Below are 70,896 nucleotides of genomic sequence, written 5' to 3'. Positions count from 1 at the left end.
ACCCTTGCTGCAACTCAAGAAGTTCCCCGACATACCCGTCTCCACTCGAGAGGAAGCACGTGGGTCCCGCACACATCCAGGGGAGCCCCGTTTCCGCCTCCTAGCTCGAGATGAGGGATCCTTTCCCTGTTTCGTAGGGAAAGAATTCCCGGCGTTCCCGTCGCATCTCAAGAGGAGGCGCTCTCCACAGGAAAGGCGAGAGGAACTCCAGGGTCGTGCCACCATTCCAAGATTCCCCCAGATGTGTCAGTCCATTCCAGAGGAACCTGTTTTCCCTGCACTGCCTTGACGTTCAAGCCGAGGATCGACTCCCACCACGTGTGCACGTGGGACAGCCCTGTGGGAAAGCCTCGTGGGAAAGCCTCGTGGGAAAGACTCGAGGGAAAACCATAGATCCTTTGATCCACGCGGCGGACTGCGTGACACTGCTGCTACCGCTCTGGAGGAAAGCGCAAGTGCATGCCCGCATTCGAGACGAGGACTGACTCCCCTGGGGAGACTCCAGAAGTACCCCAAGATCCATGTCAGCACTGGAGAGGAATCCTCAGGTTCCGGCCCCGACTCCACACAAGGTCTTAGGCCCCGGCATCGACGGGAGAGGAATCCCGAGACGCCCCCGAGGAACTCGCATGGGGACTGGCCTTTCCTGAGGCCACCAGAGCGGCTCCCTGAGGTCCCCGTCGTAAGTCGAGAGCACCTGCCCAACTCGAGAAAATCCAGGAGGTTTTGCCCTCCAGGCGAGATGAGGCCCATTTCCGCTGAGGCTTCTCGAGGCTAATCACGTCTAACCACTGGAACTTCCAAAGGGTCCTTCACACCCTTGCTGCAACTCAAGAAGTTCCCCGACATACCCGTCTCCACTCGAGAGGAAGCACGTGGGTCCCGCACACATCCAGGGGAGCCCCGTTTCCGCCTCCTAGCTCGAGATGAGGGATCCTTTCCCTGTTTCGTAGGGAAAGAATTCCCGGCGTTCCCGTCGCATCTCCAGAGGAGGCGCTCTCCACAGGAAAGGCGAGAGGAACTCCAGGATCGTGCCACCATTCCAAGAGTCCCCCAGATGTGTCAGTCCATTCCAGAGGAACCTGTTTTCCCTGCACTGCCTTGACGTTCAAGCCGAGGATCGACTCCCACCACGTGTGCACGTGGGACAGCCTTGTGGGAAAGCCTCGTGGGAAAGCCTCGTGGGAAAGACTCGAGGGAAAACCATAGATCATTTGATCCACGCGGCGGACTGCGTGACACTGCTGCTACCGCTCTGGAGGAAAGCACAATGCATGCCCACATTCGAGACGAGGACTGACTCCCCTGGGGAGACTCCAGAAGTACCCCAAGATCCATGTCAGCACTGGAGAGGAATCCTCAGGTTCCGGCCCCGACTCCACACAAGGTCTTAGGCCCCGGCATCGACGGGAGAGGAATACCGAGAGGCCCCCGAGGAACTCGCATGGGGACTGGCCTTTCCTGAGGCCACCAGAGCGGGTCCCTGAGGTCCCTGTAGTAAGTCGAGAGCACCTACCGCAACTCGAGAAAATCCAGGAGGTTTTGCCCTCCAGGCGAGATGAGGCCCATTTCCGCTGAGGCTTCTCGAGGCTAATCACGTCTAACCACTGGAACTTCCAAAGGGTCCTTCACACCCTTGCTGCAACTCAAGAAGTTCCCCGACATACCCGTCTCCACTCGAGAGGAAGCACGTGGGTCCCGCACACATCCAGGGGAGCCCCGTTTCCGCCTCCCAGCTCCAGATGAGGGATCTTTTCCCTGTTTCGTAGGGAAAGAATTCCCGGCGTTCCCGTCGCATCTCAAGAGGAGGCGCTCTCCACAGGAAAGGCGAGAGGAACTCCAGGGTCGTGCCACCATTCCAAGAGTCCCCCAGATGTGTCAGTCCATTCCAGAGGAACCTGTTTTCCCTGCACTGCCTTGACGTTCAAGCCGAGGATCGACTCCCACCACGTGTGCACGTGGGACAGCCCTGTGGGAAAGCCTCGTGGGAAAGCCTCGTGGGAAAGACTCGAGGGAAAAACATAGATCCTTTGATCCACGCGGCGGACTGCGTGACACTGCTGCTACCGCTCTGGAGGAAAGCGCAAGTGCATGCCCGCATTCGAGACGAGGACTGACTCCCCTGGGGAGACTCCAGAAGTACCCCAAGATCCATGTCAGCACTGGAGAGGAATCCTCAGGTTCCGGCCCCGACTCCACACAAGGTCTTAGGCCCCGGCATCGACGGGAGAGGAATCCCGAGAGGCCCCCGAGGAACTCGCATGGGGACTGGCCTTTCCTGAGGCCACCAGAGCGGGTCCCTGAGGTCCCCGTCGTAAGTCGAGAGCACCTGCCGCAACTCCAGAAAATCCAGGAGGTTTTGCCCCCCAGGCGAGATGAGGCCCATTTCCGCTGAGGCTTCTGGTGGCTAATCACGTCTAACCACTGGAACTTCCAAAGGGTCCTTGACACCCTTGCTGCAACTCAAGAAGTTCCCCGACATACTCGTCTCCACTCGTGAGGAAGCACGTGGGTCCCGCACACATCCAGGGGAGCCCCGTTTCCGCCTCCTAGCTCGAGATGAGGGATCCTTTCCCTGTTTCGTAGGGAAAGAATTCCCGGCGTTCCCGTCGCATCTCAAGAGGAGGCGCTCTCCACAGGAAAGGGAGAGGAACTCCAGGGTCGTGCCACCATTCCAAGAGTCCCCCAGATTTGTCAATCCATTCCAGAGGAACCTGTTTTCCCTGCACTGCCTTGACGTTCAAGCCGAGGATCGACTCCCACCACGTGTGCACGTGGGACAGCCCTGTGGGAAAGCCTCGTGGGAAAGCCTCGTGGGAAAGACTCGAGGGAAAACCATAGATCCTTTGATCCCCGCGGCGGACTGCGTGACACTGCTGCTACCGCTCTGGAGGAAAGCGCAAGTGCATGCCCGCATTCGAGACGAGGACTGACTCCCCTGGGGAGACTCCAGAAGTACCCCAAGATCCATGTCAGCACTGGAGAGGAATCCTCAGGTTCCGGCCCCGACTCCACACAAGGTCTTAGGCCCCGGCATCGATGGGAGAGGAATCCCGAGAGGCCCCCGAGGAACTCGCATGGGGACTGGCCTTTCCTGAGGCCACCAGAGAGGGTCCCTGAGGTCCCCGTCGTAAGTCGAGAGCACCTGCCGCAACTCGAGAAAATCCAGGAGGTTTTGCCCTCCAGGCGAGATGAGACCCATTTCCGCTGAGGCTTCTCGAGGCCAATCACATCTAACCACTGGAACTTCCAAAGGGTCCTTCACACCCTTGCTGCAACTCAAGAAGTTCCCCGACATACCCGTCTGCACTCGAGAGGAAGCACGAGGTGTCCCGCACACATCCAGGGGAGCCCCGTTTCCGCCTCCTAGCTCGAGATGAGGGATCCTTTCCCTGTTTCGTAGGGAAAGAATTCCCGGCGTTCCCGTCGCATCTCAAGAGGAGGCGCTCTCCACAGGAAAGGCGAGAGGAACTCCAAGGTCATGCCACCATTCCAAGAGTCCCCCAGATGTGTCAGTCCATTACAGAGGAACCTGTTTTCCCTGCACTGCCTTGACGTTCAAGCCGAGGATCGACTCCCACCACGTGTGCACGTGGGACAGCCCTGTGGGAAAGCCTCGTGGGAAAGCCTCGTGGGAAAGACTCGAGGGAAAACCATAGATCCTTTGATCCACGCGGCGGACTGCGTGACACTGCTGCTACCGCTCTGGAGGAAGAGCAAGTGCATGCCCGCATTCGAGACGAGGACTGACTCCCCTGGGGAGACTCCAGAAGTACCCCAAGATCCATGTCAGCAGTGGAGAGGAATCCTCAGGTTCCGGCCCCGACTCCACACAAGGTCTTAGGCCCGGCATCGACGGGAGAGGAATCCCGAGAGGCCCCCGAGGAACTCGCATGGGGACTGGCCTTTCCTGAGGCCACCAGAGCGGGTCCCTGAGGTCCCCGTCGTAAGTCGAGAGCACCTGCCGCAACTCGAGAAAATCCAGGAGGTTTTGACCTCCAGGCGAGAGGAGGCCCATTTCCGCTGAGGCTTCTCGAGGCCAATCACATCTAACCACTGGAACTTCCAAAGGGTCCTTCACACCATTGCTGCAACTCAAGAAGTTCCCCGACATACCCGTCTCCACTCGAGAGGAAGCACGTGGGGTCCCGCACACATCCAGGGGAGCTCCGTTTCCGCCTCCTAGCTCGAGATGAGGGATCCTTTCCCTGTTTCGTAGGGAAAGAATTCCCGGCGTTCCCGTCGCATCTCAAGAGGAGGCGCTCTCCACAGGAAAGGCGATAGGAACTCCAGGGTCGTGACACCATTCCAAGAGTCCCCCAGATGTGTCAGTCCATTCCAGAGGAACCTGTTTTCGCTGCACTGCCTTGACGTTCAAGCCGAGGATCGACTCCCACCACGTGTGCACGTGGGACAGCCCTGTGGGAAAGCCTCGTGGGAAAGCCTCGTGGGAAAGACTCGAGGGAAAACCATAGATCCTTTGATCCACGCGGCGGACTGCGTGACACTGCTGCTTCCGCTGTGGAGGAAAGCGCAAGTGCATGCCCGCATTCGAGACGAGGACTGACTCCCCTGGGGAGACTACAGAAGTACCCCAAGATCCATGTCAGCACTGGAGAGGAATCCTCAGGTTCCGGCCCGGACTCCACACAAGGTCTTAGGCCCCGGCATCGAAGGGAGAGGAATCCCGAGAGGCCCCCGTGGAACTCGCATGGGGACTGGCCTTTCCTGAGGCCACCAGAGCGGTTCCCTGAGGTCCCCGTCGTAAGTCGAGAGCACCTGCCGCAACTCGAGAGAATCCAGGAGGTTTTGACCTCCAGGCGAGAGGAGGCCCATTTCCGCTGAGGCTTCTCGAGGCCAATCACATCTAACCACTGGAACTTCGAAAGGGTCCTTCACACCATTGCTGCAACTCAAGAAGTTCCCCGACATACCCGTCTCCACTCGAGAGGAAGCACGTGGGGTCCCGCACACATCCAGGGGAGCTCCGTTTCCGCCCCCTACCTCGAGGTGAGGGATCCTTTCCCTGTTTCGTAGGGAAAGAATTCCCGGCGTTCCCGTCGAATCTCAAGAGGAGGCGCTCTCCACAGGAAAGGCGAGAGGAACTCCAGGGTCGTGACACCATTCCAAGAGTCCCCCAGATGTGTCAGTCCATTCCAGAGGAACCTGTTTTCCCTGCACTGCCTTGACGTTCAAGCCGAGGATCGACTCCCACCACGTGTGCACGTGGGACAGCCCTGTGGGAAAGCCTCGTGGGAAAGCCTCGTGGGAAAGACTCGAGGGAAAACCATAGATCCTTTGATCCACGCGGCGGACTGCGTGACACTGCTGCTACCGCTCTGGAGGAAAGCGCAAGTGCATGCCCGCATTCGAGACGAGGACTGACTCCCCTGGGGAGACTCCAGAAGTACCCCAAGATCCATGTCAGCACTGGAGAGGAATCCTCAGGTTCCGGCCCCGACTCCACACAAGGTCTTAGGCCCCGGCATCGACGGGAGAGGAATCCTGAGAGGCCCCCGAGGAACTCGCATGGGGACTGGCCTTTCCTGAGGCCACCAGAGCGGGTCCCTGAGGTCCCCGTCGTAAGTCGAGAGCACCTGCCGCAACTCGAGAAAATCCAGGAGGTTTTGCCCTCCAGGCGAGATGAAGCCCATTTCCGCTGAGGCTTCTCGAGGCCAATCACATCTAACCACTGGAACTTCCAAAGGGTCCTTCACACCATTGCTGCAACTCAAGAAGTTCCCCGACATACCCGTCTCCACTCGAGAGGAAGCACGTGGGGTCCCGCACACATCCAGGGGAGCTCCGTTTCCGCCCCCTAGCTCGAGGTGAGGGATCCATTCCCTGTTTCGTAGGGAAAGAATTCCCGGCGTTCCCGTCGCATCTCAAGAGGAGGCGCTCTCCACAGGAAAGGCGAGAGGAACTCCAGGGTCGTGCCACCATTCCAAGAGTCCCCCAGATGTGTCAGTCCATTCCAGAGGAACCTGTTTTCCCTGCACTGCCTTGACGTTCAAGCCGAGGATCGACTCCCACCACGTGTGCACGTGGGACAGCCCTGTGGGAAAGCCTCGTGGGAAAGCCTCGTGGGAAAGACTCGAGGGAAAAACATAGATCCTTTGATCCACGCGGCGGACTGCGTGACACTGCTGCTACCGCTCTGGAGGAAAGCGCAAGTGCATGCCCGCATTCGAGACGAGGACTGACTCCCCTGGGGAGACTCCAGAAGTACCCCAAGATCCATGTCAGCACTGGAGAGGAATCCTCAGGTTCCGGCCCCGACTCCACACAAGGTCTTAGGCCCCGGCATCGACGGGAGAGGAATCCCGAGAGGCCCCCGAGGAACTCGCATGGGGACTGGCCTTTCCTGAGGCCACCAGAGCGGGTCCCTGAGGTCCCCGTCGTAAGTCGAGAGCACCTGCCGCAACTCCAGAAAATCCAGGAGGTTTTGCCCCCCAGGCGAGATGAGGCCCATTTCCGCTGAGGCTTCTGGTGGCTAATCACGTCTAACCACTGGAACTTCCAAAGGGTCCTTGACACCCTTGCTGCAACTCAAGAAGTTCCCCGACATACTCGTCTCCACTCGTGAGGAAGCACGTGGGTCCCGCACACATCCAGGGGAGCCCCGTTTCCGCCTCCTAGCTCGAGATGAGGGATCCTTTCCCTGTTTCGTAGGGAAAGAATTCCCGGCGTTCCCGTCGCATCTCAAGAGGAGGCGCTCTCCACAGGAAAGGGAGAGGAACTCCAGGGTCGTGCCACCATTCCAAGAGTCCCCCAGATTTGTCAATCCATTCCAGAGGAACCTGTTTTCCCTGCACTGCCTTGACGTTCAAGCCGAGGATCGACTCCCACCACGTGTGCACGTGGGACAGCCCTGTGGGAAAGCCTCGTGGGAAAGCCTCGTGGGAAAGACTCGAGGGAAAACCATAGATCCTTTGATCCCCGCGGCGGACTGCGTGACACTGCTGCTACCGCTCTGGAGGAAAGCGCAAGTGCATGCCCGCATTCGAGACGAGGACTGACTCCCCTGGGGAGACTCCAGAAGTACCCCAAGATCCATGTCAGCACTGGAGAGGAATCCTCAGGTTCCGGCCCCGACTCCACACAAGGTCTTAGGCCCCGGCATCGATGGGAGAGGAATCCCGAGAGGCCCCCGAGGAACTCGCATGGGGACTGGCCTTTCCTGAGGCCACCAGAGAGGGTCCCTGAGGTCCCCGTCGTAAGTCGAGAGCACCTGCCGCAACTCGAGAAAATCCAGGAGGTTTTGCCCTCCAGGCGAGATGAGACCCATTTCCGCTGAGGCTTCTCGAGGCCAATCACATCTAACCACTGGAACTTCCAAAGGGTCCTTCACACCCTTGCTGCAACTCAAGAAGTTCCCCGACATACCCGTCTGCACTCGAGAGGAAGCACGAGGTGTCCCGCACACATCCAGGGGAGCCCCGTTTCCGCCTCCTAGCTCGAGATGAGGGATCCTTTCCCTGTTTCGTAGGGAAAGAATTCCCGGCGTTCCCGTCGCATCTCAAGAGGAGGCGCTCTCCACAGGAAAGGCGAGAGGAACTCCAAGGTCATGCCACCATTCCAAGAGTCCCCCAGATGTGTCAGTCCATTACAGAGGAACCTGTTTTCCCTGCACTGCCTTGACGTTCAAGCCGAGGATCGACTCCCACCACGTGTGCACGTGGGACAGCCCTGTGGGAAAGCCTCGTGGGAAAGCCTCGTGGGAAAGACTCGAGGGAAAACCATAGATCCTTTGATCCACGCGGCGGACTGCGTGACACTGCTGCTACCGCTCTGGAGGAAGAGCAAGTGCATGCCCGCATTCGAGACGAGGACTGACTCCCCTGGGGAGACTCCAGAAGTACCCCAAGATCCATGTCAGCAGTGGAGAGGAATCCTCAGGTTCCGGCCCCGACTCCACACAAGGTCTTAGGCCCGGCATCGACGGGAGAGGAATCCCGAGAGGCCCCCGAGGAACTCGCATGGGGACTGGCCTTTCCTGAGGCCACCAGAGCGGGTCCCTGAGGTCCCCGTCGTAAGTCGAGAGCACCTGCCGCAACTCGAGAAAATCCAGGAGGTTTTGACCTCCAGGCGAGAGGAGGCCCATTTCCGCTGAGGCTTCTCGAGGCCAATCACATCTAACCACTGGAACTTCCAAAGGGTCCTTCACACCATTGCTGCAACTCAAGAAGTTCCCCGACATACCCGTCTCCACTCGAGAGGAAGCACGTGGGGTCCCGCACACATCCAGGGGAGCTCCGTTTCCGCCTCCTAGCTCGAGATGAGGGATCCTTTCCCTGTTTCGTAGGGAAAGAATTCCCGGCGTTCCCGTCGCATCTCAAGAGGAGGCGCTCTCCACAGGAAAGGCGATAGGAACTCCAGGGTCGTGACACCATTCCAAGAGTCCCCCAGATGTGTCAGTCCATTCCAGAGGAACCTGTTTTCGCTGCACTGCCTTGACGTTCAAGCCGAGGATCGACTCCCACCACGTGTGCACGTGGGACAGCCCTGTGGGAAAGCCTCGTGGGAAAGCCTCGTGGGAAAGACTCGAGGGAAAACCATAGATCCTTTGATCCACGCGGCGGACTGCGTGACACTGCTGCTTCCGCTGTGGAGGAAAGCGCAAGTGCATGCCCGCATTCGAGACGAGGACTGACTCCCCTGGGGAGACTACAGAAGTACCCCAAGATCCATGTCAGCACTGGAGAGGAATCCTCAGGTTCCGGCCCGGACTCCACACAAGGTCTTAGGCCCCGGCATCGAAGGGAGAGGAATCCCGAGAGGCCCCCGTGGAACTCGCATGGGGACTGGCCTTTCCTGAGGCCACCAGAGCGGTTCCCTGAGGTCCCCGTCGTAAGTCGAGAGCACCTGCCGCAACTCGAGAGAATCCAGGAGGTTTTGACCTCCAGGCGAGAGGAGGCCCATTTCCGCTGAGGCTTCTCGAGGCCAATCACATCTAACCACTGGAACTTCGAAAGGGTCCTTCACACCATTGCTGCAACTCAAGAAGTTCCCCGACATACCCGTCTCCACTCGAGAGGAAGCACGTGGGGTCCCGCACACATCCAGGGGAGCTCCGTTTCCGCCCCCTACCTCGAGGTGAGGGATCCTTTCCCTGTTTCGTAGGGAAAGAATTCCCGGCGTTCCCGTCGAATCTCAAGAGGAGGCGCTCTCCACAGGAAAGGCGAGAGGAACTCCAGGGTCGTGACACCATTCCAAGAGTCCCCCAGATGTGTCAGTCCATTCCAGAGGAACCTGTTTTCCCTGCACTGCCTTGACGTTCAAGCCGAGGATCGACTCCCACCACGTGTGCACGTGGGACAGCCCTGTGGGAAAGCCTCGTGGGAAAGCCTCGTGGGAAAGACTCGAGGGAAAACCATAGATCCTTTGATCCACGCGGCGGACTGCGTGACACTGCTGCTACCGCTCTGGAGGAAAGCGCAAGTGCATGCCCGCATTCGAGACGAGGACTGACTCCCCTGGGGAGACTCCAGAAGTACCCCAAGATCCATGTCAGCACTGGAGAGGAATCCTCAGGTTCCGGCCCCGACTCCACACAAGGTCTTAGGCCCCGGCATCGACGGGAGAGGAATCCTGAGAGGCCCCCGAGGAACTCGCATGGGGACTGGCCTTTCCTGAGGCCACCAGAGCGGGTCCCTGAGGTCCCCGTCGTAAGTCGAGAGCACCTGCCGCAACTCGAGAAAATCCAGGAGGTTTTGCCCTCCAGGCGAGATGAAGCCCATTTCCGCTGAGGCTTCTCGAGGCCAATCACATCTAACCACTGGAACTTCCAAAGGGTCCTTCACACCAGTGCTGCAACTCAAGAAGTTCCCCGACATACCCGTCTCCACTCGAGAGGAAGCACGTGGGGTCCCGCACACATCCAGGGGAGCTCCGTTTCCGCCCCCTAGCTCGAGGTGAGGGATCCATTCCCTGTTTCGTAGGGAAAGAATTCCCGGCGTTCCCGTCGCATCTCAAGAGGAGGCGCTCTCCACAGGAAAGGCGAGAGGAACTCCATGGTCGTGACACCATTCCAAGAGTCCCCCAGATGTGTCAGTCCATTCCAGAGGAACCTGTTTTCCCTGCACTGCCTTGACGTTCAAGCCGAGGATCGACTCCCACCACGTGTGCACGTGGGACTGCCCTGTGGGAAAGCCTCGTGGGAAAGACTCGTGGGAAAGACTCGAGGGAAAACCATAGATCCTTTGATCCACGCGGCGGACAGCGTGCCACTGCTGCTACCGCTCTGGAGGAAAGCGCAAGTGCATGCCCGCATTCGAGACGAGGACTGACTCCCCTGGGGAGACTCCAGAAGTACCCCAAGATCCATGTCAGCACTGGAGAGGAATCCTCAGGTTCCGGCCCCGACTCCACACAAGGTCTTAGGCCCCGGCATCGACGGGAGAGGAATCCCGAGAGGCCCCCGAGGAACTCGCATGGGGACTGGCCTTTCCTGAGGCCACCAGAGCGGGTCCCTGAGGTCCCCGTCGTAAGTCGAGAGCACCTGCCGCAACTCGAGAAAATCCAGGAGGTTTTGCCCTCCAGGCGAGATGAGGCCCATTTCCGCTGAGGCTTCTCGAGGCCAATCACATCTAACCACTGGAACTTCCAAAGGGTCCTTCACACCATTGCTGCAACTCAAGAAGTTCCCCGACATACCCGTCTCCACTCGAGAGGAAGCACGTGGGGTCCCGCACACATCCAGGGGAGCCCCGTTTCCGCCTCCTAGCTCGAGATGAGTTATCCTTTCCCTGTTTCGTAGGGAAAGAATTCCCGGAGTTCCCGTTGCATCTCAAGAGGAGGCGCTCTCCACAGGAAAGGCGAGAGGAACTCCAGGGTCGTGACACCATTCCAAGAGTCCCCCAGATGTGTCAGTCCATTCCAGAGGAAACTGTTTTCCCTGCACTGCCTTCACGTTCAAGCCGAGGATCGACTCCCACCACGTGTGCACGTGGGACAGCCCTGTGGGAAAGCCTCGTGGGAAAGCCTCGTGGGAAAGACTCGAGGGAAAACCATAGATCCTTTGATCCACGCGGCGGACTGCGTGACACTGCTGCTACCGCTCTGGAGGAAAGCGCAAGTGCATGCCCGCATTCGAGACGAGGACTGACTCCCCTGGGGAGACTCCAGAAGTACCCCAAGATCCATGTCAGCACTGGAGAGGAAACCTCAGGTTCCGGCCCCGACTCCACACAAGTTCTTAGGCCCCGGCATCGACGGGAGAGGAATGCTGAGAGGCCCCCGAGGAACTCGCATGGGGACTGGCCTTTCCTGAGGCCACCAGAGCGTGTCCCTGAGGTCCCCGTCGTAAGTCGAGAGCACCTGCCGCAACTCGAGAAAATCCAGGAGGTTTTGCCCTCCAGGCGAGATGAGGCCCATTTCCGCTGAGGCTTCTCGAGGCCAATCACATCTAACCACTGGAACTTCCAAAGGGTCCTTCACACCCTTGCTGCAACTCAAGAAGTTCCCCGACATACCCGTCTGCACTCGAGAGGAAGCACGAGGTGTCCCGCACACATCCAGGGGAGCCCCGTTTCCGCCTCCTAGCTCGAGATGAGGGATCCTTTCCCTGTTTCGTAGGGAAAGAATTCCCGGCGTTCCCGTCGCATCTCAAGAGGAGGCGCTCTCCACAGGAAAGGCGAGAGGAACTCCAAGGTCATGCCACCATTCCAAGAGTCCCCCAGATGTGTCAGTCCATTACAGAGGAACCTGTTTTCCCTGCACTGCCTTGACGTTCAAGCCGAGGATCGACTCCCACCACGTGTGCACGTGGGACAGCCCTGTGGGAAAGCCTCGTGGGAAAGCCTCGTGGGAAAGACTCGAGGGAAAACCATAGATCCTTTGATCCACGCGGCGGACTGCGTGACACTGCTGCTACCGCTCTGGAGGAAAGCGCAAGTGCATGCCCGCATTCGAGACGAGGACTGACTCCCCTGGGGAGACTCCAGAAGTACCCCAAGATCCATGTCAGCACTGGAGAGGAATCCTCAGGTTCCGGCCCCGACTCCACACAAGGTCTTAGGCCCCGGCATCGACGGGAGAGGAATCCCGAGAGGCCCCCGAGGAACTCGCATGGGGACTGGCCTTTCCTGAGGCCACCAGAGCGGGTCCCTGAGGTCCGCGTCGTAAGTCGAGAGCACCTGCCGCAACTCGAGAAAATCCAGGAGGTTTTGCCCTCCAGGCGAGATGAGGCCCATTTCCGATGAGGCTTCTCGGGGCTAATCATATCTAACCACTGGAACTTCCAAAGGGTCCTTCACACCCTTGCTGCAACTCAAGCAGTTCCGGGACATACCCGTCTCCACTCGAGAGGAAGCACGTGGGGTCCCGCACACATCCAGGGGAGCCCCGTTTCCGCCTCCTAGCTCGAGATGAGGGATCCTTTCCCTGTTTCGCAGGGAAAGAATTCCCGGCGTTCTCGTCGCATCTCAAGAGGAGACGCTCTCCACAGGAAAGGCGAGAGGAACTCCAGGGTCGTGGTACCATTCCAAGAGTCCCCCAGATGTGTCAGTCCATTCAAAAGGACCTGTTTTCCCTTCACTGCCTTGACGTTCAAGCCGAGGATCGACTCCCACCACGTGTGCACGTGGGACAGCCCTGTGGGAAAGCCTCGTGGGAAAGCCTCGTGGGAAAGACTCGAGGGAAAACCATAGATCCTTTGATCCACGCGGCGGACTGCGTGACACTGCTGCTACCGCTCTGGAGGAAAGCACAAGTGCATGCCCGCATTCTAGACGAGGACTGACTCCCCTGGGGAGACTCCAGAAGTACCCCAAAATCCATGTCAGCACTGGAGAGGAATCCTCAGGTTCCGGCCCCGACTCCACACAAGGTCTTAGGCCCCGGCATCGACGGGAGAGGAATCCCGAGAGGCCTCCGAGGAACTCGCATGGGGCCTGGCATTTCCTGAGGCCACCAGAGCGGATCCCTGAGGTCCACGTCGTAAGTCGAGAGCACCTGCCGCAACTCGAGAAAATCCAGGACGTTTTGACCTCCAGGCGAGATGAGGCCCATTTCCGCTGAGGCTTCTCGAGGCTAATCACGTCTAACCACTGGAACTTCCAAAGGGTCCTTCACACCCTTGCTGCAACTCAAGAAGTTCCCCGACATACCCGTCTCCACTCGAGAGGAAGCACGTGGGTCCCGCACACATCCAGGGGAGCCCCGTTTCCGCCTCCTAGCTCGAGATGAGGGATCCTTTCCCTGTTTCGTAGGGAAAGAATTCCCGGCGTTCCCGTCGCATCTCAAGAGGAGGCGCTCTCCACAGGAAAGGCGAGAGGAACTCCAGGGTCGTGCCACCATTCCAAGAGTCCCCCAGATGTGTCAGTCCATTCCAGAGGAACCTGTTTTCCCTGCACTGCCTTGACGTTCAAGCCGAGGATCGACTCCCACCACGTGTGCACGTGGGACAGCCCTGTGGGAAAGCCTCGTGGGAAAGCCTCGTGGGAAAGACTCGAGGGAAAACCATAGATCCTTTGATCCACGCGGCGGACTGCGTGACACTGCTGCTACCGCTCTGGAGGAAAGCGCAAGTGCATGCCCGCATTCGAGACGAGGACTGACTCCCCTGGGGAGACTCCAGAAGTACCCCAAGATCCATGTCAGCACTGGAGAGGAATCCTCAGGTTCCGGCCCCGACTCCACACAAGGTCTTAGGCCCCGGCATCGACGGGAGAGGAATCCCGAGACGCCCCCGAGGAACTCGCATGGGGACTGGCCTTTCCTGAGGCCACCAGAGCGGCTCCCTGAGGTCCCCGTCGTAAGTCGAGAGCACCTGCCCAACTCGAGAAAATCCAGGAGGTTTTGCCCTCCAGGCGAGATGAGGCCCATTTCCGCTGAGGCTTCTCGAGGCTAATCACGTCTAACCACTGGAACTTCCAAAGGGTCCTTCACACCCTTGCTGCAACTCAAGAAGTTCCCCGACATACCCGTCTCCACTCGAGAGGAAGCACGTGGGTCCCGCACACATCCAGGGGAGCCCCGTTTCCGCCTCCTAGCTCGAGATGAGGGATCCTTTCCCTGTTTCGTAGGGAAAGAATTCCCGGCGTTCCCGTCGCATCTCCAGAGGAGGCGCTCTCCACAGGAAAGGCGAGAGGAACTCCAGGATCGTGCCACCATTCCAAGAGTCCCCCAGATGTGTCAGTCCATTCCAGAGGAACCTGTTTTCCCTGCACTGCCTTGACGTTCAAGCCGAGGATCGACTCCCACCACGTGTGCACGTGGGACAGCCTTGTGGGAAAGCCTCGTGGGAAAGCCTCGTGGGAAAGACTCGAGGGAAAACCATAGATCATTTGATCCACGCGGCGGACTGCGTGACACTGCTGCTACCGCTCTGGAGGAAAGCACAATGCATGCCCACATTCGAGACGAGGACTGACTCCCCTGGGGAGACTCCAGAAGTACCCCAAGATCCATGTCAGCACTGGAGAGGAATCCTCAGGTTCCGGCCCCGACTCCACACAAGGTCTTAGGCCCCGGCATCGACGGGAGAGGAATACCGAGAGGCCCCCGAGGAACTCGCATGGGGACTGGCCTTTCCTGAGGCCACCAGAGCGGGTCCCTGAGGTCCCTGTAGTAAGTCGAGAGCACCTACCGCAACTCGAGAAAATCCAGGAGGTTTTGCCCTCCAGGCGAGATGAGGCCCATTTCCGCTGAGGCTTCTCGAGGCTAATCACGTCTAACCACTGGAACTTCCAAAGGGTCCTTCACACCCTTGCTGCAACTCAAGAAGTTCCCCGACATACCCGTCTCCACTCGAGAGGAAGCACGTGGGTCCCGCACACATCCAGGGGAGCCCCGTTTCCGCCTCCCAGCTCCAGATGAGGGATCTTTTCCCTGTTTCGTAGGGAAAGAATTCCCGGCGTTCCCGTCGCATCTCAAGAGGAGGCGCTCTCCACAGGAAAGGCGAGAGGAACTCCAGGGTCGTGCCACCATTCCAAGAGTCCCCCAGATGTGTCAGTCCATTCCAGAGGAACCTGTTTTCCCTGCACTGCCTTGACGTTCAAGCCGAGGATCGACTCCCACCACGTGTGCACGTGGGACAGCCCTGTGGGAAAGCCTCGTGGGAAAGCCTCGTGGGAAAGACTCGAGGGAAAACCATAGATCCTTTGATCCACGCGGCGGACTGCGTGACACTGCTGCTACCGCTCTTGAGGAAAGCGCAAGTGCATGCCCGCATTCGAGACGAGGACTGACTCCCCTGGGGAGACTCCAGAAGTACCCCAAGATCCATGTCAGCACTGGAGAGGAATCCTCAGGTTCCGGCCCCGACTCCACACAAGGTCTTAGGCCCCGGCATCGACGGGAGAGGAATCCCGAGAGGCCCCCGAGGAACTCGCATGGGGACTGGCCTTTCCTGAAGCCACCAGAGCGGGTCCCTGAGGTCCCCGTCGTAAGTCGAGAGCACCTGCCGCAACTCCAGAAAATCCAGGAGGTTTTGCCCCCCAGGCGAGATGAGGCCCATTTCCGCTGAGGCTTCTGGTGGCTAATCACGTCTAACCACTGGAACTTCCAAAGGGTCCTTGACACCCTTGCTGCAACTCAAGAAGTTCCCCGACATACTCGTCTCCACTCGTGAGGAAGCACGTGGGTCCCGCACACATCCAGGGGAGCCCCGTTTCCGCCTCCTAGCTCGAGATGAGGGATCCTTTCCCTGTTTCGTAGGGAAAGAATTCCCGGCGTTCCCGTCGCATCTCAAGAGGAGGCGCTCTCCACAGGAAAGGGAGAGGAACTCCAGGGTCGTGCCACCATTCCAAGAGTCCCCCAGATTTGTCAATCCATTCCAGAGGAACCTGTTTTCCCTGCACTTCCTTGACGTTCAAGCCGAGGATCGACTCCCACCACGTGTGCACGTGGGACAGCCCTGTGGGAAAGCCTCGTGGGAAAGCCTCGTGGGAAAGACTCGAGGGAAAACCATAGATCCTTTGATCCCCGCGGCGGACTGCGTGACACTGCTGCTACCGCTCTGGAGGAAAGCGCAAGTGCATGCCCGCATTCGAGACGAGGACTGACTCCCCTGGGGAGACTCCAGAAGTACCCCAAGATCCATGTCAGCACTGGAGAGGAATCCTCAGGTTCCGGCCCCGACTCCACACAAGGTCTTAGGCCCCGGCATCGATGGGAGAGGAATCCCGAGAGGCCCCCGAGGAACTCGCATGGGGACTGGCCTTTCCTGAGGCCACCAGAGAGGGTCCCTGAGGTCCCCGTCGTAAGTCGAGAGCACCTGCCGCAACTCGAGAAAATCCAGGAGGTTTTGCCCTCCAGGCGAGATGAGACCCATTTCCGCTGAGGCTTCTCGAGGCCAATCACATCTAACCACTGGAACTTCCAAAGGGTCCTTCACACCCTTGCTGCAACTCAAGAAGTTCCCCGACATACCCGTCTGCACTCGAGAGGAAGCACGAGGTGTCCCGCACACATCCAGGGGAGCCCCGTTTCCGCCTCCTAGCTCGAGATGAGGGATCCTTTCCCTGTTTCGTAGGGAAAGAATTCCCGGCGTTCCCGTCGCATCTCAAGAGGAGGCGCTCTCCACAGGAAAGGCGAGAGGAACTCCAAGGTCATGCCACCATTCCAAGAGTCCCCCAGATGTGTCAGTCCATTACAGAGGAACCTGTTTTCCCTGCACTGCCTTGACGTTCAAGCCGAGGATCGACTCCCACCACGTGTGCACGTGGGACAGCCCTGTGGGAAAGCCTCGTGGGAAAGCCTCGTGGGAAAGACTCGAGGGAAAACCATAGATCCTTTGATCCACGCGGCGGACTGCGTGACACTGCTGCTACCGCTCTGGAGGAAAGCGCAAGTGCATGCCCGCATTCGAGACGAGGACTGACTCCCCTGGGGAGACTCCAGAAGTACCCCAAGATCCATGTCAGCACTGGAGAGGAATCCTCAGGTTCCGGCCCCGACTCCACACAAGGTCTTAGGCCCCGGCATCGACGGGAGAGGAATCCCGAGAGGCCCCCGAGGAACTCGCATGGGGACTGGCCTTTCCTGAGGCCACCAGAGCGGGTCCCTGAGGTCCGCGTCGTAAGTCGAGAGCACCTGCCGCAACTCGAGAAAATCCAGGAGGTTTTGCCCTCCAGGCGAGATGAGGCCCATTTCCGATGAGGCTTCTCGGGGCTAATCATATCTAACCACTGGAACTTCCAAAGGGTCCTTCACACCCTTGCTGCAACTCAAGCAGTTCCGGGACATACCCGTCTCCACTCGAGAGGAAGTACGTGGGGTCCCGCACACATCCAGGGGAGCCCCGTTTCCGCCTCCTAGCTCGAGATGAGGGATCCTTTCCCTGTTTCGCAGGGAAAGAATTCCCGGCGTTCTCGTCGCATCTCAAGAGGAGACGCTCTCCACAGGAAAGGCGAGAGGAACTCCAGGGTCGTGGTACCATTCCAAGAGTCCCCCAGATGTGTCAGTCCATTCAAAAGGACCTGTTTTCCCTTCACTGCCTTGACGTTCAAGCCGAGGATCGACTCCCACCACGTGTGCACGTGGGACAGCCCTGTGGGAAAGCCTCGTGGGAAAGCCTCGTGGGAAAGACTCGAGGGAAAACCATAGATCCTTTGATCCACGCGGCGGACTGCGTGACACTGCTGCTACCGCTCTGGAGGAAAGCGCAAGTGCATGCCCGCATTCGAGACGAGGACTGACTCCCCTGGGGAGACTCCAGAAGTACCCCAAGATCCATGTCAGCACTGGAGAGGAATCCTCAGGTTCCGGCCCCGACTCCACACAAGGTCTTAGGCCCCGGCATCGACGGGAGAGGAATCCCGAGACGCCCCCGAGGAACTCGCATGGGGACTGGCCTTTCCTGAGGCCACCAGAGCGGCTCCCTGAGGTCCCCGTCGTAAGTCGAGAGCACCTGCCGCAACTCCAGAAAATCCAGGAGGTTTTGCCCCCCAGGCGAGATGAGGCCCATTTCCGCTGAGGCTTCTGGTGGCTAATCACGTCTAACCACTGGAACTTCCAAAGGGTCCTTGACACCCTTGCTGCAACTCAAGAAGTTCCCCGACATACTCGTCTCCACTCGTGAGGAAGCACGTGGGTCCCGCACACATCCAGGGGAGCCCCGTTTCCGCCTCCTAGCTCGAGATGAGGGATCCTTTCCCTGTTTCGTAGGGAAAGAATTCCCGGCGTTCCCGTCGCATCTCAAGAGGAGGCGCTCTCCACAGGAAAGGGAGAGGAACTCCAGGGTCGTGCCACCATTCCAAGAGTCCCCCAGATGTGTCAGTCCATTCCAGAGGAACCTGTTTTCCCTGCACTGCCTTGACGTTCAAGCCGAGGATCCACTCCCACCACGTGTGCACGTGGGACAGCCCTGTGGGAAAGCCTCGTGGGAAAGCCTCGTGGGAAAGACTCGAGGGAAAACCATAGATCCTTTGATCCCCGCGGCGGACTGCGTGACACTGCTGCTACCGCTCTGGAGGAAAGCGCAAGTGCATGCCCGCATTCGAGACGAGGACTGACTCCCCTGGGGAGACTCCAGAAGTACCCCAAGATCCATGTCAGCACTGGAGAGGAATCCTCAGGTTCCGGCCCCGACTCCACACAAGGTCTTAGGCCCCGGCATCGATGGGAGAGGAATCCCGAGAGGCCCCCGAGGAACTCGCATGGGGACTGGCCTTTCCTGAGGCCACCAGAGAGGGTCCCTGAGGTCCCCGTCGTAAGTCGAGAGCACCTGCCGCAACTCGAGAAAATCCAGAAGGTTTTGCCCTCCAGGCGAGATGAGACCCATTTCCGCTGAGGCTTCTCGAGGCCAATCACATCTAACCACTGGAACTTCCAAAGGGTCCTTCACACCCTTGCTGCAACTCAAGAAGTTCCCCGACATAGCCGTCTGCACTCGAGAGGAAGCACGTGGTGTCCCGCACACATCCGGGGAGCCCCGTTTCCGCCTCCTAGCTCGAGATGAGGGATCCTTTCCCTGTTTCGTAGGGAAAGAATTCCCGGCGTTCCCGTCGCATCTCAAGAGGTGGCGCTCTCCACAGGAAAGGCGAGAGGAACTCCAGGGTCGTGGCACCATTCCAAGAGACCCCCAGATGTGTCAGTCCATTCCAGAGGAACCTGTTTTCCCTGCACTGCCTTGACGTTCAAGCCGAGGATCGACTCCCACCACGTGTGCACGTGGGACAGCCCTGTGGGAAAGCCTCGTGGGAAAGCCTCGTGGGAAAGACTCGAGGGAAAACCATAGATCCTTTGATCCACGCGGCGGACTGCGTGACACTGCTGCTACCGCTCTGGAGGAAAGCGCAAGTGCATGCCCGCATTGGAGACGAGGACTGACTCCCCTGGGGAGACTCCAGAAGTACCCCAAGATCCATGTCAGCACTGGAGAGGAATCCTCAGGTTCCGGCCCCGACTCCACACAAGGTCTTAGGCCCCGGCATCGACGGGAGAGGAATGCCGAGAGACCCCCGAGGAACTCGCATGGGGACTGGCCTTTCCTGAGGCGACCAGAGCGGGTCCCTGAGGTCCCCGTCGTAAGTCGAGAGCACCTGGCGCAACTCGAGAAAATCCAGGAGGTTTTGCCCTCCAGGCGAGATGAGGCCCATTTCCGCTGAGGCTTCTCGAGGCTAATCACGTCTAACCACTGGAACTTCCAAAGGGTCCTTCACACCCTTGCTGCAACTCAAGAAGTTCCCCGACATACCCGTCTCCACTCGAGAGGAAGCACGTGGGGTCCCGCACACATCCAGGGGAGTCCCGTTTCCGCCTCCTAGCTCGAGATGAGGGATCCTTTCCCTGTTTCGTAGGGAAAGAATTCCCGGCGTTCCCGTCGCATCTCAAGAGGAGGCGCTCTCCACAGGAAAGGCGAGAGGACTCCAGCGTCGTGCCACCATTCAAAGAGTCCCCCAGATATGTCAGTCCATTCCAGAGGAACATGTTTTCCCTGCACTGCCTTGACGTTCAAGCCGAGGATCGACTCCCACCACGTGTGCACGTGGGACAACCCAGTGGGAAAGCCTCGTGGGAAAGCCTCGTGGGAAAGCCTCGAGGGAAAACCATAGATCCTTTGATCCACGCGGTGGACTGCGTGACACTGCTGCTACCGCTCTGGAGGAAAGCGCAAGTGCATGCCCGCATTCGAGACGAGGACTGACTCCCCTGGGGAGACTCCAGAAGTACCCCAAGATCCATGTCAGCACTGGAGAGGAATCCTCAGGTTCCGGCCCCCGACTCCACACAAGGTCTTAGGCCCCAGCATCGACGGGAGAGGAATCCCGAGAGGACCCGAGGAAGTCGCATGGGGACTGGCCTTTCCTGAGGCCACCAGAGCGGGTCCCTGAGGTCCCCGTCGTAAGTCGAGAGCACCTGCCGCAACTCGAGAAAATCCAGGAGGTTTTGCCCTCCAGGCGAGATGAGGCCGATTTCCGCTGAGGCTTCTCGAGGCTAATCACGTCTAACCACTGGAACTTCCAAAGGGTCCTTCACACCCTTGCTGCAACTCAAGAAGTTCCCCGACATACCCGTCTCCACTCGAGAGGAAGCACGTGGGTCCCGCACACATCCAGGGGAGCCCCGTTTCCGCCTCCTAGCTCGAGATGAGGGATCCTTTCCCTGTTTCGTAGGGAAAGAATTCCCGGCGTTCCCGTCGCATCTCAAGAGGAGGCGCTCTCCACAGGAAAGGCGAGAGGAACTCCAGGGTCGTGCCACCATTCCAAGAGTCCCCCAGATGTGTCAGTCCATTCCAGAGGAACCTGTTTTCCCTGCACTGCCTTGACGTTCAAGCCGAGGATCGACTCCCACCACGTGTGCTCGTGGGACAGCCCTGTGGGAAAGCCTCGTGGGAAAGCCTCGTGGGAAAGACTCGAGGGAAAACCATAGATCCTTTGATCCACGCGGCGGACTGCGTGACACTGCTGCTACCGCTCTGGAGGAAAGCGCAAGTGCATGCCCGCATTCGAGACGAGGACTGACTCCCCTGGGGAGACTCCAGAAGTACCCCAAGATCCATGTCAGCACTGGAGAGGAATCCTCAGGTTCCGGCCCCGACTCCACACAAGGTCTTAGGCCCCGGCATTGACGGGAGAGGAATCCCGAGAGGCCCCCGAGGAACTCGCATGGGGACTGGCCTTTCCTGAGGCCACCAGAGCGGGTCCCTGAGGTCCGCGTCGTAAGTCGAGAGCACCTGCCGCAACTCGAGAAAATCCAGGAGGTTTTGCCCTCCAGGCGAGATGAGGCCCATTTCCGATGAGGCTTCTCGGGGCTAATCATATCTAACCACTGGAACTTCCAAAGGGTCCTTCACACCCTTGCTGCAACTCAAGCAGTTCCGGGACATACCCGTCTCCACTCGAGAGGAAGCACGTGGGGTCCCGCACACATCCAGGGGAGCCCCGTTTCCGCCTCCTAGCTCGAGATGAGGGATCCTTTCCCTGTTTCGCAGGGAAAGAATTCCCGGCGTTCTCGTCGCATCTCAAGAGGAGACGCTCTCCACAGGAAAGGCGAGAGGAACTCCAGGGTCGTGGTACCATTCCAAGAGTCCCCCAGATGTGTCAGTCCATTCAAGAGGACCTGTTTTCCCTTCACTGCCTTGACGTTCAAGCCGAGGATCGACTCCCACCACGTGTGCACGTGGGACAGCCCTGTGGGAAAGCCTCGTGGGAAAGCCTCGTTGGAAAGACTCGAGGGAAAACCATAGATCCTTTGATCCACGCGGCGGACTGCGTGACACTGCTGCTACCGCTCTGGAGGAAAGCACAAGTGCATGCCCGCATTCTAGACGAGGACTGACTCCCCTGGGGAGACTCCAGAAGTACCCGAAAATCCATGTCAGCACTGGAGAGGAATCCTCAGGTTCCGGCCCCGACTCCACACAAGGTCTTAGGCCCCGGCATCGACGGGAGAGGAATCCCGAGAGGCCTCCGAGGAACTCGCATGGGGCCTGGCATTTCCTGAGGCCACCAGAGCGGATCCCTGAGGTCCACGTCGTAAGTCGAGAGCACCTGCCGCAACTCGAGAAAATCCAGGACGTTTTGACCTCCAGGCGAGATGAGGCCCATTTCCGCTGAGGCTTCTCGAGGCTAATCACGTCTAACCACTGGAACTTCCAAAGGGTCCTTCACACCCTTGCTGCAACTCAAGAAGTTCCCCGACATACCCGTCTCCACTCGAGAGGAAGCACGTGGGGTCCCGCACACATCCAGGGGAGCCCCGTTTCCGCCTCCTAGCTCGAGATGAGGGATCCTTTCCCTGTTTCGTAGGGAAAGAATTCCCGGCGTTCCCGTCGCATCTCAAGAGGAGGCGCTCTCCACAGGAAAGGCGAGAGGACTCCAGCGTCGTGCCACCATTCAAAGAGTCCCCCAGATATGTCAGTCCATTCCAGAGGAACATGTTTTCCCTGCACTGCCTTGACGTTCAAGCCGAGGATCGACTCCCACCACGTGTGCACGTGGGAAAGCCCTGTGGGAAAGCCTCGTGGGAAAGCCTCGTGGGAAAGACTCGTGGGAAAATCATAGATCCTTTGATGCACGCGGCGGACTGCGTGACACTGCTGCTACCGCTCTGGAGGATAGCGCAAGTGCATGCCCGCATCCCAGACGAGGACTGACTCCCCTGGGGAGACTCCAGAAATACCCCAAGATCCATGTCAGCACTGGAGAGGGATCCTCAGGTTCCGGCCCCGACTCCACACAAGGTCTTCGGCCCCGGCATCGACGGGAGAGGAATCCCGAGAGGCCCCCGAGGAACTCGCATGGGGACTGCCCTTTCCTGAGGTCACCAGAGCGGGTCCCTGAGGTCCCCGTCGTAAGTCGAGAGCACCTGCCGCAACTCGACAAAATCCAGGAGATTTTGCCCTCCAGGCGAGATGAAGCCCATTTCCGCTGAGGCTTCTCGAGGCCAATCACATCTAACCCCTTGAACTTCCAAAGGGTCCTTCACGCCCTTGCTGCAACTCTAGAAGTTCCCCGACATACCCGTCTCCACTCGAGAGGAAGCACGAGGGTCCCGCACACATCCAGGGTAGCCCCGTTTCCGCCTCCTAGCTCGAGATGAGGGATCCTTTCCCTGTTTCGTAGGAAAGATTTCCCGGCATTCCCGTCGCATCTCAAGAGGAGGCGCTCTCCACAGGAAAGGCGAGAGGAACTCCAGGGTCGTGCCACCATTCCAAGAGACCCCCAGATGTGTCAGTCCATTCCAGAGGAACCAGTTTTCCCTGCACTGCCTTGACGTTCAAGCCGAGGATCGACTCCCACCACGTGTGCACGTGGGACAACCCAGTGGGAAAGCCTCGTGGGAAAGCCTCGTGGGAAAGCCTCGAGGGAAAACCATAGATCCTTTGATCCACGCGGTGGACTGCGTGACACTGCTGCTACCGCTCTGGAGGAAAGCGCAAGTGCATGCCCGCATTCGAGACGAGGACTGACTCCCCTGGGGAGACTCCAGAAGTACCCCAAGATCCATGTCAGCACTGGAGAGGAATCCTCAGGTTCCGGCCCCGACTCCACACAAGGTCTTAGGCCCCAGCATCGACGGGAGAGGAATCCCGAGAGGACCCGAGGAAGTCGCATGGGGACTGGCCTTTCCTGAGGCCACCAGAGCGGGTCCCTGAGGTCCCCGTCGTAAGTCGAGAGCACCTGCCGCAACTCGAGAAAATCCAGGAGGTTTTGCCCTCCAGGCGAGATGAGGCCCATTTCCGCTGAGGCTTCTCGAGGCTAATCACGTCTAACCACTGGAACTTCCAAACGGTCCTTCACACCCTTGCTGCAACTCAAGAAGTTCCCCGACATACCCGTCTCCACTCGAGAGGAAGCACGTGGGTCCCGCACACATCCAGGGGAGCCCCGTTTCCGCCTCCTAGCTCGAGATGAGGGATCCTTTCCCTGTTTCGTAGGGAAAGAATTCCCGGCGTTCCCGTCGCATCTCAAGAGGAGGCGCTCTCCACAGGAAAGGCGAGAGGAACTCCAGGGTCGTGCCACCATTCCAAGAGTCCCCCAGATGTGTCAGTCCATTCCAGAGGAACCTGTTTTCCCTGCACTGCCTTGACGTTCAAGCCGAGGATCGACTCCCACCACGTGTGCTCGTGGGACAGCCCGGTGGGAAAGCCTCGTGGGAAAGCCTCGTGGGAAAGACTCGAGGGAAAACCATAGATCCTTTGATCCACGCGGCGGACTGCGTGACACTGCTGCTACCGCTCTGGAGGAAAGCGCAAGTGCATGCCCGCATTCGAGACGAGGACTGACTCCCCTGGGGAGACTCCAGAAGTACCCCAAGATCCATGTAGGCACTGGAGAGGAATCCTCAGGTTCCGGCCCCGACTCCACACAAGGTCTTAGGCCCCGGCATCGACGGGAGAGGAATCCCGAGAGGCCCCCGAGGAACTCGCATGGGGACTGGCCTTTCCTGAGGCCACCAGAGCGGGTCCCTGAGGTCCGCGTCGTAAGTCGAGAGCACCTGCCGCAACTCGAGAAAATCCAGGAGGTTTTGCCCTCCAGGCGAGATGAGGCCCATTTCCGATGAGGCTTCTCGGGGCTAATCATATCTAACCACTGGAACTTCCAAAGGGTCCTTCACACCCTTGCTGCAACTCTAGCAGTTCCGGGACATACCCGTCTCCACTCGAGAGGAAGCACGTGGGGTCCCGCACACATCCAGGGGAGCCCCGTTTCCGCCTCCTAGCTCGAGATGAGGGATCCTTTCCCTGTTTCTCAGGGAAAGAATTCCCGGCGTTCTCGTCGCATCTCAAGAGGAGACGCTCTCCACAGGAAAGGCGAGAGGAACTCCAGGGTCGTGGTACCATTCCAAGAGTCCCCCAGATGTGTCAGTCCATTCAAGAGGACCTGTTTTCCCTTCACTGCCTTGACGTTCAAGCCGAGGATCGACTCCCACCACGTGTGCACGTGGGACAGCCCTGTGGGAAAGCCTCGTGGGAAAGCCTCGTGGGAAAGACTCGAGGGAAAACCATAGATCCTTTGATCCACGCGGCGGACTGCGTGACACTGCTGCTACCACTCTGGAGGAAAGCACAAGTGCATGCCCGCATTCTAGACGAGGACTGACTCCCCTGGGGAGACTCCAGAAGTACCCCAAAATCCATGTCAGCACTGGAGAGGAATCCTCAGGTTCCGGCCCCGACTCCACACAAGGTCTTAGGCCCCGGCATCGACGGGAGAGGAATCCCGAGAGGCCTCCGAGGAACTCGCATGGGGCCTGGCATTTCCTGAGGCCACCAGAGCGGATCCCTGAGGTCCACGTCGTAAGTCGAGAGCACCTGCCGCAACTCGAGAAAATCCAGGACGTTTTGACCTCCAGGCGAGATGAGGCCCATTTCCGCTGAGGCTTCTCGAGGCTAATCACGCCTAACCACTGGAACTTCCAAAGGGTCCTTCACACCCTTGCTGCAACTCAAGAAGTTCCCCGACATACCCGTCTGCACTCGAGAGGAAGCACGTGGTGTCCCGCACACATCCGGGGAGCCCCGTTTCCGCCTCCTAGCTCGAGATGAGGGATCCTTTCCCTGTTTCGTAGGGAAAGAATTCCCGGCGTTCCCGTCGCATCTTAAGAGGAGGCGCTCTCCACAGGAAAGGCAAGAGGAACTCCAGGGTCGTGCCACCATTCCAAGAGTCCCCCAGATGTGTCAGTCCATTCCAGAGGAACCTGTTTTCCCTGCACTGTCTTGACGTTCAAGCCGAGGATCGACTCCCACCACGTGTGCACGTGGGACAGCCCTGTGGGAAAGCCTCGTGGGAAAACCTCGTGGGAAAGACTCGAGGGAAAACCATAGATCCTTTGTTCCACGCGGCGGACTGCGTGACACTGCTGCTACCGCTCTGGAGGAAAGCGCAAGTGCATGCCTGCATTCGAGACGAGGACTGACTCCCCTGGGGAGACTCCAGAAGTACCCCAAGATCCATGTCAGCACTGGAGAGGAATCCTCAGGTTCCGGCCTCGACTCCACACAAGGTCTTAGGCCCCGGCATCGACGGGAGAGGAATCCCGAGAGGCCCCCGAGGAACTCGCATGGGGACTGGCCTTTCCTGAGGCCACCAGAGCGGGTCCCTGAGGTCCCCGTCGTAAGTCGAGAGCACCTGCCGCAACTCGAGAAAATCCAGGAGGTTTTGCCCTCCAGGCGAGATGAGGCCCATTTCCGCTGACGCTTCTCGAGGCTAATCTCGTCTAACCACTGGAACTTCCAAAGGGTCCTTCACACCATTGCTGCAACTCAAGAAGTTCCCCGACATACCCGTCTCCACTCCAGAGGAAGCACGTGGGTCCCGCACACATCCAGGGGAGCCCCGTTTCCGCCTCCTAGCTCGAGATGAGGGATCCTTTCCCTGTTTCGTAGGGAAAGAATTCCCGGCGTTCCCGTCGCATCTCAAGAGGAGGCGCTCTCCACAGGAAAGGCGAGAGGTACTCCAGGGTCGTGACACCATTCCAAGAGTCCCCCAGATGTGTCAGTCCATTCCAGAGGAACCTGTTTTCCCTGCACTGCCTTGACGTTCAAGCCGAGGATCGACTCCCACCACGTGTGCACGTGGGACAGCCCTGTGGGAAAGCCTCATGGGAAAGCCTCGTGGGAAAGACTCGAGGGAAAACCATAGATCCTTTGATCCACGCGGCGGACTGCGTGACACTGCTGCTACCGCTCTTGAGGAAAGCGCAAGTGCATGCCCGCATTCGAGACGAGGACTGACTCCCCTGGGGAGACTCCAGAAGTACCCCAAGATCCATGTAGGCACTGGAGAGGAATCCTCAGGTTCCGGCCCCGACTCCACACAAGGTATTAGGCCCCGGCATCGACGGGAGATGAATCCCGAGAGGCCCCCGTGGAACTCGCATGGGGACTGGCCTTTCCTGAGGCCACCAGAACGGTTCCCTGAGTCCCCGTCGTAAGTCGAGAGCACCTGCCGCAACTCGAGAAAATCCAGGAGGTTTTGCCCTCCAGGCGAGATGAGGCCCATTTCCGCTGAGGCTTCTCGAGGCCATCACATCTAACCACTGGAACTTCCAAAGGGTCCTTCACACCATTGCTGCAACTCCAGAAGTTCCCCGACATACCCGTCTCCACTCGAGAGGAAGCACGTGGGGTCACGCACACATCCAGGGGAGCTCCGTTTCCGCCCCCTATCTCGAGATGAGGGATCCTTTCCCTGTTTCTTAGGGAAAGAATTCCCGGCGTTCCCGTCGCAACTCAAGAGGAGACGCTCTCCACAGGAAACGCGAGAGGAACTCCAGGGTCGTGACACCATTCCAAGAGTCCCCCAGATGTGTCAGTCCATTCCAGAGGAACCTGTTTTCCCTGCACTGCCTTGACGTTCAAGCCGAGGATCGACTCCCACCACGTGTGCACGTGGGAGAGCACTGTGGGAAAGCCTCGTGGGAAAGCCTCGTGGGAAAGACTCGAGGGAAAAACATAGATCCTTTGATCCATGCGGCGGACTGCGAGACACTGCTGCTACCGCTCTGGAGGAAAGCGCAAGTGCATGCCCGCATTCGAGACGAGGACTGACTCCCCTGGGGAGACTCCAGAAGTACCCCAAGATCCATGTCAGCACTGGAGAGGAATCCTCAGGTTCCGGCCCCGACTCCACACAAATTCTTAGGCCCCGGCATCGACGGGAGAGGAATCCCGAGAGGCCCCCGTGGAACTCGCATGGGGACTGGCCTTTCCTGAGGCCACCAGAGCGGTTCCCTGAGGTCCCCGTCGTAAGTCGAGAGCACATGCCGCAAGTCGAGAAAATCCAGGAGGTTTTGCCCTCCAGGCGAGATGAGGCCCATTTCCGCTGAGGCTTCTCGAGGCCAATCACATCTAACCAATGGAACTTCCAAAGGGTCCTTCACACCATTGCTGCAACTCAAGAAGTTCCCCGACATACCCGTCTCCACTCGAGAGGAAGCACGTGGGGTCCCGCACACATCCAGGGGAGCTCCCTTTCCGCCCCCTAGCTAGAGATGAGGGATCCTTTCCCTGTTTCGTAGGGAAAGAATTCCCGGCGTTCCCGTCGCATCTCAAGAGGAGGCACTCTCCACAGGAAAGGCGAGAGGAACTCCAGGGTCGTGACACCATTCCAAGAGTCCCCCAGATTTGTCAGTCCATTCCAGAGGAACCTGTTTTCCCTGCACTGCCTTGACGTTCAAGCCGAGGATCGACTCCAACCACGTGTGCACGTGGGACAGCCCTGTGGGAAAGCCTCGTGGGAAAGCCTCGTGGGAAAGACTCGAGGGAAAACCATAGATCCTTTGATCCACGCGGCGGACTGCGTGACACTGCTGCTACCGCTCTGGAGGAAAGCGCAAGTGCATGCCCGCATTCGAGACGAGGACTGACTCCCCTGGGGAGACTCCAGAAGTACCCCAAGATCCATGTCAGCACTGGAGAGGAATCCTCAGGTTCCGGCCCCGACTCCACACAAATTCTTAGGCCCCGGCATCGACGGAAGAGGAATCCCGAGAGGCCCCCGTGGAACTCGCATGGGGACTGGCCTTTCCTGAGGCCACCAGAGCGGTTCCCTGAGGTCCCCGTCGTAAGTCGAGAGCACATGCCGCAAGTCGAGAAAATCCAGGAGGTTTTGCCCTCCAGGCGAGATGAGGCCCATTTCCGCTGAGGCTTCTCGAGGCCAATCACATCTAACCACTGGAACTTCCAAAGGGTCCTTCACACCATTGCTGCAACTCAAGAAGTTCCCCGACATACACGTCTGCACTCGAGAGGAAGCACGTGGGGTCCTGCACACATCCAGGGGAGCTCCGTTTCCGCTCCCTAGCTCGAGATGAGGTATCCCTTCCCTGTTTCGTAGGGAAAGAATTCCCGGCGTTCCCGTCGCATCTCAAGAGGAGACGCTCTCCACAGGAAAGGCGAGAGGAACTCCAGGGTCGTGACACCATTCCAAGAGTCCCCCAGATGTGTCAGTCCATTCCAGAGGAACCTGTTTTCCCTGCACTGCCTTGACGTTCAAGCCGAGGATCGACTCCCACCACGTGTGCACGTGGGACAGCCCTGTTGGAAAGCCTCGTGGGAAAGCCTCGTGGGAAAGACTCGAGGGAAAACCATAGATCCTTTGATCCACGCGGCGGACTGCGTGACACTGCTGCTACCGCTCTGGAGGAAAGCGCAAGTGCATGCCCGCATTCGAGACGAGGACTGACTCCCCTGGGGAGACTCCAGAAGTACCCCAAGATCCATGTCAGCACTGGAGAGGAATCCTCAGGTTCCGGCCCCGACTCCACACAAGGTCTTAGGCCGCGGCATCGAAGGGAGAGGAATCCCGAGAGGCCCCCGAGGAGCTCGCATGGGGACTGGCCTTTCCTGAGGCCACCAGAGCGGTTCCCTGAGGTCCCCGTCGTAAGTCGAGAGCACCTGCCGCAACTCGAAAAAATCCAGGAGGTTTTGCCCTCCAGGCGAGATGAGGCCCATTTCCGCTGAGGTTTCTCGCGGCCAATCACATCTAACCACTGGAACTTCAAAAGGGTCCTTCACACACTTGCTGCAACTCAAGAAGTTCCCCGACATACCCGTCTGCACTCGAGAGGAAGCACGTGGTGTCCCGCACACATCCAGGGGAGCCCCGTTTCCGCCTCCTAGCTCGAGATGAGGGATCCTTTCCCTGTTTCGTAGGGAAAGATTTCCCGGCGTTCCCGTCGCATCTCAAGAGGAGGCGCTCTCCACAGGAAAGGCGAGAGGAACTCCAGGGTCGTGCCACCATTCCACGAGTCCCCCAGATGTGTCAGTCCATTGCAGAGGAACCTGTTTTCCCTGCACTGCCTTGACGTTCAAGCCGAGGATCGACTCCCACCACGTGTGCACGTGGGACAGCCCTGTGGGAAAGCCTCGTGGGAAAGCCTCGTGGGAAAGACTCGAGGGAAAAACATAGATCCTTTGATCCATGCGGCGGACTGCGTGACACTGCTACTACCGCTCTGGAGGATAGCGCAAGTGCATGCCCGCATTCGAGACTAGGACTGACTCCCCTGGGGAGACTCCAGAAGTACCCCAAGATCCATGTCAGCACTGGAGAGGAATCCTCAGGTTCCGGCCCCGACTCCACACAAGGTCTTAGGCCCCGGCATCGACGGGAGAGGAATCCCGAGAGGCCCCCGAGGAACTCGCATGGGGACTGGCCTTTTCTGAGGCGACCAGAGCGGGTCCCTGAGGTCCCCATCGTAAGTCGAGAGCACCTGCCGCAACTCGAGAAAATCCAGGAGGTTTTGCCCTCCAGGCGAGATGAGGCCCATTTCCGCTGAGGCTTCTCGAGGCCAATCACATCTAACCACTGGAACTTTCAAAGGGTCCTTCACACCCTTGCTGCAACTCAAGAAGTTCCCCGACATACCCGTCTGCACTCGAGAGGAAGCACGTGGTGTCCCGCACACATCCAGGGGAGCCCCGTTTCCGCCTCCTAGCTCGAGATGAGGGATCCTTTCCCTGTTTCGTAGGGAAAGAATTCCCGGCGTTCCCGTCGCATCTCAAGAGGAGGTGCTCTCCACAGGAAAGGCGAGAGGAACTCCAGGGTCATGCCACCATTCCAATAGTCCCCCAGATGTGTCAGTCCATTCCATAGGAACCTGTTTTCCCTGCACTGCCTTGACGTTCAAGCCGAGGATCGACTCCCACCACGTGTGCACGTGGGACAGCCTTGTGGGAAAGCCTCGTGGGAAAGCCTCGTGGGAAAGACTCGAGGGAAAACCATAGATCCTTTGATCCACGCGGCGGACTGCGTGACACTGCTGCTACCGCTCTGGAGGAAAGCGCAAGTGCATGCCTGCATTCGAGACGAGGACTGACTCCCCTGGGGAGACTCCAGAAGTACCCCAAGATGCATGTCAGCACTGAAGAGGAATCCTCAGGTTCCGGCCCCGACTCCACACAAGGTCTTAGGCCCGGCATCGACGGGAGAGGAATCCCGAGAGGCCCCCGTGGAACTCGCATGGGGACTGGTTTTTCCTGAGGCCACCAGAGCGGTTCCCTGAGGTCCCCGTCGTAAGTCTAGAGCACCTGACGCACCTCGAGAAAATCCAGGAGGTTTTGCCCTCCAGGCGAGATGAGGCCCATTTCCGCTGAGGCTTCTCGAGGCCAATCATATCTAACCAATGGAACTTCCAAAGGGTCCTTCACACCATTGCTGCAACTCAAGAAGTTCCCCGACATACCCGTCTCCACTCGAGAGGAAGCACGTGGGGTCCCGCACACATCCAGGGGTGCTCCCTTTCCGCCCCCTAGCTAGAGATGAGGGATCCTTTCCCTGTTTCGTAGGGAAAGAATTCCCGGCGTTCCCGTCGCATCTCAAGAGGAGGCACTCTCCACAGGAAAGGCGAGAGGAACTCCAGGGTCGTGACACCATTCCAAGAGTCCCCCAGATGTGTCAGTCCATTCCAGAGGAACCTGTTTTCCCTGCACTGCCTTGACGTTCACGCCGAGGATCGACTCCCACCACGTGTGCACGTGGGACAGCCCTGTGGGAAAGCCTCGTGGGAAAGACTCGTGGGAAAGACTCGAGGGAAAACCATAGATCCTTTGATCCACGCTGCGGACTGCGTGACACTGCTGCTACCGCTCTCGAGGAAAGCGCAAGTGCATGCCCGCATTCGAGACGAGGACTGACTCCCCTGGGGAGACTCCAGAAGTACCCCAAGATCCATGTCAGCACTGGAGAGGAATCCTCAGGTTCCGGCCCCGACTCCAAACAAGGTCTTAGGCCCCGGCATCGACGGGAAAGGAATCCCGAGAGGCCCCCGAGGAACTCGCATGGGGACTGGCCTTTCCTGAGGCCACCAGAGCGGGTCCCTGAGGTCCCCGTCGTAAGTCGAGAGCACCTGCCGCAACTCGAGAAAATCCAGGAGGTTTTGCCCTCCAGGCGAGATGAGGCACATTTCCGCTGAGGCTTCTCGAGGCCAATCACATCTAACCACTGGAACTTCCAAAGGGTCCTTCACACCCTTGCTGCAACTCAAGAAGTTCCCCGACATACCCGTCTGCACTCGAGAGGAAGCACGTGGGGTCCCGCTCACATCCAGGGGAGCCCCGTTTCCGCCTCCTCGCTCGAGATGAGGGATCCTTTCCCTGTTTCGTAGGGAAAGAATTCCCGGCGTTCCCGTCGCATCTCAAGAGGAGGCGCTCTCCACAGGAAAGGCGACAGGAACTCCAGGGTCATGCCACCATTCCAAGAGTCCCCCAGATGTGTCAGTCCATTCCAGAGGAACCTGTTTTCCCTGCACTGCCTTGACGTTCAAGCCGAGGATCGACTCCCACCACGTGTGCACGTGGGACAGCCCTGTGGGAAAGCCTCGTGGGAAAGCCTCGTGGGAAAGACTCGAGGGAAAACCATAGATCCTTTGATCCACGCGGCGGACTGCATGACACTGCTGATACCGCTCTGAAGGAAAGCGCAAGTGCATGCCCGCATTCGAGACGAGGACTGACTCCCCTGGGGAGACTCCAGAAGTACCCCAAGATCCATGTCAGCACTGGAGAGGAATCCTCAGGATTCCAGCCCCGACTCCACACAAGGTCTTAGGCCCCGGCATCGACGGGAGAGGAATCCCGAGAGGCCCCCGTGGAACTCGCATGGGGACTGGCCTTTCCTGAGGCCACCAGAGCGGGTCCCTGAGGTCCCCGTCGTAAGTCGAGAGCACCTGCCGCAACTCGAGAAAATCCAGGAGGTTTTGCCCTCCAGGCGAGATGAGGCCCATTTCCGCTGAGGCTCTCGAGGCCAATCACATCTAACCACTGGAACTTCCAAAGGGTCCTTCACACCCTTGCTGCAACTCAAGAAGTTCCCCGACATACCCGTCTGCACTCGAGAGGAAGCACGTGGTGTCCCGCACACATCCAGGGGAGCCCCGTTTCTGCCTCCTAGCTCGAGATGAGGGATCCTTTCCCTGTTTCGTAGGGAAAGCATTCCCGGCGTTCCCGTCGCATCTCAAGAGGAGGCGCTCTCCACAGGAAAGGCGAGAGGAACTCCAGGGTCATGCCACCATTCCAAGAGTCCCCCAGATGTGTCAGTCCATTACAGAGGAACCTGTTTTCCCTGCACTGCCTTGACGTTCAAGCCGAGGATCGACTCCCACCACGTGTGCACGTGGGACAGCCCTGTGGGAAAGCCTCGTGGGAAAGCCTCGTGGGAAAGACTCGAGGGAAAACCATAGATCCTTTGATCCACGCGGCGGACTGCGTGACACTGCTGCTTCCGCTCTGGAGGAAGAGCAAGTGCATGCCCGCATTCGAGACGAGGACTGACTCCCCTGGGGAGACTCCAGAAGTACCCCAAGATCCATGTCAGCAGTGGAGAGGAATCCTCAGGTTCCGGCCCCGACTCCACACAAGGTCTTAGGCCCGGCATCGACGGGAGAGGAATCCCGAGAGGTCCCCGAGGAACTCGCATGGGGACTGGCCTTTCCTGAGGCCACCAGAGCGGGTCCCTGAGGTCCCCGTCGTAAGTCGAGAGTACCTGCCGCAACTAGAGAAAATCCAGGAGGTTTTGCCCTCCAGGCGAGATGAGGCCCATTTCCACTGAGGCTTCTCGAGGCCAATCACATCTAACCACTGGAACTTCCAAAGGGTCCTTCACACCATTGCTGCAACTCAAGAAGTTCCCCGACATACCCGTCTCCACTCGAGAGGAAGCACGTGGGGTCCCGCACACATCCAGGGGAGCCCCGTTTCCGCCTCCTAGCTCGAGATGAGGGATCCTTTCCCTGTTTCGTAGGGAAAGAATTCCCGGCGTTCCCGTCGCATCTCAAGAGGAGGCGCTCTCCACAGGAAAGGCGAGAGGAACTCCAGGGTCGTGCCACCATTCCAAGAGTCCCCCAGATGTGTCAGTCCATTCCAGAGGAACCTGTTTTCCCTGCACTGCCTTGACGTTCAAGCCGAGGATCGACTCCCACCACGTGTGCACGTGGGACAGCCCTGTGGGAAAGCCTCGTGGGAAAGCCTCGTGGGAAAGACTCGAGGGAAACCATAGATCCTTTGATCCACGCGGCGGACTGCATGACACTGCTGCTTCCGCTGTGGAGGAAAGCGCAAGTGCATGCCCGCATTCGAGACGAGGACTGACTCCCCTGGGGAGACTCCAGAAGTACCCCAAGATCCATGTCAGCACTGGAGAGGAATCCTCAGGTTCCGGCCCCGACTCCACACAAGGTCTTAGGCCCCGGCATCGACGGGAGAGGAATCCCGAGAGGCCCCCGTGGAACTCGCATGGGGACTGGCCTTTCCTGAGGCCACCAGAGGGGTTCCCTGAGGTCCCCGTCGTAAGTCGAGAGCACCTGCCGCAACTCGAGAAAATCCAGGAGGTTTTGACCTCCAGGCGAGAGGAGGCCCATTTCCGCTGAGGCTTCTCGAGGCCAATCACATCTAACCACTGGAACTTCCAAAGGGTCCTTCACACCATTGCTGCAACTCAAGATGTTCCCCGACATACCCGTCTCCACTCGAGAGGAAGCACGTGGGGTCCCGCACACATCCAGGGGAGCTCCGTTTCCGCCTCCTAGCTCGAGATGAGGGATCCTTTCCCTGTTTCGTAGGGAAAGAATTCCCGGCGTTCCCGTCGCATCTCAAGAGGAGGCGCTCTCCACAGGAAAGGCGAGAGGAACTCCAGGGTCGTGACACCATTCCAAGAGTCCCCCAGATGTGTCAGTCCATTCCAGAGGAACCTCTTTTCGCTGCACTGCCTTGACGTTCAAGCCGAGGATCGACTCCCACCACGTGTGCACGTGGGACAGCCCTGTGGGAAAGCCTCGTGGGAAAGCCTCGTGGGAAAGACTCGAGGGAAAACCATAGATCCTTTGATCCACGCGGCGGACTGCGTGACACTGCTGCTTCCGCTGTGGAGGAAAGCGCAAGTGCATGCCCGCATTCGAGACGAGGACTGACTCCCCTGGGGAGACTACAGAAGTACCCCAAGATCCATGTCAGCACTGGAGAGGAATCCTCAGGTTCCGGCCCGGACTCCACACAAGGTCTTAGGCCCCGGCATCGAAGGGAGAGGAATCCCGAGAGGCCCCCGTGGAACTCGCATGGGGACTGGCCTTTCCTGAGGCCACGAGAGCGGTTCCCTGAGGTCCCCGTCGTAAGTCGAGAGCACCTGCCGCAACTCGAGAGAATCCAGGAGGTTTTGACCTCCAGGCGAGAGGAGGCCCATTTCCGCTGAGGCTTCTCGAGGCCAATCACATCTAACCACTGGAACTTCGAAAGGGTCCTTCACACCATTGCTGCAACTCAAGAAGTTCCCCGACATACCCGTCTCCACTGGAGAGGAAGCACGTGGGGTCCCGCACACATCCAGGGGAGCTCCGTTTCCGCCCCCTACCTCGAGGTGAGGGATCCTTTCCCTGTTTCGTAGGGAAAGAATTCCCGGCGTTCCCGTCGAATCTCAAGAGGAGGCGCTCTCCACAGGAAAGGCGAGAGGAACTCCAGGGTCGTGACACCATTCCAAGAGTCCCCCAGATGTGTCAGTCCATTCCAGAGGAACCTGTTTTCCCTGCACTGCCTTCACGTTCAAGCCGAGGATCGACTCCCACCACGTGTGCACGTGGGACAGCCCTGTGGGAAAGCCTCGTGGGAAAGCCTCGTGGGAAAGACTCGAGGGAAAACCATAGATCCTTTGATCCACGCGGCGGACTGCGTGACACTGCTGCTACCGCTCTGGAGGAAAGCGCAAGTGCATGCCCGCATTCGAGACGAGGACTGACTCCCCTGGGGAGACTCCAGAAGTACCCCAAGATCCATGTCAGCACTGGAGAGGAAACCTCAGGTTCCGGCCCCGACTCCACACAAGTTCTTAGGCCCCGGCATCGACGGGAGAGGAATCCCGAGAGGCCCCCGAGGAACTCGCATGGGGACTGGCCTTTCCTGAGGCCACCAGAGCGTGTCCCTGAGGTCCCCGTCGTAAGTCGAGAGCACCTGCCGCAACTCGAGAAAATCCAGGAGGTTTTGCCCTCCAGGCGAGATGAGGCCCATTTCCGCTGAGGCTTCTCGAGGCCAATCACATCTAACCACTGGAACTTCCAAAGGGTCCTTCACACCCTTGCTGCAACTCAAGAAGTTCCCCGACATACCCGTCTGCACTCGAGAGGAAGCACGAGGTGTCCCGCACACATCCAGGGGAGCCCCGTTTCCGCCTCCTAGCTCGAGATGAGGGATCCTTTCCCTGTTTCGTAGGGAAAGAATTCCCGGCGTTCCCGTCGCATCTCAAGAGGAGGCGCTCTCCACAGGAAAGGCGAGAGGAACTCCAAGGTCATGCCACCATTCCAAGAGTCCCCCAGATGTGTCAGTCCATTCCAGAGGAACCTGTTTTCCCTGCACTGCCTTGACGTTCAAGCCGAGGATCGACTCCCACCACGTGTGCACGTGGGACAGCCCTGTGGGAAAGCCTCGTGGGAAAGACTCGTGGGAAAGACTCGAGGGAAAACCATAGATCCTTTGATCCACGCGGCGGACTGCGTGACACTGCTGCTACCGCTCTGGAGGAAAGCGCAAGTGCATGCCCGCATTCGAGACGAGGACTGACTCCCCTGGGGAGACTCCAGAAGTACCCCAAGATCCATGTCAGCAATGGAGAGGAATCCTCAGGTTCCGGCCCCGACTCCACACAAGGTCTTAGGCCCCGGCATCGACGGGAGAGGAATCCCAAGAGGCCCCCGAGGAACTCACATGGGGACTGGCCTTTCCTGAGGCCATCAGAGCGGGTCCCTGAGGTCCCCGTCGTAAGTCGAGAGCACCTGCCGCAACTCGAGAAAATCCAGGAGGTTTTGCCCTCCAGGCGAGATGAGGCACATTTCCGCTGAGGCTTCTCGAGGCCAATCACATCTAACCACTGGAACTTCCAAAGGGTCCTTCACACCCTTGCTGCAACTCAAGAAGTTCCACGACATACCCGTCTCCACTCGAGAGGAAGCACGTGGGGTCCCGCACACATCCAGGGGAGCCCCGTTTCCGCCTCCTATCTCGAGATGAGGGATCCTTTCCCTGTTTCGTAGGGAAAGAATTCCCGGCATTCCCGTCGCATCTCAAGAGGAGGCGCTCTCCACAGGAAAGGCGAGAGGAACTCCAGGGTCGTGACACCATTCCAAGAGTCCCCCAGATGTGTCAGTCCATTCCAGAGGAACCTGTTTTCCCTGCACTGCCTTGACGTTCAAGCCGAGGATCGACTCCCACCACGTGTGCACGTGGGACAGCCCTGTGGGAAAGCCTCGTGGGAAAGCCTCGTGGGAAAGACTCGAGGGAAAACCATAGATCCTTTGATCCACGCGGCGGACTGCGTGACACTGCTGCTACCGCTCTGGAGGAAAGCGCAAGTGCATGCCCGCATTCGAGACGAGGACTGACTCCCCTGGGGAGACTCCAGAAGTACCCCAAGATCCATGTCAGCACAGGAGAGGAATCCTCAGGTTCCGGCCCCGACTCCACACAAGGTCTTAGGCCCCGGCATCGACGGGAGAGGAATCCCGAGAGGCCCCCGAGGAACTCGCATGGGGACTGGCCTTTCCTGAGTCCACCAGAGCGGGTCCCTGAGGTCCCCGTAGTAAGTCGAGAGCACCTGCCGCAACTCGAGAAAATCCAGGAGGTTTTGCCCTCCAGGCGAGATGAGGCCCATTTCCGCTGAGGCTTCTCGAGGCCAATCACATCTAACCACTGGAACTTCCAAAGGGTCATTCACACCCTTGCTGCAACTCAAGAAATTCCCCGACATACCCGTCTCCACTCGAGAGGAAGCACGTGGGGTCCCGCACACATCCAGGGGAGCCCCGTTTCCGCCTCCTAGCTCGAGATGAGGGATCCTTTCCCTGTTTCGTAGGGAAAGAATTCCCGGCATTCCCGTCGCATCTCAAGAGGAGGCGCTCTCCACAGGAAAGGCGAGAGGAACTCCAGGGTAGTGACACCATTCCAAGAGTCCCCCAGATGTGTCAGTCCATTCCAGAGGAACCTGTTTTCCCTGCACTGCCTTGACGTTCAAGCCGAGGATCGACTCCCACCACGTGTGCACGTGGGACAGCCCTGTGGGAAAGCCTCGTGGGAAAGCCTCGTGGGAAAGACTCGAGGGAAAACCATAGATCCTTTGATCCACGCGGCGGACTGCGTGACACTGCTGCTACCGCTCTGGAGGAAAGCGCAAGTGCATGCCCGCATTCGAGACGAGGACTGACTCCCCTGGGGAGACTCCAGAAGTACCCCAAGATCCATGTCAGCACTGGAGAGGAATCCTCAGGTTCCGGCCCCGACTCCACACAAGGTCTTAGGCCCCGGCATCGACGGGAGAGGAATCCCGAGAGGCCCCCGAGGAACTCGCATGGGGACTTTCCTTTCCTGAGGCCATCAGAGCGTGTCCCTGAGGTCCCCGTCGTAAGTCGAGAGCACCTGCCGCAACTCGAGAAAATCCAGGAGGTTTTGCCCTCCAGGCGAGATGAGCCCCATTTCCGCTGAGGCTTCTCGAGGCCAATCACATCTAACCACTGGAACTTCCAAAGGATCCTTCACACCCTTGCTGCAACTCAAGAAGTTCCCCGACATACCCGTCTCCACTCGAGAGGAAGCACGTGGGGTCCCGCACACATCCAGGGGAGCCCCATTTCCGCCTCCTAGCTCGAGATGAGGGATCCTTTCCCTGTTTCGTAGGGAAAGAATTCCCGGCGTTCCCGTCGCATCTCAAGAGGAGGCGCTCTCCACAGGAAAGGCGAGAGGAACTCCAGTGTCGTGCCACCATTCCAAGAATCCCACAGATGGGTCAGTCTATTCCAGAGGAGCCTGTTTTCCCTGCACTGCCTTGACGTTCAAGCCCAGGATCGACTCCCACCACGTGTGCACGTGGGACAGCCCTGTGGGAAAGCCTCGTGGGAAAGCCTCGTGGGAAAGACTCGAGGGAAAACCATAGATCCTATGATCCACGCGGCGGACTGCGTGACACTGCTGCTACCGCTCTGGAGGAAAGCGCAAGTGCATGCCCGCATTCGAGACGAGGACTGACTCCCCTGGGGAGACTCCAGAAGTACCCCAAGATCCATGTCAGCACTGGAGAGGAAACCTCAGGTTCCGGCCCCGACTCCACACAAGGTCTTAGGCCCCGGCATCGACGGCAGAGGAATCCTGAGACGCCCACGAGGAACTCGCATGGGGACTGGCCTTTCCTGAGGCCACCAGAGCGGGTCCCTGAGGTCCCCGTCGTAAGTCGAGAGCACCTGCCGCAACTCGAGAAAATCCAGGAGGTTTTGCCCTCCAGGCGAGATGAGGCCCATTTCCGCTGAGGCTTCTCGAGGCTAATCACGTCTAACCACTGGAACTTCCAAAGGGTCCTTCACACCCTTGCTGCAACTCAAGAAGTTCCCCGACATACCCGTCTCCACTCGAGAGGAAGCACGTGGGTCCCGCACACATCCAGGGGAGCCCCGTTTCCGCCTCCTAGCTCGAGATGAGGGATCCTTTCCCTGTTTCGTAGGGAAAGAATTCCCGGCGTTCCCGTCGCATCTCAAGAGGAGGCGCTCTCCACAGGAAAGGCGAGAGGAACTCCAGGGTCGTGCCACCATTCCAAGAGTCCCCCAGATGTGTCAGTCCATTCCAGAGGAACCTGTTTTCCCTGCACTGCCTTGACGTTCAAGCCGAGGATCGACTCCCACCACGTGTGCACGTGGGACAGCCCTGTGGGAAAGCCTCGTGGGAAAGCCTCGTGGGAAAGACTCGAGGGAAAACCATAGATCCTTTGATCCACGCGGCGGACTGCGTGACACTGCTGCTACCGCTCTGGAGGAAAGCGCAAGTGCATGCCCTCATTCGAGACGAGGACTGACTCCCCTGGGGAGACTCCAGAAGTACCCCAAGATCCATGTCAGCACTGGAGAGGAATCCTCAGGTTCCGGCCCCGACTCCACACAAGGTCTTAGGCCCCAGCATCGACGGGAGAGGAATCCCGAGAGGCCCCCGAGGAACTCGCATGGGGACTGGCCTTTCCTGAGGCCACCAGAGCGGGTCCCTGAGGTCCCCGTCGTAAGTCGAGAGCACCTGCCGCAACTCGAGAAAATCCAGGAGGTTTTGCCCTCCAGGCGAGATGAGGCCCATTTCCACTGAGGCTTCTCGAGGCTAATCACATCTAACCACTGGAAGTTCCAAAGGGTCCTTCACACCATTGCTGCAACTCAAGAAGTTCCCCGACATACCCGTCTCCACTCGAGAGGAAGCACGTGGGGTCCCGCACACATCCAGGGGAGCCCCGTTTCCGCCTCCTAGCTCGAGATGAGGGATCCTTTCCCTGTTTCGTAGGGAAAGAATTCCCGGCGTTCCCGTCGCATCTCAAGAGGAGGCGCTCTCCACAGGAAAGGCGAGAGGAACTCCAGGGTCGTGCCACCATTCCAAGAGTCCCCCAGATGTGTCAGTCCATTCCAGAGGAACCTGTTTTCCCTGCACTGCCTTGACGTTCAAGCCGAGGATCGACTCCCACCACGTGTGCACGTGGGACAGCCCTGTGGGAAAGCCTCGTGGGAAAGCCTCGTGGGAAAGACTCGAGGGAAAACCATAGATCCTTTGACCCATTTGGCAGACTGAGTGACACTGCTGCTACCGCTCTGGAGGAAAGCGCAAGTGCATGCCCGCATTCGAGACGAGGACCTACTCCCCTGAGGAGACTCCAGAAGTACCCCAAGATCCATGTCAGCACTGGAGAGGAAACCTCAGGTTCCGGCCCCGACTCCACACAAGGTCTTAGGCCCCGGCATCGACGGGAGAGGAATCCCGAGAGGCCCCCGAGGAACTCGCATGGGGACTGGCCTTTCCTGAGGCCACCAGAGCGGTTCCCTGAGGTCCCCGTCGTAAGTCGAGAGCACCTGCCGCAACTCGAGAAAATCCAGGAGGTTTTGCCCTCCAGGCGAGATGAGGCCCATTTCCGCTGAGGCTTCTCGAGGCCAATCACATCTAACCACTGGAACTTCCAAAGGGTCCTTCACACCCTTGCTGCAACTCAAGAAGTTCCCCGACATACCCGTCTCCACTCGAGAGGAAGCACGTGGTGTCCCGCACACATCCAGGGGAGCCCCGTTTCCGCCTCCTATCTCGAGATGAGGGATCCTTTCCCTGTTTCGTAGGGAAAGAATTCCCGGCATTCCCGTCGCATCTCAAGAGGAGGCGCTCTCCACAGGAAAGGCGAGAGGAACTCCAGGGTCGTGCCACCATTCCAAGAGTCCCCCAGATGTGTCAGTCCATTCCAGAGGAACCTGTTTTCCCTGCACTGCCTTGACGTTCAAGCCGAGGATCGACTCCCACCACGTGTGCACGTGGGACAGCCCTGTGGGAAAGCCTCGTGGGAAAGCCTCGTGGGAAAGACTCGAGGGAAAACCATAGATCCTTTGATCCACGCGGCGGACTGCGTGACACTGCTGCTACCGCTCTGGAGGAAAGCGCAAGTGCATGCCCGCATTCGAGACGAGGACTGACTCCCCTGGGGAGACTCCAGAAGTACCCCAAGATCCATGTCAGCACTGGAGAGGAATCCTCAGGTTCCGGCCCCAACTCCACACAAGGTCTTAGGCCCCGGCATCGACGGGAGAGGAATCCCGAGACGCCCCCGAGGAACTCGCATGAGGACTGGCCTTTCCTGAGGCCACCAGAGCGGGTCCCTGCGGTCCCCGTCGTAAGTCCAGAGCACCTGCCGCAACTCGAGAAAATCCAGGAGGTTTTGCCCTCCAGGCGAGATGAGGCCCATTTCCGCTGAGGCTTGTCGAGGCCAATCACATCTAACCTCTGGAACTTCCAAATTGTCCTTCACACCCTTGCTGCAACTCAAGAAGTTCCCCGACATACCCGTCTGCACTCGAGAGGAAGCACGTGGTGTCCCGCACACATCCAGGGGAGCCCCGTTTCCGCCTCCTAGCTCGAGATGAGGGATCCTTTCTCTGTTTCGAAGGGAAAGAATTCCCGGCGTTCCCGTCGCATCTCAAGAGGAGGCGCTCTCCACAGGAAAGGCGAGAGGAACTCCAGGGTCGTGCCACCATTCCAAGAGTCCCTCAGATGTGTCAGTCCATTCCAGAGGAACCTGTTTTCCCTGCACTGCCTTGACGTTCAAGCCGAGGATCGACTCCCACCACGTGTGCACGTGGGACAGCCCTGTGGGAAAGCCTCGTGGGAAAGCCTCGTGGGAAAGACTCGAGGGAAAACCATAGATCCTTTGATCCACGCGGCGGACTGCGTGACACTGCTGCTACCGCTCTTGAGGAAAGCGCAATGCATGCCCGCATTCGAGACGAGGACTGACTCCCCTGGGGAGACTCCAGAAGTACCCCAAGATCCATGTCAGCACTGGAGAGGAATCCTCAGGTTCCGGCCCCGACTCCACACAAGGTCTTAGGCCCCGGCATCGACGGGAGAGGAATCCCGAGACGCCCCCGAGGTACTCGCATGGGGACTGGCCTTTCCTGAGGCCACCAGAGCGGTTCCCTGAGGTCCCCGTCGTAAGTCGAGAGCACCTGCCGCAACTCGAGAAAATCCAGGAGGTTTTGCCCTCCAGGCGAGATGAGGCCCATTTCCGCTGAGGCTTCTCGAGGCCACTCATATCTAACCACTGGATCTTCCAAAGGATCCTTCACACCATTGCTGCAACTCAATAAGTTCCCCGACATACCCGTCTCCACTCGAGAGGAAGCACGTGAGTTCCCGCACACACATCCAGGGGAGCCCCGTTTCCACCTCCTAGCTCGAGATGAGGGATCCTTTCCCTGTTTCGTAGGGAAAGAATTCCCGGCGTTCCCGTCGCATCTCAAGAGGAGTCGCTCTCCACAGGAAAGTAGAGAGGAACTCCAGGGTCGTGACACCATTCCAAGAGTCCCCCAGATGTGTCAGTCCATTCCAGAGGAACCTGTTTTCCCTGCACTGCCTTGACGTTCAAGCCCAGGATCGACTCCCACCACGTGTGCACGTGGGACAGCCCTGTGGGAAAGCCTCGTGGGAAAGCCTCGTGGGAAAGACTCGAGGGAAAACCATAGATCCTTTGATCCACGCGGCGGACTGCGTGACACTGCTGCTACCGCTCTGGAGGAAAGCGCAATGCATGCCCGCATTCGAGACGAGGACTCACTCCCCTGGGGAGACTCCAGAAGTACCCCAAGATCCATGTCAGCACTGGAGAGGAATCCTCAGGTTCCGGCCCCGACTCCACACAAGGTCTTAGGCCCCGGCATCGACGGGAGAGGAATCCCGAGACGCCCCCGAGATACTCGCATGGTGACTGGCCTTTCCTGAGGCCACCAGAGCGGTTCCCTGAGGTCCCCGTCGTAAGTCGAGAGCACCTGCCGCAACTCGAGAAAATCCAGGAGGTTTTGCCCTCCAGGCGAGATGAGGCCCATTTCCGCTGAGGCTTCTCGAGGCCACTCACATCTAACCACTGGATCTTCCAAAGGATCCTTCACACCCTTGCTGCAACTCAAGAAGTTCCCCGACATACCCGTCTCCACTCGAGAGGAAGCACGCGGGGTCCCGCATACATCCAGGGGAGCCCCGTTTCGCCTCCTAGCTCGAGATGAGGGATCCTTTCCCTGTTTCGTAGGGAAAGAATTCCCGGTTCCCGTCGCATCTCAAGAGGAGGCGCTCTCCACAGGAAAGGCGAGAGGAACTCCAGGGTCGTGCCACCATTCCAAGAGTCCCCCAGATGTGTCAGTCCATTCCAGAGGAACCTGTTTTCCCTGCACTGCCTTGACGTTCAAGCCGAGGATCGACTCCCACCACGTGTGCACGTGGGACAGCCCTGTGGGAAAGCCTCGTGGGAAAGCCTCGTGGGAAAGACTCGAGGGAAAACCATAGATCCTTTGATCCACGCGGCGGACTGCGTGACACTGCTGCTACCGCTCTGGAGGAAAGCGCAAGTGCATGCCCGCATTCGAGACGAGGACTGACTCCCCTGGGGAGACTCCAGAAGTACCCCAAGATCCATGTCAGCACTGGAGAGGAATCCTCAGGTTCCGGCCCCGACTCCACACAAGGTCTTAGGCCCCGGCATCGACGGGAGAGGAATCCCGAGAGGCCCCCGAGGAACTCGCATGGGGACTGGCCTTTCCTGAGGCCACCAGAGCGGGTCCCTGAGGTCCCCGTCGTAAGTCGAGAGCACCTGCCGCAACTCGAGAAAATCCAGGAGGTTTTGCCCTCCAGGCGAGATGAGGCCCATTTCCGCTGAGGCTTCTCGAGGCCACTCACATCTAACCACTGGATCTTCCAAAGGATCCTTCACACCCTTGCTGCAACTCAAGAAGTTCCCCGACATACCCGTCTCCACTCGAGAGGAAGCACGCGGGGTCCCGCATACATCCAGGGGAGCTCCGTTTCGCCTCCTAGCTCGAGATGAGGGATCCTTTCCCTGTTTCGTAGGGAAAGAATTCCCGGTTCCCGTCGCATCTCAAGAGGAGGCGCTCTCCACAGGAAAGGCGAGAGGAACTCCAGGGTCGTGCCACCATTCCAAGAGTCCCCCAGATGTGTCAGTCCATTCCAGAGGAACCTGTTTTCCCTGCACTGCCTTGACGTTCAAGCCGAGGATCGACTCCCACCACGTGTGCACGTGGGACAGCCCTGTGGGAAAGCCTCGTGGGAAAGCCTCGTGGGAAAGACTCGAGGGAAAACCATAGATCCTTTGATCCACGCGGCGGACTGCGTGACACTGCTGCTACCGCTCTGGAGGAAAGCGCAAGTGCATGCCCGCATTCGAGACGAGGACTGACTCCCCTGGGGAGACTCCAGAAGTACCCCAAGATCCATGTCAGCACTGGAGAGGAATCCTCAGGTTCCGGCCCCGACTCCACACAAGGTCTGAGGCCCCGGCATCGACGGGAGAGGAATCCCGAGAGGCCCCCGAGGAACTCGCATGGGGACTGGCCTTTCCTGAGGCCACCAGAGCGGGTCCCTGAGGTCCCCGTCGTAAGTCGAGAGCACCTGCCGCAACTCGAGAAAATCCAGGAGGTTTTGCCCTCCAGGCGAGATGAGGCCCATTTCCGCTGAGGCTTCTCGAGGCCAATCACATCTAACCTCTGGAACTTCCAAATTGTCCTTCACACCCTTGCTGCAACTCAAGAAGTTCCCCGACATACCCGTCTCCACTCGAGAGGAAGCACGCGGGGTCCCGCATACATCCAGGGGAGCCCCGTTTCCGCCTCCTAGCTCGAGATGAGGGATCCTTTCCCTGTTTCGTAGGGAAAGAATTCCCGGCGTTCCCGTAGCATCTCAAGAGGAGGCGCTCTCCACAGGAAAGGCGAGAGGAACTCCAGGGTCGTGCCACCATTCCAAGAGTCCCCCAGATGTGTCAGTCCATTCCAGAGGAACCTGTTTTCCCTGCACTGCCTTGACGTTCAAGCCGAGGATCGACTCCCACCTCGTGTGCACGTGGGACAGCCCTGTGGGAAAGCCTCGTGGGAAAGCCTCGTGGGAAAGACTCGAGGGAAAACCATAGATCCTTTGATCCACGCGGCGGACTGCGTGACACTGCTGCTACCGCTCTTGAGGAAAGCGCAAGTGCATGCCCGCATTCGAGACGAGGACTGACTCCCCTGGGGAGACTCCAGAAGTACCCCAAGATCCATGTCAGCACTGGAGAGGAATCCTCAGGTTCCGGCCCCGACTCCACACAAGGTCTTAGGCCCCGGCATCGACGGGAGAGGAATCCAGAGACGCCCCCGAGGTACTCGCATGGGGACTGGCCTTTCCTGAGGCCACCAGAGCGGTTCCCTGAGGTCCCCGTCGTAAGTCGAGAGCACCTGCCGCAACTCGAGAAAATCCAGGAGGTTTTGCCCTCCAGGCGAGATGAGGCCCATTTCCGCTGAGGCTTCTCGAGACCACTCACATCTAACCACTGGATCTTCCAAAGGATCCTTCACACCATTGCTGCAACTCAATAAGTTCCCCGACATACCCGTCTCCACTCGAGAGGAAGCACGTGAGTTCCCGCACACACATCCAGGGGAGCTCCGTTTCCACCTCCTAGCTCGAGATGAGGGATCCTTTCCCTGTTTCGTAGGGAAAGAATTCCCGGCGTTCCCGTCGCATCTCAAGAGGAGGCGCTCTCCACAGGAAAGTAGAGAGGAACTCCAGGGTCGTGACACCATTCCAAGAGTCCCCCAGATGTGTCAGTCCATTCCAGAGGAACCTGTTTTCCCTGCACTGCCTTGACGTTCAAGCCGAGGATCGACTCCCACCACGTGTGCACGTGGGACAGCCCTGTGGGAAAGCCTCGTGGGAAAGCCTCGTGGGAAAGACTCGAGGGAAAACCATAGATCCTTTGATCCACGCGGCGGACTGCGTGACACTGCTGCTACCGCTCTGGAGGAAAGAGCAAGTGCATGCCCGCATTCGAGACGAGGACTGACTCCCCTGGGGAGACTCCAGAAGTACCCCAAGATCCATGTCAGCACTGGAGAGGAATCCTCAGGTTCCGGCCCCGACTCCACACAAGGTCTTAGGCCCCGGCATCGACGGGAGAGGAATCCCGAGAGGCACCCGAGGAACTCGCATGGGGACTGGCCTTTCCTGAGGCCACCAGAGCGGGTCCCTGAGGTCCCCGTCGTAAGTCGAGAGCACCTGCCGCAACTCGAGAAAATCCAGGAGGTTTTGCCCTCCAGGCGAGATGAGGCCCATTTCCGCTGAGGCTTCTCGAGGCCAATCACGTCTAAACACTGGAACTTCCAAAGGGTCCTTCACACCCTTGCTGCAACTCAAGAAGTTCCCCGACATACACGTCTCCACTCGAGAGGAAGCACGTGGTGTCCCGCACACATCCAGGGGAGCCCCGTTTCCGCCTCCTAGCTCGAGATGAGGGATCCTTTCCCAGTTTCGTAGGGAAAGAATTCCCGGCGTTCCCGTCGCATCTCAAGAGGAGGCGCTCTCCACAGGAAAGGCGAGAGGAACTCCAGGCTCGTGCCACCATTCCAAGAGTCCCCCAGATGTGTCAGTCCATTCCAGAGGAACCTGTTTTCCCTGCACTGCCTTGACGTTCAAGCCGAGGATCGACTCCCACCACGTGTGCACGTGGGACAGCCCTGTGGGAAAGCCTCGTGGGAAAGCCGCGTGGGAAAGACTCGAGGGAAAACCATAGATCCTTTGATCCACGCGGCAGACTGCGTGACACTGCTGCTACCGCTCTGGAGGAAAGCGCAAGTGCATGCCCGCATTCGAGACGAGGACTGACTCCCCTGGGGAGACTCCAGAAGTACCCCAAGATCCATGTCAGCACTGGAGAGGAATCCTCAGGTTCCGGCCCCGACTCCACACAAGGTCTGAGGCCCCGGCATCGAAGGGAGAGGAATCCCGAGAGGCCCGCGAGGAACTCGCATGGGGACTGGCCTTTCCTGAGGCCACCAGAGCGGGTCCCTGAGGTCCCCGTCGTAAGTCGAGAGCACCTGCCGCAACTCGAGAAAATCCAGGAGGTTTTGCCCTCCAGGCGAGATGAGGCCCATTTCCGCTGAGGCTTCTCGAGGCCAATCACATCTAACCTCTGGAACTTCAAAATTGTCCTTCACACCCTTGCTGCAACTCAAGAAGTTCCCCGACATACCCGTCTGCACTCGAGAGGAAGCACGTGGTGTCCCGCACACATCCAGGGGAGCCCCGTTTCCGCCTCCTAGCTCGAGATGAGGGATCCTTTCTCTGTTTCGTAGGGAAAGAATTCCCGGCGTTCCCGTCGCATCTCAAGAGGAGGCGCTCTCCACAGGAAAGGCGAGAGGAACTCCAGGGTCGTGCCACCATTCCAAGAGTCCCCCAGATGTGTCAGTCCATTCCAGAGGAACCTGTTTTCCCTGCACTCCCTTGACGTTCAAGTCGAGGATCGACTCCCACCACGTGTGCACGTGGGACAGCCCTGTGGGAAAGCCTCGTGGGAAAGCCTCGTGGGAAAGCCTCGAGGGAAAACCATAGATCCTTTGATCCACGCGGCGGACTGCGTGACACTGCTGCTACCGCTCTGGAGGAAAGCGCAAGTGCATGCCCGCATTCGAGACGAGGACTGACTCCCCTGGGGAGACTCCAGAAGTACCCCAAGATCCATGTCAGCACTGGAGAGGAATCCTCAGGTTCCGGCCCTGACTCCACACAAGGTCTTAGGCCCCGGCATCGACGGGAGAGGAATCCCGAGAGGCCCCCGAGGAACTCGCATGGGGACTGGCCTTTCCTGAGGCCACCAGAGCGGGTCCCTGAGGTCCCCGTCGTAAGTCGAGAGCACCTGCCGCAACTCGAGAAAATCCAGGAGGTTTTGCCCTCCAGGCGAGATGAGGCCCATTTCCGCTGAGGCTTCTCGAGGCCAGTCACATCTAACCTCTGGAACTTCCAAATTGTCCTTCACACCCTTGCTGCAACTCAAGAAGTTCCCCGACATACCCGTCTGCACTCGAGAGGAAGCACGTGGTGTCCCGCACACATCCAGGGGAGCCCCGTTTCCACCTCCTAGCTCGAGATGAGGGATCCTTTCCCTGTTTCGTAGGGAAAGAATTCCCGGCGTTCCCATCGCATCTCAAGAGGAGGCGCTCTCCACAGGAAAGTAGAGAGGAACTCCAGGGTCGTGACACCATTCCAAGAGTCCCCCAGATGTGTCAGTCCATTCCAGAGGAACCTGTTTTCCCTGCACTGCCTTGACGTTCAAGCCGAGGATCGACTCCCACCACGTGTGCACGTGGGACAGCCCTGTGGGAAAGCCTCGTGGGAAAGCCTCGTGGGAAAGACTCGAGGGAAAACCATAGATCCTTTGATCCACGCGGCGGACTGCGTGACACTGCTGCTACCGCTCTGGAGGAAAGCGCAAGTGCATGCCCGCATTCGAGACGAGGACTGACTCCCCTGGGGAGACTCCAGAAGTACCCCAAGATCCATGTCAGCACTGGAGAGGAATCCTCAGGTTCCGGCCCCGACTCCACTCAAGGTCTTAGGCCCCGGCATCGACGGGAGAGGAATCCCGAGAGGCCCCCGAGGAACTCGCATGGGGACTGGCCTTTCCTGAGGCCACCAGAGCGGGTCCCTGAGGTCCCCGTCGTAAGTCGAGAGCACCTGCCGCAACTCGAGAAAATCCAGGAGGTTTTGCCCTCCAGGCGAGATGAGGCCCATTTCCGCTGAGGCTTCTCGAGGCCAATCACGTCTAAACACTGGAACTTCCAAAGGGTCCTTCACACCCTTGCTGCAACTCAAGAAGTTCCCCAACATACACGTCTCCACTCGAGAGGAAGCACGTGGTGTCCCGCACACATCCAGGGGAGCCCCGTTTCCGCCTCCTAGCTCGAGATGAGGGATCCTTTCCCTGTTTCGTAGGGAAAGAATTCCCGGCGTTCCCGTCGCATCTCAAGAGGAGGCGCTCTCCACAGGAAAGGCGAGAGGAACTCCAGGGTCGTGCCACCATTCCAAGAGTCCCCCAGATGTGTCAGTCCATTCAAGAGGAACCTGTTTTCCCTGCACTTCCTTGACGTTCAAGCCGAGGATCGACTCCCACCACGTGTGCACGTGGGACAGCCCTGTGGGAAAGCCTCGTGGGAAAGCCTCGTGGGAAAGACTCGAGGGAAAACCATAGATCCTTTGATCCACGCGGCGGACTGCGTGACACTGCTGCTACCGCTCTGGAGGAAAGCGCAATGCATGCCCGCATTCGAGACGAGGACTGACTCCCCTGGGGAGACTCCAGAAGTACCCCAAGATCCATGTCAGCACTGGAGAGGAATCCTCAGGTTCCGGCCCCGACTCCACACAAGGTCTTAGGCCCCGGCATCGACGGGAAAGGAATCCCGAGACGCCCCCGAGGTACTCCCATGGGGACTGGCCTTTCCTGAGGCCACCAGAGCGGTTCCCTGAGGTCCCCGTCGTAAGTCGAGAGCACCTGCCGCAACTCGAGAAAATCCAGGAGGTTTTGCCCTCCAGGCGAGATGAGGCCCATTTCCGCTGAGGCTTCTCGAGGCCACTCACATCTAACCACTGGATCTTCCAAAGGAACCTTCACACCATTGCTGCAACTCAAGAAGTTCCCCGACATACCCGTCTCCACTCGAGAGGAAGCACGTGAGTTCCCGCACACATCCAGGGGAGCCCCGTTTCGCCTCCTAGCTCGAGATGAGGGTCCTTTCCCTGTTTCGTAGGGAAAGAATTCCCGGTTCCCGTCGCATCTCAAGAGGAGGCGCTCTCCACAGGAAAGGCGAGAGGAACTCCAGGGTCGTGCCACCATTCCAAGAGTCCCCCAGATGTGTCAGTCCATTCCAGAGGAACCTGTTTTCCCTGCACTGCCTTGACGTTCAAGCCGAGGATCGACTCCCACCACGTGTGCACGTGGGACAGCCCTGTGGGAAAGCCTCGTGGGAAAGCCTCGTGGGAAAGACTCGAGGGAAAACTATAGATCCTTTGATCCACGCGGCGGACTGCGTGACACTGCTGCTACCACTCTGGAGGAAAGCGCAAGTGCATGCCCGCATTCGAGACGAGGACTGACTCCCCTGGGGAGACTCCAGAAGTACCCCAAGATCCATGTCAGCACTGGAGAGGAATCCTCAGGTTCCGGCCCCGACTCCACACAAGGTCTTAGGCCCCGGCATCGACGGGAGAGGAATCCCGAGACGCCCCCGAGGTACTCGAATGGGGACTGGCCTTTCCTGAGGCCACCAGAGCGGGTCCCTGAGGTCCCCGTCGTAAGTCGAGAGCACCTGCCGCAACTCGAGAAAATCCAGGAGGTTTTGCCCTCCAGGCGAGATGAGGCCCATTTCCGCTGAGGCTTCTCGAGGCCACTCACATCTAACCACTGGATCTTCCAAAGGATCCTTCACACCCTTGCTGCAACTCAAGAAGTTCCCCGACATACCCGTCTCCACTCGAGAGGAAGCACGCGGGGTCCCGCACACATCCAGGGGAGCCCCGTTTCCGCCTCCTAGCTCGAGATGAGGGATCTTTCCCTGTTTCGTAGGGAAAGAATTCCCGGCGTTCCCGTCGCATCTCAAGAGGAGGCGCTCTCCACAGGAAAGGCGAGAGGAACTCCAGGGTCGTGCCACCATTCCAAGAGTCCCCCAGATGTGTCAGTCCATTCCAGAGGAACCTGTTTTCCCTGCACTGCCTTGACGTTCAAGCCGAGGATCGACTCCCACCACGTGTGCACGTGGGACAGCCCTGTGGGAAAGCCTCGTGGGAAAGCCTCGTGGGAAAGACTCGAGGGAAAACCATAGATCCTTTGATCCACGCGGCGGACTGCGTGACACTGCTGCTACCGCTCTGGAGGAAATCGCAAGTGCATGCCCGCATTCGAGACGAGGACTGACTCCCCTGGGGAGACTCCAGAAGTACCCCAAGATCCATGTCAGCACTGGAGAGGAATCCTCAGGTTCCGGCCCCGACTCCACACAAGGTCTTAGGCCCCGGCATCGACGGGAGAGAAATCCCGAGAGTCCCCCGAGGAACTCGCATGGGGACTGGCATTTCCTGAGGCCACCAGAGCGGGTCCCTGAGGTCTCCGTCGTAAGTCGAGAGCACCTGCCGCAACTCGAGAAAATCCAGGAGGTTTTGCCCTCCAGGCGAGATGAGGCCCATTTCCGCTGAGGCTTCTCGAGGCCAATCACATCTAACCACTGGAACTCCCAAAGGGTCCTTCACACCCTTGCTGCAACTCAAGAAGTTCCCCGACATACCCGTCTCCACTCGAGAGGAAGCACGTGGGGTCCCGCACACATCCAGGGGAGATCCGTTTCCGCCTCCTAGCTCGAGATGAGGGATCCTTTCCCTGTTTCGTAGGGAAAGAATTCCCCGCGTTCCCGTCGCATCTCAAGAGGAGGCGCTCTCCACAGGAAAGGCGAGAGGAACTCCAGGGTCGTGACACCATTCCAAGAGTCCCCCAGATGTGTCAGTCCATTCCAGAGGAACCTGTTTTCCCTGCACTGCCTTGACGTTCAAGCCGAGGATCGACTCCCACCACGTGTGCACGTGGGACAGCCCTGTGGGAAAGCCTCGTGGGAAAGACTCGTGGGAAAGACTCGAGGGAAAACCATAGATCCTTTGATCCACGCGGCGGACTGCGTGACACTGCTGCTACCGCTCTGGAGGAAAGCGCAAGTGCATGCCCGCATTCGAGACGAGGACTGACTCCCCTGGGGAGACTCCAGAATACCCCAAGATACATGTCAGCAATGGAGAGGAATCCTCAGGTTCCGGCCCCGACTCCACACAAGGCCTTAGGCCCCGGCATCGACGGGAGAGGAATCCCGAGAGGCCCCCGAGGAACTCGCATGGGGACTGGCCTTTCCTGAGGCCACCAGAGTGGTTCCCTGAGGTCCCCGTCGTAAGTCGAGAGCACCTGTCCCAACTCGAGAAAATCCAGGAGGTTTTGCCCTCCAGGCGAGATGAGGCCCATTTCCGCTGAGGCTTCTCGAGGCCAATCACATCTAACCACTGGAACTTCCAAAGGGTCCTTCACACCCTTGCTGCAACTCAAGAAGTTCCCCGACATACCCGTCTCCACTCGAGAGGAAGCACGTGGTGTCCCGCACACATCCAGGGGAGCCCCGTTTCCGCCTCCTATCTCGAGATGAGGGATCCTTTCCCTGTTTCGTAGGGAAAGAATTCCCGGCATTCCCGTCGCATCTCAAGAGGAGGCGCTCTCCACAGGAAAGGCGAGAGGAACTCCAGGGTCGTGCCACCATTCCAAGAGTCCCCCAGATGTGTCAGTCCATTCCAGAGGAACCTGTTTTCCCTGCACTGCCTTGACGTTCAAGCCGAGGATCGACTCCCACCACGTGTGCACGTGGGACAGCCCTGTGGGAAAGCCTCGTGGGAAAGCCTCGTGGGAAAGACTCGAGGGAAAACCATAGATCCTTTGATCCACGCGGCGGACTGCGTGACACTGCTGCTACCGCTCTGGAGGAAAGCGCAAGTGCATGCCCGCATTCGAGACGAGGACTGACTCCCCTGGGGAGACTCCAGAAGTACCCCAAGATCCATGTCAGCACTGGAGAGGAATCCTCAGGTTCCGGCCCGGCTCCACACAAGGTCTTAGGCCCCGGCATCGACGGGAGAGGAATCCCGAGAGGCCCCCGAGGAACTCGCATGGGGACTGGCCTTTCCTGAGTCCACCAGAGCGGGTCCCTGAGGTCCCCGTAGTAAGTCGAGAGCACCTGCCGCAACTCGAGAAAATCCAGGAGGTTTTGCCCTCCAGGCGAGATGAGGCCCATTTCCACTGAGGCTTCTCGAGGCCAATCACATCTAACCACTGGAACTTCCAAAGGGTCCTTCACACCCTTGCTGCAACTCAAGAAGTTCCCCGACATACCCGTCTCCACTCGAGAGGAAGCACGTGGGGTCCCGCACACATCCAGGGGAGCCCCGTTTCCGCCTCCTAGCTCGAGATGAGGGATCCTTTCCCTGTTTCGTAGGGAAAGAATTCCTGGCTTTCCCGTCGCATCTCAAGAGGAGGCGCTCTCCACAGGAAAGGCGAGAGGAACTCCAGGGTCGTGCCACCATTCCAAGAGTCCCCCAGATGTGTCAGTCCATTCCAGAGGAACCTGTTTTCCCTGCACTGCCTTGACGTTCAAGCCGAGGATCGACTCCCACCACGTGTGCACGTGGGACAGCCCTGTGGGAAAGCCTCGTGGGAAAGCCTCGTGGGAAAGACTCGAGGGAAAACCATAGATCCTTTGATCCACGCGGCGGACTGCGTGACACTGCTGCTACCGCTCTGGAGGAAAGCGCAATTGCATGCCCGCATTCGAGACGAGGACTGACTCCCCTGGGGAGACTCCAGAAGTACCCCAAGATCCATGTCAGCACTGGAGAGGAATCCTCAGGTTCCGGCCCCGACTCCACACAAGGTCTTAGGCCCCGGCATCGACGGGAGAGGAATCCCGAGAGGCCCCCGAGGAACTCGCATGGGGACTGGCCTTTCCTGAGGCCATCAGAGCGTGTCCCTGAGGTCCCCGTCGTAAGTCGAGAGCACCTGCCGCAACTCGAGAAAATCCAGGAGGTTTTGCCCTCCAGGCGAGATGAGCCCCATTTCCGCTGAGGCTTCTCGAGGCCAATCACATCTAACCACTGGAACTTCCAAAGGATCCTTCACACCCTTGCTGCAACTCAAGAAGTTCCCCGACATACCCGTCTCCACTCGAGAGGAAGCACGTGGGGTCCCGCACACATCCAGGGGAGCCCCGTTTCCGCCTCCTAGCTCGAGATGAGGGATCCTTTCCCTGTTTCGTAGGGAAAGAATTCCCGGCGTTCCCGTCGCATCTCAAGAGGAGGCGCTCTCCACAGGAAAGGCGAGAGGAACTCCAGGGTCGTGCCACCATTCCAAGAGTCCCCCAGATGTGTCAGTCCATTCCAGAGGAACCTGTTTTCCCTGCACTGCCTTGACGTTCAAGCCGAGGATCGACTCCCACCACGTGTGCACGTGGGACAGCCCTGTGGGAAAGCCTCGTGGGAAAGCCTCGTGGGAAAGACTCGAGGGAAAACCATAGATCCTTTGATCCACGCGGCGGACTGCGTGACACTGCTGCTACCGCTCTGGAGGAAAGCGCAAGTGCATGCCCGCATTCGAGACGAGGACTGACTCCCCTGGGGAGACTCCAGAAGTACCCCAAGATCCATGTCAGCACTGGAGAGGAATCCTCAGGTTCCGGCCCCGACTCCACACAAGGTCTGAGGCCCCGGCATCGACGGGAGAGGAATCCCGAGAGGCCCCCGAGGAACTCGCATGGGGACTGGCCTTTCCTGAGGCCACCAGAGCGGGTCCCTGAAGTCCCCGTCGTAAGTCGAGAGCACCTGCCGCAACTCGAGAAAATCCAGGAGGTTTTGCCCTCCAGGCGAGATGAGGCCCATTTCCGCTGAGGCTTCTCGAGGCCACTCACATCTAACCACTGGATCTTCCAAAGGATCCTTCACACCCTTGCTGCAACTCAAGAAGTTCCCCGACATACCCGTCTCCACTCGAGAGGAAGCACGTGGGTCCCGCACACATCCAGGGGAGACCCGTTTCCGCCTCCTAGCTCGAGATGAGGGATCCTTTCCCTGTTTCGTAGGGAAAGAATTCCCGGCGTTCCCGTCGCATCTCAAGAGGAGGCGCTCTCCACAGGAAAGGCGAGAGGAACTCCAGGGTCGTGCCACCATTCCAAGAGTCCCCCAGATGTGTCAGTCCATTCCAGAGGAACCTGTTTTCCCTGCACTGCCTTGACGTTCAAGCCGAGGATCGACTCCCACCACGTGTGCACGTGGGACAGCCCTGTGGGAAAGCCTCGTGGGAAAGCCTCGTGGGAAAGACTCGAGGGAAAACCATAGATCCTTTGATCCACGCGGCGGACTGCGTGACACTGCTGCTACCGCTCTGGAGGAAAGCGCAAGTGCATGCCCGCATTCGAGACGAGGACTGACTCCCCTGGGGAGACTCCAGAAGTACCCCAAGATCCATGTCAGCAATGGAGAGGAATCCTCAGGTTCCGGCCCCGACTCCACACAAGGCCTTAGGCCCCGGCATCGACGGGAGAGGAATCCCGAGAGGCCCCCGAGGAACTCGCATGGGGACTGGCCTTTCCTGAGTCCACCAGAGCGGGTCCCTGAGGTCCCCGTAGTAAGTCGAGAGCACCTGCCGCAACTCGAGAAAATCCAGGAGGTTTTGCCCTCCAGGCGAGATGAGGCCCATTTCCACTGAGGCTTCTCGAGGCCAATCACATCTAACCACTGGAACTTCCAAAGGGTCCTTCACACCCTTGCTGCAACTCAAGAAGTTCCCCGACATACCCGTCTCCACTCGAGAGGAAGCACGTGGGGTCCCGCACACATCCAGGGGAGCCCCGTTTCCGCCTCCTAGCTCGAGATGAGGGATCCTTTCCCTGTTTCGTAGGGAAAGAATTCCCGGCGTTCCCGTCGCATCTCAAGAGGAGGCGCTCTGCACAGGAAAGGCGAGAGGAACTCCAGGGTCGTGCCACCATTCCAAGAGTCCCCCAGATGTGTCAGTCCATTCCAGAGGAACCTGTTTTCCCTGCACTGCCTTGACGTTCAAGCCGAGGATCGACTCCCACCACGTGTGCACGTGGGACAGCCCTGTGGGAAAGCCTCGTGGGAAAGCCTCGTGGGAAAGACTCGAGGGAAAACCATAGATCCTTTGATCCACGCGGCGGACTGCGTGACACTGCTGCTACCGCTCTGGAGGAAAGCGCAAGTGCATGCCCGCATTCGAGACGAGGACTGACTCCCCTGGGGAGACTCCAGAAGTACCCCAAGATCCATGTCAGCACTGGAGAGGAATCCTCAGGTTCCGGCCCCGACTCCACACAAGGTCTGAGGCCCCGGCATCGACGGGAGAGGAATCCCGAGAGGCCCCTGAGGAACTCGCATGGGGACTGGCCTTTCCTGAGGCCACCAGAGCGGGTCCCTGAGGTCCCCGTCGTAAGTCGAGAGCACCTGCCGCAACTCGAGAAAATCCAGGAGGTTTTGCCCTCCAGGCGAGATGAGGCCCATTTCCACTGAGGCTTCTCGAGGCTAATCACATCTAACCACTGGAAGTTCCAAAGGGTCCTTCACACCATTGCTGCAACTCAAGAAGTTCCCCGACATACCCGTCTCCACTCGAGAGGAAGCACGTGGGGTCCCGCACACATCCAGGGGAGCCCCGTTTCCGCCTCCTAGCTCGAGATGAGGGATCCTTTCCCTGTTTCGTAGGGAAAGAATTCCCGGCATTCCCGTCGCATCTCAAGAGGAGGCGCTCTCCACAGGAAAGGCGAGAGGAACTCCAGGGTCGTGCCACCATTCCAAGAGTCCCCCAGATGTGTCAGTCCATTCCAGAGGAACCTGTTTTCCCTGCACTGCCTTGACGTTCAAGCCGAGGATCGACTCCCACCACGTGTGCACGTGGGACAGCCCTGTGGGAAAGCCTCGTGGGAAAGCCTCGTGGGAAAGACTCGAGGGAAAACCATAGATCCTTTGATCCACGCGGCGGACTGCGTGACACTGCTGCTACCGCTCTGGAGGAAAGCGCAAGTGCATGCCCGCATTCGAGACGAGGACTGACTCCCCTGGGGAGACTCCAGAAGTACCCCAAGATCCATGTCAGCACTGGAGAGGAATCCTCAGGTTCCGGCCCCGACTCCACACAAGGTCTTAGGCCCCGGCATCGACGGGAGAGGAATCCCGAGAGGCCCCCGAGGAACTCGCATGGGGACTGGCCTTTCCTGAGTCCACCAGAGCGGGTCCCTGAGGTCCCCGTAGTAAGTCGAGAGCACCTGCCGCAACTCGAGAAAATCCAGGAGGTTTTGCCCTCCAGGCGAGATGAGGCCCATTTCCACTGAGCCTTCTCGAGGCCAATCACATCTAACCACTGGAACTTCCAAAGGGTCCTTCACACCCTTGCTGCAACTCAAGAAGTTCCCCGACATACCCGTCTCCACTCGAGAGGAAGCACGTGGGGTCCCGCACACATCCAGGGGAGCCCCGTTTCCGCCTCCTAGCTCGAGATGAGGGATCCTTTCCCTGTTTCGTAGGGAAAGAATTCCTGGCTTTCCCGTCGCATCTCAAGAGGAGGCGCTCTCCACAGGAAAGGCGAGAGGAACTCCAGGGTCGTGCCACCATTCCAAGAGTCCCCCAGATGTGTCAGTCCATTCCAGAGGAACCTGTTTTCCCTGCACTGCCTTGACGTTCAAGCCGAGGATCGACTCCCACCACGTGTGCACGTGGTACAGCCCTGTGGGAAAGCCTCGTGGGAAAGCCTCGTGGGAAAGACTCGAGGGAAAACCATAGATCCTTTGATCCACGCGGCGGACTGCGTGACACTGCTGCTACCGCTCTGGAGGAAAGCGCAATTGCATGCCCGCATTCGAGACGAGGACTGACTCCCCTGGGGAGACTCCAGAAGTACCCCAAGATCCATGTCAGCACTGGAGAGGAATCCTCAGGTTCCGGCCCCGACTCCACACAAGGTCTTAGGCCCCGGCATCGACGGGAGAGGAATCCCGAGAGGCCCCCGAGGAACTCGCATGGATACTGGCCTTTCCTGAGGCCATCAGAGCGTGTCCCTGAGGTCCCCGTCGTAAGTCGAGAGCACCTGCCGCAACTCGAGAAAATCCAGGAGGTTTTGCCCTCCAGGCGAGATGAGCCCCATTTCCGCTGAGGCTTCTCGAGGCCAATCACGTCTAACCACTGGAACTTCCAAAGGATCCTTCACACCCTTGCTGCAACTCAAGAAGTTCCCCGACATACCCGTCTCCACTCGAGAGGAAGCACGTGGGGTCCCGCACACATCCAGGGGAGCCCCGTTTCCGCCTCCTAGCTCGAGATGAGGGATCCTTTCCCTGTTTCGTAGGGAAAGAATTCCCGGCGTTCCCGTCGCATCTCAAGAGGAGGCGCTCTCCACAGGAAAGGCGAGAGGAACTCCAGGGTCGTGCCACCATTCCAAGAGTCCCCCAGATGTGTCAGTCCATTCCAGAGGAACCTGTTTTCCCTGCACTGCCTTGACGTTCAAGCCGAGGATCGACTCCCACCACGTGTGCACGTGGGACAGCCCTGTGGGAAAGCCTCGTGGGAAAGCCTCGTGGGAAAGACTCGAGGGAAAACCATAGATCCTTTGATCCACGCGGCGGACTTCGTGACACTGCTGCTACCGCTCTGGAGGAAAGCGCAAGTGCATGCCCGCATTCGAGACGAGGACTGACTCCCCTGGGGAGACTCCAGAAGTACCCCAAGATCCATGTCAGCACTGGAGAGGAATCCTCAGGTTCCGGCCCCGACTCCACACAAGGTCTGAGGCCCCGGCATCGACGGGAGAGGAATCCCGAGAGGCCCCCGAGGAACTCGCATGGGGACTGGCCTTTCCTGAGGCCACCAGAGCGGGTCCCTGAGGTCCCCGTCGTAAGTCGAGAGCACCTGCCGCAACTCGAGAAAATCCAGGAGGTTTTGCCCTCCAGGCGAGATGAGGCCCATTTCCGCTGAGGCTTCTCGAGGCCAATCACATCTAACCTCTGGAACTTCCAAATTGTCCTTCACACCCTTGCTGCAACTCAAGAAGTTCCCCCACATACCCGTCTGCACTCGAGAGGAAGCACGTGGTGTCCCGCACACATCCAGGGGAGCCCCGTTTCCGCCTCCTAGCTCGAGATGAGGGATCCTTTCTCTGTTTCGTAGGGAAAGAATTCCCGGCGTTCCCGTAGCATCTCAAGAGGAGGCGCTCTCCACAGGAAAGGCGAGAGGAACTCCAGGGTCGTGCCACCATTCCAAGAGTCCCCCAGATGTGTCAGTCCATTCCAGAGGAACCTTTTTTCCCTGCACTGCCTTGACGTTCAAGCCGAGGATCGACTCCCACCACGTGTGCACGTGGGACAGCCCTGTGGGACAGCCTCGTGGGAAAGCATCGTGGGAAAGACTCGAGGGAAAGCCATAGATCCTTTGATCCACGCGGCGGACTGCGTGACACTGCTGCTACCGCTCTTGAGGAAAGCGCAAATGCATGCCCGCATTCGAGACGAGGACTGACTCCCCTGGGGAGACTCCAGAAGTACCCCAAGATCCATGTCAGCACTGGAGAGGAATCCTCAGGTTCCGGCCCCGACTCCACACAAGGTCTTAGGCCCCGGCATCGACGGGAAAGGAATCCCGAGACGCCCCCGAGGTACTCGCATGGGGACTGGCCTTTCCTGAGGCCACCAGAGCGGTTCCCTGAGGTCCCCGTCGTAAGTCGAGAGCACCTGCCGCAACTCGAGAAAATCCAGGAGGTTTTGCCCTCCAGGCGAGATGAGGCCCATTTCCGCTGAGGCTTCTCGAGGCCACTCACATCTAACCACTGGATATTCCAAAGGAACCTTCACACCATTGCTGCAACTCAAGAAGTTCCCCGACATACCCGTCTCCACTCGAGAGGAAGCACGTGATTTCCCGCACACATCCAGGGGAGCCCCGTTTCGCCTCCTAGCTCGAGATGAGGGATCGTTTCCCTGTTTTGTAGGGAAAGAATTCCCGGTTCCCGTCGCATCTCAAGAGGAGGCGCTCTCCACAGGAAAGGCGAGAGGAACTCCAGGGTCGTGCCACCATTCCAAGAGTCCCCCAGATGTGTCAGTCCATTCCAGAGGAACCTGTTTTCCCTGCACTGCCTTGACGTTCAAGCCGAGGATCGACTCCCACCACGTGTGCACGTGGGACAGCCCTGTGGGAAAGCCTCGTGGGAAAGCCTCGTGGGAAAGACTCGAGGGAAAACCATAGATCCTTTGATCCACGCGGCGGACTGCGTGACACTGCTGCTACCGCTCTGGAGGAAAGCGCAATTGCATGCCCGCATTCGAGACGAGGACTGACTCCCCTGGGGAGACTCCAGAAGTACCCCAAGATCCATGTCAGCACTGGAGAGGAATCCTCAGGTTCCGGCCCCGACTCCACACAAGGTCTTAGGCCCGGCATCGACGGGAGAGGAATCCCGAGAGGCCCCCGAGGAACTCGCATGGAGACTGGCCTTTCCTGAGGCCATCAGAGCGTGTCCCTGAGGTCCCCGTCGTAAGTCGAGAGCACCTGCCGCAACTCGAGAAAATCCAGGAGGTTTTGCCCTCCAGGCGAGATGAGCCCCATTTCCGCTGAGGCTTCTCGAGGCCTATCACATCTAACCACTGGAACTTCCAAAGGATCCTTCACACCCTTGCTGCAACTCAAGAAGTTCCCCGACATACCCGTCTCCACTCGAGAGGAAGCACGTGGGGTCCCGCACACATCCAGGGGAGCCCCATTTCCGCCTCCTAGCTCGAGATGAGGGATCCTTTCCCTGTTTCGTAGGGAAAGAATTCCCGGCGTTCCCGTCGCATCTCAAGAGGAGGCGCTCTCCACAGGAAAGGCGAGAGGAACTCCAGGGTCGTGCCACCATTCCAAGAATCCCACAGATGGGTCAGTCTATTCCAGAGGAGCCTGTTTTCCCTGCACTGCCTTGACGTTCAAGCCGAGGATCGACTCCCACCACGTGTGCACGTGGGACAGCCCTGTGGGAAAGCCTCGTGGGAAAGCCTCGTGGGAAAGACTCGAGGGAAAACCATAGATCCTTTGATCCACGCGGCGGACTGCGTGACACTGCTGCTACCGCTCTGGAGGAAAGCGCAAGTGCATGCCCGCATTCGAGACGAGGACTGACTCCCCTGGGGAGACTCCAGAAGTACCCCAAGATCCATGTCAGCACTGGAGAGGAATCCTCAGGTTCCGGCCCCGACTCCACACAAGGTCTTAGGCCCCGGCATCGACGGGAGAGGAATCCCGAGATGCCCACGAGGAACTCGCATGGGGACTGGCCTTTCCTGAGGCCACCAAAGCGGGTCCCTGAGGTCCCCGTCGTAAGTCGAGAGCACCTGCCGCAACTCGAGAAAATCCAGGAGGTTTTGCCCTCCAGGCGAGATGAGGCCCATTTCCGCTGAGGCTTCTCGAGGCTAATCACGTCTAACCACTGGAACTTCCAAAGGGTCCTTCACACCCTTGCTGCAACTCAAGAAGTTCCCCGACATACCCGTCTCCACTCGAGAGGAAGCACGTGGGTCCCGCACACATCCAGGGGAGCCCCGTTTCTGCCTCCTAGCTCGAGATGAGGGATCCTTTCCCTGTTTCGTAGGGAAAGAATTCCCGGCATTCCCGTCGCATCTCAAGAGGAGGCGCTCTCCACAGGAAAGGCGAGAGGAACTCCAGGGTCGTGCCACCATTCCAAGAGTCCCCCAGATGTGTCAGTCCATTCCAGAGGAACCTGTTTTCCCTGCACTGCCTTGACGTTGAAGCCGAGGATCGACTCCCACGACGTGTGCACGTGGGACAGCCCTGTGGGAAAGCCTCGTGGGAAAGCCTCGTGGGAAAGACTCGAGGGAAAACCATAGATCCTTTGATCCACGCGGCGGACTGCGTGACACTGCTGCTACCGCTCTGGAGGAAAGCGCAAGTGCATGCCCGCATTCGAGACGAGGACTGACTCCCCTGGGGAGACTCCAGAAGTACCCCAAGATCCATGTCAGCACTGGAGAGGAATCCTCAGGTTCCGGCCCCGACTCCACACAAGGTCTGAGGCCCCGGCATCGACGGGAGAGGAATCCCGAGAGGCCCCCGAGGAACTCGCATGGGGACTGGCCTTTCCTGAGGCCACCAGAGCGGGTCCCTGAGGTCCCCGTCGTAAGTCGAGAGCACCTGCCGCAACTCGAGAAAATCCAGGAGGTTTTGCCCTCCAGGCGAGATGAGGCCCATTTCCGCTGAGGCTTCTCGAGGCCAATCACATCTAACCTCTGGAACTTCCAAATTGTCCTTCACACCCTTGCTGCAACTCAAGAAGTTCCCCGACATACCCGTCTGCACTCGAGAGGAAGCACGTGGTGTCCCGCACACATCCAGGGGAGCCCCGTTTCCGCCTCCTAGCTCGAGATGAGGGATCCTTTCTCTGTTTCGTAGGGAAAGAATTCCCGGCGTTCCCGTAGCATCTCAAGAGGAGGCGCTCTCCACAGGAAAGGCGAGAGGAACTCCAGGGTCGTGCCACCATTCCAAGAGTCCCCCAGATGTGTCAGTCCATTCCAGAGGAACCTTTTTTCCCTGCACTGCCTTGACGTTCAAGCCGAGGATCGACTCCCACCACGTGTGCACGTGGGACAGCCCTGTGGGAAAGCCTCGTGGGAAAGCATCGTGGGAAAGACTCGAGGGAAAGCCATAGATCCTTTGATCCACGCGGCGGACTGCGTGACACTGCTGCTACCGCTCTTGAGGAAAGCGCAAATGCATGCCCGCATTCGAGACGAGGACTGACTCCCCTGGGGAGACTCCAGAAGTACCCCAAGATCCATGTCAGCACTGGAGAGGAATCCTCAGGTTCCGGCCCCGACTCCACACAAGGTCTTAGGCCCCGGCATCGACGGGAAAGGAATCCCGAGACGCCCCCGAGGTACTCGCATGGGGACTGGCCTTTCCTGAGGCCACCAGAGCGGTTCCCTGAGGTCCCCGTCGTAAGTCGAGAGCACCTGCCGCAACTCGAGAAAATCCAGGAGGTTTTGCCCTCCAGGCGAGATGAGGCCCATTTCCGCTGAGGCTTCTCGAGGCCACTCACATCTAACCACTGGATATTCCAAAGGAACCTTCACACCATTGCTGCAACTCAAGAAGTTCCCCGACATACCCGTCTCCACTCGAGAGGAAGCACGTGATTTCCCGCACACATCCAGGGGAGCCCCGTTTCGCCTCCTAGCTCGAGATGAGGGATCGTTTCCCTGTTTTGTAGGGAAAGAATTCCCGGTTCCCGTCGCATCTCAAGAGGAGGCGCTCTCCACAGGAAAGGCGAGAGGAACTCCAGGGTCGTGCCACCATTCCAAGAGTCCCCCAGATGTGTCAGTCCATTCCAGAAGAACCTGTTTTCCCTGCACTGCCTTGACTTTCAAGCCGAGGATCTACTCCCACCACGTGTGCACGTGGGACAGCCCTGTGGGAAAGCCTCGTGGGAAAGCCTCGTGGGAAAGACTCGAGGGAAAACTATAGATCCTTTGATCCACGCGGCGGACTGCGTGACACTGCTGCTACCACTCTGGAGGAAAGCGCAAGTGCATGCCCGCATTCGAGACGAGGACTGACTCCCCTGGGGAGACTCCAGAAGTACCCCAAGATCCATGTCAGCACTGGAGAGGAATCCTCAGGTTCCGGCCCCGACTCCACACAAGGTCTTAGGCCCCGGCATCGACGGGAGAGGAATCCCGAGAGGCCCCCGAGGTACTCGAATGGGGACTGGCCTTTCCTGAGGCCACCAGAGCGGGTCCCTGAGGTCCCCGTCGTAAGTCGAGAGCACCTGCCGCAACTCGAGAAAATCCAGGAGGTTTTGCCCTCCAGGCGAGATGAGGCCCATTTCCGCTAAGGCTTCTCGAGGCCACTCACATCTAACCACTGGATCTTCCAAAGGATCCTTCACACCCTTGCTGCAACTCAAGAAGTTCCCCGACATACCCGTCTCCACTCGAGAGGAAGCACGCGGGGTCCCGCATACATCCAGGGGAGCCCCGTTTCCGCCTCCTAGCTCGAGATGAGGGATCCTTTCCCTGTTTCGTAGGGAAAGAATTCCCGGCGTTCCCGTCGCATCTCAAGAGGAGGCGCTCTCCACAGGAAAGGCGAGAGGAACTCCAGGGTCGTGCCACCATTCCAAGAGTCCCCCAGATGTGTCAGTCCATTCCAGAGGAACCTGTTTTCCCTGCACTGCCTTGACGTTCAAGCCGAGGATCGACTCCCACCACGTGTGCACGTGGCACAGCCCTGTGGGAAAGCCTCGTGGGAAAGCCTCGTGGGAAAGACTCGAGGGAAAACCATAGATCCTTTGACCCATTTGGTAGACTGCGTGACACTGCTGCTACCGCACTGGAGGAAAGCGCAAGTGCATGCCCGCATTCGAGACGAGGACTGACTCCTCTGGGGAGACTCCAGAATACCCCAAGATCCATGTCAGCAATGGAGAGGAATCCTCAGGTTCCGGCCCCGACTCCACACAAGGCCTTAGGCCCCGGCATCGACGGGAGAGGAATCCCGAGAGGCCCCCGAGGAACTCGCATGGGGACTGGCCTTTCCTGAGGCCACCAGAGCGGTTCCCTGAGGTCCCCGTCGTAAGTCGAGAGCACCTGCCGCAACTCGAGAAAATCCAGGAGGTTTTGCCCTCCAGGCGAGATGAGGCAAATTTGGGCTGAGGCTTCTCGAGGCCAATCACATCTAACCACTGGAACTTCCAAAGGGTCCTTCACACCCTTGCTGCAACTCAAGAAGTTCCGCGACATACCCGTCTCCACTCGAGACGAAGCACGTGGGGTCCCGCACACATCCAGGGGAGCCCCGTTTCCGCCTCCTATCTCGAGATGAGGGATCATTTCCCTGTTTCGTAGGGAAAGAATTCCCGGCATTCCCGTCGCATCTCAGGAGGAGGCGCTCTCCACAGGAAAGGCGAGAGGAACTCCAGGGTCGTGCCACCATTCCAAGAGTCCCCCAGATGTGTCAGTCCATTCCAGAGGAACCTGTTTCCCCTGCACTGCCTTGACGTTCAAGCCGAGGATCGACTCCCACCACGTGTGCACGTGGGACAGCCCTGTGGGAAAGCCTCGTGGGAAAGCCTCGTGGGAAAGACTCGAGGGAAAACCATAGATCCTTTGATCCACGCGGCGGACTGCGTGACACTGCTGCTACCGCTCTGGAGGAAAGCGCAAGTGCATGCCCGCATTCGAGACGAGGACTGACTCCCCTGGGGAGACTCCAGAAGTACCCCAAGATCCATGTCAGGACTGGAGAGGAATCCTCAGGTTCCGGCCCCGACTCCACACAAGGTCTTAGGCCCCGGCATCGACGGGAGAGGAATCCCGAGAGGCCCCCGAGGAACTCGCATGGGGACTGGCCTTTCCTGAGTCCACCAGAGCGGGTCCCTGAGGTCCCCGTCATAAGTCGAGAGCACCTGCCGCAACTCGAGAAAATCCAGGAGGTTTTGCCCTCCAGGCGAGATGAGGCCCATTTCCGCTGAGGCTTCTCGAGGCCAATCACATCTAACCACTGGAACTTCCAAAGGGTCCTTCACACCCTTGCTGCAACTCAAGAAGTTCCCCGACATACCCGTCTCCACTCGAGAGGAAGCACGTGGGGTCCCGCACACATCCAGGGGAGCCCCGTTTCCGCCTCCTAGCTCGAGATGAGGGATCCTTTCCCTGTTTCGTAGGGAAAGAATTCCTGGCTTTCCCGTCGCATCTCAAGAGGAGGCGCTCTCCACAGGAAAGGCGAGAGGAACTCCAGGGTCGTGCCACCATTCCAAGAGTCCCCCAGATGTGTCAGTCCATTCCAGAGGAACCTGTTTTCCCTGCACTGCCTTGACGTTCAAGCCGAGGCTCGACTCCCACCACGTGTGCACGTGGGACAGCCCTGTGGGAAAGCCTCGTGGGAAAGCCTCGTGGGAAAGACTCGAGGGAAAACCATAGATCCTTTGATCCACGCGGCGGACTGCGTGACACTGCTGCTACCGCTCTGGAGGAAAGCGCAAGTGCATGCCCGCATTCGAGACGAGGACTGACTCCCCTGGGGAGACTCCAGAAGTACCCCAAGATCCATGTCAGCACTGGAGAGGAATCCTCAGGTTCCGGCCCCGACTTCACACAAGGTCTTAGGCCCCGGCATCGACGGGAGAGGAATCCCGAGAGGCCCCCGAGGAACTCGCATGGGGACTGGCCTTTCCTGAGTCCACCAGAGCGGGTCCCTGAGGTCCCCGTAGTAAGTCGAGAGCACCTGCCGCAACTCGAGAAAATCCAGGAGGTTTTGCCCTCCAGGCGAGATGAGGCCCATTTCCGCTGAGGCTTCTCGAGGCCAATCACATCTAACCACTGGAACTTCCAAAGGGTCCTTCACACCCTTGCTGCAACTCAAGAAGTTCCCCGACATACCCGTCTCCACTGGAGAGGAAGCACGTGGGGTCCCGCACACATCCAGGGGAGCCCCATTTCCGCCTCCTAGCTCGAGATGAGGGATCCTTTCCCTGTTTCGTAGGGAAAGAATTCCCGGCGTTCCCGTCGCATCTCAAGAGGAGGCGCTCTCCACAGGAAAGGCGAGAGGAACTCCAGGGTCGTGCCACCATTCCAAGAATCCCACAGATGGGTCAGTCTATTCCAGAGGAGCCTGTTTTCCCTGCACTGCCTTGACGTTCAAGCCGAGGATCGACTCCCACCACGTGTGCACGTGGGACAGCCCTGTGGGAAAGCCTCGTGGGAAAGCCTCGTGGGAAAGACTCGAGGGAAAACCATAGATCCTTTGATCCACGCGGCGGACTGTGTGACACTGCTGCTACCGCTCTGGAGGAAAGCGCAATGCATGCCCGCATTCGAGACGAGGACTGACTCCCCTGGGGAGACTCCAGAAGTACCCCAAGATCCATGTCAGCACTGGAGAGGAATCCTCAGGTTCCGGCCCCGACTCCACACAAGGTCTTAGGCCCCGGCATCGACGGGAGAGGAATCCCGAGACGCCCACGAGGAACTCGCATGGGGACTGGCCTTTCCTGAGGCCACCAGAGCGGGTCCCTGAGGTCCCCGTCGTAAGTCGAGAGCACCTGCCGCAACTCGAGAAAATCCAGGAGGTTTTGCCCTCCAGGCGAGATGAGGCCCATTCCCGCTGAGGCTTCTCGAGGCTAATCACGTCTAACCACTGGAACTTCCAAAGGGTCCTTCACACCCTTGCTGCAACTCAAGAAGTTCCCCGACATACCCGTCTCCACTCGAGAGGAAGCACGTGGGTCCCGCACACATCCAGGGGAGCCCCGTTTCCGCCTCCTAGCTCGAGATGAGGGATCCTTTCCCTGTTTCGTAGGGAAAGAATTCCCGGCGTTCCCGTCGCATCTCAAGAGGAGGCGCTCTCCACAGGAAAGGCGAGAGGAACTCCAGGGTCGTGCCACCATTCCAAGAGTCCCCCAGATGTGTCAGTCCATTCCAGAGGAACCTGTTTCCCCTGCACTGCCTTGACGTTCAAGCCGAGGATCGACTCCCACCACGTGTGCACGTGGGACAGCCCTGTGGGAAAGCCTCGTGGGAAAGCCTCGTGGGAAAGACTCGAGGGAAAACCATAGATCCTTTGATCCACGCGGCGGACTGCGTGACACTGCTGCTACCGCTCTGGAGGAAAGCGCAAGTGCATGCCCGCATTCGAGACGAGGACTGACTCCCCTGGGGAGTCTCCGGAAGTACCCCAAGATCCATGTCAGCAGTGGAGAGGAATCCTCAGGTTCCGGCCCCGACTCCACACAAGGTCTTAGGCCCCGGCATCGACGGGAGAGGAATCCCGAGACGCCCCCGAGGAACTCGCATGGGGACTGGCCTTTCCTGAGGCCACCAGAGCGGGTCCCTGCGGTCCCCGTCGTAAGTCCAGAGCACCTGCCGCAACTCGAGAAAATCCAGGAGGTTTTGCCCTCCAGGCGAGATGAGGCCCATTTCCGCTGAGGCTTCTCGAGGCCAATCACATCTAACCTCTGGAACTTCCAAATTGTCCTTCACACCCTTGCTGCAACTAAGGAAGTTCCCTGACATACCCGTCTGCACTCGAGAGGAAGCACGTGGTGTCCCGCACACATCCAGGGGAGCCCCGTTTCCGCCTCCTAGCTCGAGATGAGGGATCCTTTCTCTGTTTCGTAGGGAAAGATTTCCCGGCGTTCCCGTCGCATCTCAAGAGGAGGCGCTCTCCACAGGAAAGGCGAGAGGAACTCCAGGGTCGTGCCACCATTCCAAGAGTCCCTCAGATGTGTCAGTCCATTCCAGAGGAACCTGTTTTCCCTGCACTGCCTTGACGTTCAAGCCGAGGATCGACTCCCACCACGTGTGCACGTGGGACAGCCCTGTGGGAAAGCCTCGTGGCAAAGCCTCGTGGGAAAAACTCGAGGGAAAACCATAGATCCTTTGATCCACGCGGCGGACTGCGTGACACTGCTGCTACCGCTCTTGAGGAAAGCGCAATGCATGCCCGCATTCGAGACGAGGACTGACTCCCCTGGGGAGACTCCAGAAGTACCCCAAGATCCATGTCAGCACTGGAGAGGAATCCTCAGGTTCCGGCCCCGACTCCACACAAGGTCTTAGGCCCCGGCATCGACGGGAGAGGAATCCCGAGATGCCCCCGAGGTACTCGCATGGGGACTGGCCTTTCCTGAGGCCACCAGAGCGGTTCCCTGAGGTCCCCGTCGTAAGTCGAGAGCACCTGCCGCAACTCGAGAAAATCCAGGAGGTTTTGCCCTCCAGGCGAGATGAGGCCCATTTCCGCTGAGGCTTCTCGAGGCCACTCACATCTAACCACTGGATCTTCCAAAGGATCCTTCACACCATTGCTGCAACTCAATAAGTTCCCCGACATACCCGTCTCCACTCGAGAGGAAGCACGTGAGTTCCCGCACACACATCCAGGGGAGCCCCGTTTCCACCTCCTAGCTCGAGATGAGGGAACCTTTCCCTGTTTCGTAGGGAAAGAATTCCCGGCGTTCCCGTCGCATCTCAAGAGGAGGCGCTCTCCACAGGAAAGTAGAGAGGAACTCCAGGGTCGTGACACCATTCCAAGAGTCCCCCAGATGTGTCAGTCCATTCCAGAGGAACCTGTTTTCCCTGCACTGCCTTGACGTTCAAGCCGAGGATCGACTCCCACCACGTGTGCACGTGGGACAGCCCTGTGGGAAAGCCTCGTGGGAAAGCCTCGTGGGAAAGACTCGAGGGAAAACCATAGATCCTTTGATCCACGCGGCGGACTGCGTGACACTGCTGCTACCGCTCTGGAGGAAAGCGCAAGTGCATGCCCGCATTCGAGACGAGGACTGACTCCCCTGGGGAGACTCCAGAAGTACCCCAAGATCCATGTCAGCACTGGAGAGGAATCCTCAGGTTCCGGCCCCGACTCCACACAAGGTCTTAGGCCCCGGCATCGACGGGAGAGGAATCCCGAGAGGCCCCCGAGGAACTCGCATGGGGACTGGCCTTTCCTGAGGCCACCAGAGCGGGTCCCTGAGGTCCCCGTCGTAAGTCGAGAGCACCTGCCGCAACTCGAGAAAATCCAGGAGGTTTTGCCCTCCAGGCGAGATGAGGCCCATTTCCGCTCAGGCTTCTCGAGGCCAATCACGTCTAAACACTGGAACTTCCAAAGGGTCCTTCACACCCTTGCTGCAACTCAAGAAGTTCCCCGACATACCCGTCTCCACTCGAGAGGAAGCACGTGGGGTAACGCACACATCCAGGGGAGCCCCGTTTCCGCCTCCTAGCTCGAGATGAGGGATCCTTTCCCTGTTTCGTAGGGAAAGAATTCCCGGCGTTCCCGTCGCATCTCAAGAGGAGGCGCTCTCCACAGGAAAGGCGAGAGGAACTCCAGGGTCGTGCCACCATTCCAAGAGTCCCCCAGATGTGTCAGTCCATTCCAGAGGAACCTGTTTTCCCTGCACTGCCTTGACGTTCAAGCCGAGGATCGACTCCCACCACGTGTGCACGTGGGACAGCCCTGTGGGAAAGCCTCGTGGGAAAGCCTCGTGGGAAAGACTCGAGGGAAAACCATAGATCCTTTGATCCACGCGGCGGACTGCGTGACACTGCTGCTACCGCTCTGGAGGAAAGCGCAAGTGCATGCCCGCATTCGAGACGAGGACTGACTCCCCTGGGGAGACTCCAGAAGTACCCCAAGATCCATGTCAGCACTGGAGAGGAATCCTCAGGTTCCGGCCCCGACTCCACACAAGGTCTTAGGCCCCGGCATCGACGGGAGAGGAATCCCGAGAGGCCCCCGAGGAACTCGCATGGGGACTGGCCTTTCCTGAGGCCACCAGAGCGGGTCCCTGAGGTCCCCGTCATAAGTCGAGAGCACCTGCCGCAACTCGAGAAAATCCAGGAGGTTTTGCCCTCCAGGCGAGATGAGGCCCATTTCCGCTGAGGCTTCTCGAGGCCAATCACGTCTAAACACTGGAACTTCCAAAGGGTCCTTCACACCCTTGCTGCAACTCAAGAAGTTCCCCGACATACACGTCTCCACTCGAGAGGAAGCACGTGGTGTCCCGCACACATCCAGGGGAGCCCCGTTTCCCCCTCCTAGCTCGAGATGAGGGATCCTTTCCCTGTTTCGTAGGGAAAGAATTCCCGGCGTTCCCGTCGCATCTCAAGAGGAGGCGCTCTCCACAGGAAAGGCGAGAGGAACTCCAGGGTCGTGCCACCATTCCAAGAGTCCCCCAGATGTGTCAGTCCATTCCAGAGGAACCTGTTTTCCCTGCACTGCCTTGACGTTCAAGCCGAGGATCGACTCCCACCACGTGTGCACGTGGGACAGCCCTGTGGGAAAGCCTCGTGGGAAAGCCTCGTGGGAAAGACTCGAGGGAAAACCATAGATCCTTTGATCCACGCGGCGGACTGCGTGACACTGCTGCTACCGCTCTGGAGGAAAGCGCAATGCATGCCCGCATTCGAGACGAGGACTGACTCCCCTGGGGAGACTCCAGAAGTACCCCAAGATCCATGTCAGCACTGGAGAGGAATCCTCAGGTTCCGGCCCCGACTCCACACAAGGTCTTAGGCCCCGGCATCGACGGGAGAGGAATCCCGAGAGGC

This window comes from Ovis canadensis, chromosome 24, assembly GCF_042477335.2.
Source record: "Ovis canadensis isolate MfBH-ARS-UI-01 breed Bighorn chromosome 24, ARS-UI_OviCan_v2, whole genome shotgun sequence".
Classification (NCBI taxonomy): Eukaryota; Metazoa; Chordata; class Mammalia; order Artiodactyla; family Bovidae; genus Ovis; species Ovis canadensis.
Note: the sequence above shows the minus strand (reverse complement) of the source record.